Genomic DNA, 72,089 nt, shown 5'->3' on the forward strand with positions numbered 1-72,089 from the left:
CTGAAGAAGGATTCCCGAAATGTGTTGAGTCCACATGTGATCTGTAATCGGAATCTTTGCATGTTTTGAACCTCTATGTGGAAAGTAATTTTTAATGTTGTGTAATAGATTTTTAATGGTACATAATAACATTGTTTTTATGGTACTCAGATTCTTTTCTATATGTCCACACAATGTATATTACTACATATTCTGTTCATAGTGGTACAGTACATGATTTGCTGGGATGTGGACATATAGCACACACAGTCTGGGGTTTTCTCCCGCTATAGGTGATTGGAAGTGGCCTTTATTGAATAAATGAACCTAGCATTTGATTGCACTAGTATTCTGACACTATTTATAATACTTTTATTTATTCTTTTTATACTTATTTTGAGATTAAGAAATGTGTGTGCATTTTTGTATTCATATTTTATTAATTACATTTCATTATAAATTATCAAAAATCAAGCGCAAAAAAAGAAAATGTTTAGTGTATGAAGATGAAACAAACTTGTTACACATAATCCTATAATTCAAGTACTTTCAGCTGTTTCCATTTTCATTATCTTCTCCATGGTGTCATTATCGTGGTTCCACCTGCAGTTGATATGTTCTCACTATAACACCATTTTTTCCAGGTTCTGGGGTTATTTCAATATCTTCTAGAGCTTTGTTTGTCTTCAGCTGAAGCTTCTGAAGTATGGTGGTAAGGAAAATAAAGATCTCCATTCGAGCCAAACCCTCTCCAAAACAACTTCTTTTCCCTGTGGGTAACAGAATAGTCTGTTATAGGAATAACCATCATACAAGTCATTATGATTTAAAAAGATTAAACACAGTTGATTGATAATAAATGGCTTCAGCCAAACACTAACCATGAGCTACGTAAATATGAGCAATAAATACATGGGGATCCATCCGCAAAGCATATCACTGCTTACAAAAAAACACACATCAACAAAGCACAGCAATGTGCTTTACATGTGCCTAGCGCTCAGCTTGTTTTTAGATTTCAAAGCCAGTGGAAGGTTTATACAGTAAAATTAATGACAGTTAAAAGAGAAGAAATTATGGGAGTAAAGTCTGGCCATGTGTCCTATCAGTCATGTGACTTGCCTCTACTCCATTCATAGAGTTCTCTCTGCAGCAGTATGGAGAAGCCTTGTATAAATACATAGGGGTTGATTTACTAAAGGCAAATATGCTGTGCACTAGAAGTGCATTTCAAGGGCAGTTGCTCTAGATTATAGGTAAAGCTCTGAAATGAGGGTAAACTCTGATCATGTGCAAGCAATAATGCATTTTTTTAAATTTTCCTTGCATGTTCCCCTCAGATGTAGAGCAATTGCAGGTGAGTGCACTTGCAGGTGCACAGACTATTTACCTTTAGTAAATCAACCCCATAGCCCCATAGTATCAGTAATTAAAGGTAGCAATTGACATTATTAGGGCCAATGTGGTGCCTATATTTAAAAAGGTTCAAAGTCTTTACCAAGTAACTATAGACCTATAGAACTGTATATAGAACTATAGTTATATAGTTCTATAGTTCTATAGTTATATATAGAACTATAGACCAAGTAACTATAGACACACAGATCTATCTCTCCACTCCTCAACTCACCCCCTCTATCTCCTCACGGATCTTAAAGTTGCTGAATGACATATCGGTATGGATGTCACACCACTTCCTCAAATTTAATCTTTCTAAAACTGAGCTTGTTATATTTCCTCCTTCACGGTCCCCCTCCTGTGACTTCACCATTAATATCAACAACACAGCCATTGGTCCCTCCACACATGCCAGGGTCCTGGGTGTAATCCTTGACTCTGACCTCTCCTTCAGCCCCCATATCCAATCACTGGCTAAATCCTGCCGCCTTAACCTCCGCAACATCTCCAGAATTCGACCCTTCCTGACTAATGACACCACAAAGCAACTTATTCACTCCTTGATTATTTCCCGCCTTGACTACTGCACCTCTCTGCACTCTGAAGAGGAAACATCTTTATTGAAGTAAAAATCCAAAATACAGTCAATTGAGAGGAAGGTACAGGGTTATAAATATGCTAACGCGTTTCACATCATAGGATGCTTATTCGTAGCGGCTATCCAGGATTTTCCTTACTCCACTGCAATCCACGCAAAGCCAGCACCTGGAACAAGTTCTCATTAGGGCGGTATAGCTTTGGATCGGGGAGCGTTTGTGAGCTGCATCTCTTTTCCTACTGCAACTCTCTCCTTAATGGCCTACCCTTAAGCAGGCTATCCCCCCTTCAGTCTATTATGAATGCTGCTGCTAGACTAATACACCTCACTAATCGATCCGTGACTGCTGCTCCTCTCTGCCAATCCCTTCACTGGCTTCCCCTACCCCACCGTGTAAAATTCAAAATGCTAACCATAACATACAAGGTCATTCACAACATCGCCCCCATCTACATCACCAACCTCATCTGCAGATATCGCCCAAATCGCCCCCTCCGCTCCTCCCAGGACCTCCTGCTTTCCAGCTCCCATGCTCGCCTTCAGGAGCCTCTCCTATCCTCTGGAATTCCCTGCCCCAGTATGTCCGATCAGCCCCTACCCTGTCCACCTTTAGGAGATCCCTGAAAGCTAATTTATTCAGGAAAGCCTATCCCACACCCACATAACTGTCCCTGAGCCACCCCCATCAAATCATTCTTTGCAGCTATTACCTTTTGTACCACCACCCGCTCCCTTTAGAATGTAAGCTCTACGAGCAGGGCCCTCCTGTACCTTTTGTATTGAACTGTACTGTAATTGTGTTGTCCCCCTTATACATTGTAAAGCACTGCGTAAACTGTTGGCGCTATATAAATCTCGTATAATAATAATAATAATAATAATAATAACTATAGACCTGTTAGTTTATATTCTATGGTTAGGAGGATACTGGAGAGTTTAATAAAAGACCACATAGATGAGTTCTTGCTGGAAAAAAATATTCTAAGTAACAGACAGCATGGGTTCATGAAAGACAGAAGTTGTCAGACAAATCTGATTTCTTTTTTATGAGGAGGTAAGTAAAACCTTGGACAGAGGGGTGGCTGTAAACATGGTATACTTGGATTTTGCAAAAGTGTTTGACACAGTTCCCCACACACGGCTAATGTATAAGGTAAAGTCTACAGGCTTGGAAATATCAGTTTGCACATGGATAGAATACTGGCTAAAAGACCGAATTCAGAGAGTAGTGGTTAATGATTCATACTATGAATGGTCTAAGGTTATCAGTGGTGTACCCCAAGGTTCAGTGTTGGGACCCGTACTTTTTAATATCTTTAGAAATTATATAGGGTTTGGGATTAAAAGTACCATTTCAGTGTTTGCAGATGACACCAACCTATGCAGTGGAATAACATCCCTACAGGATGTCTCCAACTTACAAGCTGATCTCAATGCACTGTTTAATTGGGCAACTAGGTGGAAAATGAGGTTTAAAGTGGATGTAAACCCGAAAAAAAAATATTTTTTTATATCATACTGTAGAGTATAAGATTTCCTATCATTTGAACCCAGTCTTGCCACACAGAGTTAATCCATCTCTGAGCAATCCTCTTTTATTGTTCAGTGAGATAATTCTTGACAAACTGAGAAAAACTTTGTCAAATTCTCCCCCTTGCTGTGAGTGACAGCCTAAGACACATGCATTATTTTTTAATTCCCTCCCCCACTCCTTTCTTCAGCAGCTCTGCAAGGCTTGGCTGTTCCACACCTCAGCATGATTTGGCGTGCTGAAGTCATGTGGTTACTTTCCTGTCTTTTCACTGGATGTTAGAGATCATAGCAGAAGTTCAGTGTTAGAAATACACAGGGGAGTGTAGAGGTGGGCGGGGAGTCTACTGACATCACGACTCCACCCACCGAGCTCCAGACAACAGACCCACCCACAGAATATGCAGTTTTTTGGGTCAAATAACAGACAGAGGGGAGATATTTGACAGGTAAGGATACATGCAGGAGGCATGTATATCCTTATAGATAACCCCTATGGCAGTAGTTTAGAAAGGATGACATTGGGTTTACATTCACTTTAATGTAGATAAATGTAAAGTTATGCACTTGGGGGCTAAGAATATGCATGCATCATACATACTAGGGGGAATACAACTGGGGGAATCTGTAGTGGAGGAGGATCTGGGTGTTCTGGTAGATAATAAGCTTAATAATATCATGCAATGCCAAGCTCCAAAGTCCTTTCTTGTATTAAGAGAGGTATGGACTGCAGAGAGAGAGAGATCTCGTTTTGCTCCTGTACAGATCATTAGTAAGACCTCATCTGGAATACGCAGTTCAGTTTTGGGCACCAGTTCATAAAAAGGATATTGGGGAACTGCAGAAAGTGCAGGTGCATGGATGTTTAATCTGAGAAAAACTCTATCAACATTACCTTCTTGGGGTACTTAAAGACTGGATTTTAAAAACACTGTCTTGTGGCATCCGCATGCCACAATAGGCAGCCAGTGATTTCTGCAATTCAGAAAACTTTATAAACCGGAACTTGCCCAGACCTATGCTTTATTTATGTATGGACTAACAACAGGTCATTGTAAACAGTTGTAGTAGAGGATTCAAATTTTATAACCTCTCAACCTGACCTGCCAATTACAATGTACTGTATATCGGTCTTCTTCAGAACCTTGCATCGAAGTTATCAGCTTCTGTACAAACCCCAAATCAGGTTACCCTGATGTAAAAATTGTGACCACAGTCCATGTTCTCCAGCTATGACCTATGCCCTCCCACTCCTAATGATTTACTACTGACCCATCGCAGTGTCGGACAGCCTTACCAACAGAGAGGTACGAGAGGGTGTTGGTATGCTTTGTGCATAACAGTGCATTTTGTATGAGCTGAGCTGCTGGGAGAATTACTTCAGTTCCCTTGTGAACTTTGAGAATGAATTGTTATACAGTGTCTATAGCTACAGAGGTCAACAAAGGCTTGTTTTAAAGCTTGTTTACTGTCTTTTAAGAGTGCACTAATATTTACATGTCCATAGCCTGGCCACAAATTCACTTTAAATGTCACAGAAATGGTATCAATTTTTGAAAATCGTAAAGCAAGTGGTGGAGAATGGGTACAGTAGACCTCACAGTGACTATGAAGCCCTATGCAGAGTTTCTATCTTATAGGGTGTGTTAACAGGAGTATGGACTATGCTTTGGTAAATTTAATATCAGATAAATGGTTTGTTATTTTACCTATAGAGAATGGTGTGAAGGCATCATTGTTCCTGAAATGTCCATCTTCATCCAGGAAGTGTCCAGGATCAAACTTTTCTGGGTGCCTAAAATATTTTGGGTCCTTTAGCACAGAAGAAATCAATGGGGAGACTGTTGTACCCTAAAATGTAAGAAGTTAAAAACACTGATATCAATCATGCAACTCATTAATATCAATAGTAACAACCTAGCACATAAATCATTTAATTTGACCTATTTATTCCATTTTCTTCTAGAGCTGCACGATTCTGGACAAAATGAGAATCACAAGAATCACAACACGTCCCTGTTCTGCCTCTTGTGCCCGTGATCGCGACCGCAAGCCACGTGCATTGTCACCCCTGCAGTGCAGCGGGTGTGCGCGCGCCTGCTATCCCGCTTAAAGGGGCCGACGTCCAGCTACAACGGTTCGTGGGATCGTGCAGTATAATGATGGCGGCTGGTCAGTAAGCGGTTAAGAGGTTAAACTGCCCTCATTTACCGACCAAAGTTCATTCCTTTGATCTAAAAGAACCAAAAGATGCAATGTATCTCTTCTTTATCTTTCAGGGCTGAGGAATGTTGATAAACATTTGCCAGCTTTTTTTGACAGCTTCGCTCTGCACTGTTTACATAGGATCATGGAAATAGCTGATTAGGAGGGGGGTTGAATTGAGATCGGGATTATTTTAACGATTAATCGTGCAGCTCTATTTTCCTCACAAACTATATTATCATAGCTCTAGCTGCAATTACATTTTTGTTAAACATTTCCTTGTCAAAAGAAGTTTATTGAGTATACAATATTATATAGATACATAAAGTAAGTTTACAAGGATCTATAAAGTAAGCTCATTGTTTTACAGTAGGGTTTATATAGGTAAATATCATGAAATTTCAAATATTAAACATTGGGTTCACATAAACCTAAATTAAAGATATATATCATTTCCTTAGTTACTTTTGTAGGTATTTAAATGATTTATACCTACTATACATATTGTTTACAGGTAGAGTGTATATAGGTCAAATAAATTCTGATAATGAGCTTTAATCGTAAGGTGGAGAAAAGGAAAGAGAAAGAAGAAAAAGGGTAGAAAGGTAGAGGTATGGTCCACAAGGTTGTCCCGCTCGTCAGTTTATTATTCTTTTTAGTTCTCTTTGAAGCCTTAGAATGGGTGTCTCTGTAAGTCATTTAAACTGTTACCATGGCAACAGGACAGAGTCATTGAAGTTTGACAGGAACTGTTGTTTTATCCAAGGATGCCAAAGTTTTTCAAATTTTGGAATTTGATTTTGATCGATGGCTACCATCTTAGCATGGGACATTGTATTATTCATTCTGTGAATTGTTTCTGCTAGTACCAATGTAGGAGATTTCCATGCCTTGGCCACTGTTTGTTTTGCAGCCGTTATTAGTTGGATCATAAGTTTGAATTGAGAGAGTGTTAACCATTCCGGTTTTAGATTAAGTAAAGTTATATATGGATCTGGTTGTATTATTTTTTAAATATTTTAGATGCAATCACGAAGACTTCCTTCCAGAAGGTTTGGATTACTGGGCACGTCCACCATATGTGTAAATGTGTGTCTATTTCTGGGCATCCTCGAAAACAAAGAGCTGAGGTATTAGGTGAATATTTTGCCACTCTAGCGGGTACAAGGTACCAGCGAGTTAGGACTTTATAATTTGTCTCCAGTGCTAAGATGTTGGGTGAAGATGACTTAGATGTGAGCCATATGTTAGACCAGTCCGTGTCTTCTAAAGTTCGTCCCAGGTCCTCCTCCCACCTCTGAACGTAAGGGGGTCTATTAAGATTTACTACTCCATATAATTGATTATAAAGTGATGAAATTGTACCTTTAGCAAATGGATATTTTGTACAGATTGATTCAAAAATGGATAATTGGGATAATGGTGTATCCCCCTTTAGGAATGGTGTATAGAAATTTTTGATTTGGAGATATCTAAATATCTCAGAGTTTGGTAGATCATATTTTTCTCTAAGCGATGGGAATGAAAGGAATGATTTAGATGCTATGAAGTCATTTAGTGTCTGAATGCCTGATGTTGTCCAAGCTTTAAAAGAATTTGGGTAGATCCATGCCGGATAAAAGGCCGGATTTCTGATAAAAGAAAGGAGAGGATTGTGTGGAGATTGTAACTGATATTTGGTTTTTAGTTTATCCCAGAGAGATAAGAAGTGTTTAGTTATGGGATTATGAATTTTAAAGCGGTCTTTAGGATCAAGCCATAATAAGTTTGATATTAATAGAGGGTCATTTTCTGAAGCCTCTATAAATACCCATAATGGAATTTCCTGTTTTGCATGGTATTTGGACAGACTGGCCAAATGTGCTGCTCTGTAGTAGTTAGTAAAATTAGGGTATCCCAGGCCTCCTTTATTTTTGGGAAGATGTAGTGTGTGTATAGGTATACGTGGTTTAGAAGAGCCCCATATAAACAAAGTTGCTCTTTTTTGTACTATTCTCAAAAAATAGGAAGGAATTGGAATAGGGAGGACTCTGAATAGATAAAGCAATTTGGGTAGAATAGTCATTTTGATTGCATTAATCTTCCCTATCCAGGATAAAGGAAGTTGCGACCATTGTTTTATTAGATTTGTGATCTGTCTTAATACAGGAGGATAATTGGTTGAGAATAAGTCAGAATGAGATGCTGTTAAATGAATTCCAAGATATGGGATTGATTTTTCTGCCCATGTGAATGGGAGTGCAGCCTTAGCCGGGATCAATTCCATGTTTGTGAGTGAAATATTAAGCATTAGGCATTTCTTAGGATTAATCATAAGGCCGGATAGGGCTGCAAATCCATCAAGAGCTGGTATTAAGTTAGGACCAGAGACCTGTGGTGATGATAGAAAAAGTAATATATCGTCTGCAAATATACATAATTTGTGTGTAATACCTCCTACTTCAATGCCAGTTATAGTTTGGTTTGTTCTGATGTATTGGGCCATGGGTTGGAGTATAAGGGCAAATAATAAGGGAGATAATGGGCAACTCTGTCGGGTACCTCTTTCGATATTAAAGGTATCAGATTTGTATCCAGCATATTTTATATAGGCTTTGGGTTTATTATATAATGCTTTGATCCATGTTAAAAAGTGGGGTCCAAAACCCCATTTTTGTAATGAATATTGCATATATTGCCAGGATACTGTGTCAAATGCCCTCTTAATATCGAGTGATAGAAAACATAAAGGGATTTTCCGTTTTTTAGCAATATGTGCCAATAACACTGCCCTGCGTATATTATCGCCTGCCTGTCTATTTGGCATGAAGCCTACTTGATCTCTATGTATTAATTTTGCTATAATGCGATTGAGGCGTTTTGCTATTATTTTTGCTAATAATTTAATATCGAGGTTTAACAGAGAGATAGGCCGATAATTCACACAGGAAGTATCATCAGAAAGGGGTTTTGGGATCATACAAACAATTGCCATTAGTTTTTCTTGCCGAAAAGAATGTCCATCTAGAAGTTTGTTAAAAGTTTCAGTGAGAATGGGAGAGAGTATTTCTGAGAATGTTTTATAGTATAAAGCCGAGTAGCCGTCTGGGCCTGGTCTTTTGTTAAGTTTTAGGTCTTTTATGGCGTTAGCAACTTCATCTATAGTTATAGGCTCATCCAAACTGCTTTTTTGATTCTGAGATAACTCAGGTAAGGTTATTTTTGAGAAGAAGGATTCAGCCTCTGTAGGATTAAATTCATTGTTTGTCTTGTATAAAGTTGCGAGATGTGAGTGAAATTTATGGACTATTTTAACTGGATTACAAGTATAAACATTTTTTGATAATTTCAAACGTATTGGTTTGAAAGATTTGTTAGTTGAATTTAATGCCCGAGCCAAATATGTACCTGGTTTGTTTGTATTCATGTACAGTAGGTGACCGCGATATTGTGTCAATCTCGCCGCACTTCTCGGCGAGATTTGACACCTACGAGCCCCGTCGCAGGGGCCAGCGCCGAGATGGCTCACTCATCGCGAAAGGAAAACTTTGTTTTCCTTCCGCGATGAGTGACAGGCAGTGCTGACAGCTGTCTGGTATGAATCCTGAGGCGGGAACACCGCGCCAAATTTTAAATGAAAAAACCGGCGTGGGTTCCCCCCTCGGAGGCATACCAGGCCCTTAGGTCTGGCATGGATTGTAAGGGGAACCCCCTATGCCGAAAAATCGGCGTGGGGGTCCCCCCCAAATCCATACCAGACCCTTATCCGAGCATGCAGCCCGGCCGGCCAGGAAAGGGGGTGGGGACGAGCGAGCGCCCCCCCCCTCCTGAGCCGTACCAGGCCGCATGCCCTCAACATGGGGGGGTGGGTGCCTTGGGGGAGGGGGGCGCCCTGCGGCCCCCCCACCCCAAAGCACCTTGTCCCCATGTTGATGAGGACAAGGGCCTCTTCCCGACAACCCTGGCCGTTGGTTTCGGGGTCTGCGGGCGGGGGGGCTTATCGGAATCCGGGAGCCCCCCTTAATAAGGGGGCCCCCAGATCCCGGCCCCCCACCCTGTGTGAATGAGTTTGGGGTACATGGTACCCCTACCCATTCACCTAGGGAAAAGTGTCAATGTAAAAAAAAACACACTACACAGGTTTTAAGAATAATTTATTAGTCAGCTCCGGGGGTCTTCTTCCGACTTCGGGGGGTCCCCTTCCGACTTCTCCCGGTGTTCGGCCTCTTCTCCCGGTGTTCGGCCTCTTCTCCCGGGCCCCACCGCTATCTTCTTCCAGCTCTATTGCCAGCGAGGGGCCCGGTCTGCTGCCGCTGTCTTGTCGCCGCTGTCTTGTCGCCGCTGTCTTGTCGCCGCTGTCTCGCCGCCGCTGTCTTGCCGCTTCTTCTCTTCTTTTCTTCTTCCCCGATGTTGACACGACGCTCTCTCCGACTCGAATGCTGTGTGCGAGCTGCGGAGCCATTTATATAGGCGGTAACCCCGCCCCCTTACGACGTCATGGTCCCAGCATGCGCAGGGACTCTGGGGTCACGCCCCCTTATGACGCCAGAGTCCCTGCGCATGCTGGGACCATGACGTCGTAAGGGGGCGGGGTTACCGCCTATATAAATGGCTCCGCAGCTCGCACACAGCATTCGAGTCGGAGAGAGCGTCGTGTCAACATCGGGGAAGAAGAAAAGAAGAGAAGAAGCGGCAAGACAGCGGCGGCGAGACAGCGGCGACAAGACAGCGGCGACAAGACAGCGGCGACAAGACAGCGGCAGCAGACCGGGCCCCTCGCTGGCAATAGAGCTGGAAGAAGATAGCGGTGGGGCCCGGGAGAAGAGGCCGAACACCGGGAGAAGAGGCCGAACACCGGGAGAAGTCGGAAGGGGACCCCCCGAAGTCGGAAGAAGACCCCCGGAGCTGACTAATAAATTATTCTTAAAACCTGTGTAGTGTGTTTTTTTTTACATTGACACTTTTCCCTAGGTGAATGGGTAGGGGTACCATGTACCCCAAACTTATTCACACAGGGTGGGGGGCCGGGATCTGGGGGCCCCCTTATTAAGGGGGGCTCCCGGATTCCGATAAGCCCCCCGCCCGCAGACCCCGACAACCAACGGCCAGGGTTGTCGGGAAGAGGCCCTTGTCCTCATCAACATGGGGACAAGGTGCTTTGGGGTGGGGGGGCCGCAGGGCGCCCCCCTCCCCCAAGGCACCCACCCCCCCATGTTGAGGGCATGCGGCCTGGTACGGCTCAGGAGGGGGGGGGCGCTCGCTCGTCCCCACCCCCTTTCCTGGCCGGCCGGGCTGCATGCTCGGATAAGGGTCTGGTATGGATTTGGGGGGGACCCCCACGCCGATTTTTCGGCATAGGGGGTTCCCCTTACAATCCATGCCAGACCTAAGGGCCTGGTATGCCTCCGAGGGGGGAACCCACGCCGGTTTTTTCATTTAAAATTTGGCGCGGTGTTCCCGCCTCAGGATTCATACCAGACAGCTGTCAGCGCTGCCTGTCACTCATCGCGGAAGGAAAACAAAGTTTTCCTTTCCCGATGAGCGAGCCAGCGCGACATTCACAGTACCCTGTCGCCGAGAACCAGCGCGATGGTATCGCGCTGGAAACACAATCTCGCGGTCAGGTACTGTAGAAATTGTGTTTGGAGCGTTTGAGGGATTTATCAACTGACTCAGTGAGAAATAGATCGTATTCCAATCTAGATTTTTGCAGATGAGATTTTGTACTCTGAGATGGATTATCTTGGAATGATATGTAGGCTGCATTAAAATTGAGTTCTAGTTTTTTTGCTAGATTTTTGCGTTCCCGTTTAAATAGTGCCATTTGTCTTTGTATTGTACCACGCAAGACAGGCTTATGAGCTTCCCACAGTGTTATTGGGGAGATGTCTGTTGTATTATTAATTGATATGTATTTCTTTAAAGCTTGTTCAATGGCCATCTGATGTAGTGGGTGTTTGAGCATTATGTCTGGTAAGTACCACGTTGGGTCATGTGCTTTTGGTATGGCTGAGGCTATAGTAGTGTATACTGCATTATGGTCAGACCACGGAATCGGAATTATATCTGATGCAATAATTTCTGGTAACATTCCTATTGTTAGAAAAATATGATCTATTCTGGTGAAGGTTTGATGAGGGTGCGAGAAATAAGTGAATTTCTTTTTCATTGGGTTACTTCTCTCCACGAATCTACCAGATTGTATTTGGAAAGAAGTTGAGAAAAAGGTAATCTAGAGGTTATTTTGGATGGTGTAAAAGGTGATTTATCTAGAAATGGGAGGAGGACCTGGTTCGAATCCCCACACATTATCACTGTTCCTATTTTGTGTGTATTAATCACTTGTAATATATGTGAGAGGAATGGTGTAGGTTGTTTGTTAGGAGCATAGTAGGAAATCACCGTGATTGCTGTATCCATTATATAACCCATGAGTATCAGGTATCTACCTTCTGGGTCTTTAATTTCTGATGATAAGGTGAATGGTGTGGATCGGTGAAATGCAATTAGAGTACCCCTTTGTTTGGTACAGGCAGAAGCCGTGTAAATTTGTTGATAAAAAGGAGAAATATATTTTGGAGTAGAATCTTTGGTGAAGTGTGTTTCTTGGAGGCATACTATGTGAGCCTTCTTGTTATGGAAAGTACGGAAGGCTTTGGTCCTTTTTTGAGGGACATTTATTCCCTGAACATTCAGGGAAAGTATATTCAGTGGTGTCATGGCAACAGATCAAATAGTTTTGACTTACTTTTTGTTATGTAGAGCTGACTGCGCAGATCAACCTGTGTGGACTGAAGAGATGAAAAGATAGAAAAGAAACCAGTGAATTCTGGAGTAAAGAGTAAACAAAAAACATATGAGATTAGATGATACATTGTATAAATTATTTTTTGCAAGTAATCACAATTTACCCGTGAAAGAGAATAAATATCTCTCTCAGGGGAATAAGTTCCTTCGTCACACTCCCACATAATATGGTTGGGAGAATGAGGAGGGCTAATGGGGGTACACGGATCTTCCGCTTACAGGAGAGAGGTGCTATGTCAAAAGACATCAAAATGATGTTTCATTAATTGGAGTGCAGAATATAGTTTTTGTTGAAATTATTTATTCCAGGGTGGTTGTATATGGTTAGTCTTGCCCTAGGCTAAATAATTCAGCTAGAAAGGTACTGTTAATAACTTTGGTATTGATGAAGATAGTTTGAATTATTTGGGGATTTTAACCCTTTTAGAGTAAACAATTATATATTTTATTCATATGTAACTGTTTAGATATGTTAACTCATAAAATTGAGGTTGTATTGCTTCAGATTAGAATAAACAAAAACATAATTCTAGGAACTAGTTAGGTAATAATATATTTGTTTTAAGAAAAAAAAAAAAGAAAAAGCTTCCATTACTTCTGGATTATTGAACATATTTGTCCTAAAAAGTAATAAATCTATTGTTATTACCTGATAATATATAACTGAACAAGAATTTCCTTATTTCACTTATATATTCTAAGGCTATATGAATCAGAAGCAATAAGAAATATAACTGGAATGTAACATGATCCCACACAGTGTGTGACTATCAGAATGCAGTTACATTCAGTTATAAATACAGGTTTTTTATAGAGAACCATCTCTTAGTATAATAAATGAAGAGATATCAGGAATTAGGATGTCAGTCCATTGAATCTTCTTGGTCCATGGATGATGTGGCATAACGGCTCTTTTATGAGAATGATGATTCCCATTTTGTTCTGAAATTTTCTGGGTGCTGCCTGAAGGTGAAGATGATGCCATTCTTCTGCGTGTGGGAGAGTTGCTGCTTGTGGGTTCTGTCAGATTTAATTTTAAAAGGGTTTGTTGTAGTTCATCTGCTGATCTGCTTCTGTAAATTGTACCTTGGTAGTTAAATCTGACTGAAAAGGGGAAGCCCCATTGATACATAATGTTGTGGCGTTGCAGTTCCATTAGTTGGGGTTTCATGGATCGTCTTTTAGTAATAGTAAGTTGGGATAGGTCAGCAAAAATTTGATAATTGTGTCCTTGAAAATTAAGTTCCTTTTTTTCTCTTGCAGCAATTAGTATTTGTTCTTTCGTTCTGTAATAATGAAATTTTGTGATTATATCACGTGGGGGTCCATCTTTCTTTTTGGCTGTGAGGGCTCTGTGTACTCTGTCCAGTTCTAAACGTTCAATAGGGATATCTGGCTTTACTTCTTGTAATAGAGCAGTAATTGTAGATTGCAGGTCTGTCACAGTTTCAGGTATTCCCCTTATGCGCAAGTTTAAACGTCTGGCTCTATTTTCGTAATCTTCAAGCTTAGTTTGAAGTATTAAATTCTCTTCTTTTAATTGTTCCAATTCTGTTATATTTTCTTGGGTTGTAATTTCAATTTCATCCATTTTTATTTCTAAGGCTGCGGTGCGGTTTCCCAGCTCTCTTATTTCTTTGGTTAGGCTTTTTGTTATTTGGTCTGAGGTTTGTTTTAAAGCCTTATGAAGCATCTTTTCAAATTGTAATAATATTACTGGGGATGCTGAGGAGGCTTGTGGAGAAGTTTGTGAGAGGATTTGTTCTGTATCTGACTCAAATGGAGAGTCTTGCTGTGACATTTTCTGTCTGTGAGAGCGCCCTGATGCTGTATCTTGTGAGGTGACTGGAGCTGCTTCAGCTGCAGTGAGTGCCTGTGAGCTCTTTGTGAGGTGATTTTTATTTCTGCCACGGTTTCCTCCCAGTACCATATTTCCTGCCCAAACTTTCACAGTTTGTTCCCATGGGCAAAAAGGTTCAAATGGATACCTTTTGAGCCTGCAGGCTCCGCTTTGTCCTTCTCTTCTCTCCTCAGCGGTGTGGAGCTCTAACAATGCATGTCTGCTCCGCTAGGCTCCGCCCATCTCCCCCCCTTTGTTAAACATTTCTTGTTTTGAAAAATTATGAAGTCCCAGTTTTTGTTTTTATTTTACTTTTTACAGGAATCCTTTTTGTTTTTAGATTGCCATTGCTGACCTACAATTCTGCAGATGATAATTGCCTGGATGTCATGCTGATCTTCTGGATCCAATACTTTGGGTCATTAAAGAGGAGCTTCAGTTTCTTAAAAAAATAAAAGTCAGCAGCTACAAATACTGTAGCTGCTGACTTTTCTTTAAAAAAAGGACCTTTATCTGTCCAAGGATCCAGCGTTGTCCTCATCTTCGCTGGTCTTTGCATCTGAGTGCTGGCAAATTTACTGTGGGAAGCCAGCTTCGATTCCTTGCAGCTTCACAGCTGACTCTCCCCTGCACATATACAAGCCACTGTCTTAATGGTCCTGCAGCCTCCTGGGACCTGTGATGTGTCCCAAGAGGTTGCAGGTGGGTTGGGGTGGGAGAACTTCCTCCTTGATCGCCTAGCTGGTCAGAGCAAAAGTGGGTAGTGGATACCTGTCAGAATTAGGTACCTGCCCCAAAAAAAACAAAAAACATTCCAAATATGATAGAGGAGGCAGGGAGGAGGAAGAAAAGCAGAACTTCCCCTTTCGGTTCGCAACAGAACATGCGAACAGGCAAAAAATTTGTTCGAACACGCAAATACCGTCTATGGGATACAAACGTGAAAAATCAAAAGTGCTAATTTTAAGGGTTAATATGCAAGTTATTTTCATAAAAAGTGTTTGGGGACCTGGGTCTTGCCCCAGGGGACATGTATCAATGCAAAAAAAGTTTTAAAAACTGACGTTTTTTCAGGAGCAGTGATTTTAATAATGCTTAAAGTGAAACAATAAAAGTGAAATATTCCTTTAAATTTCGTACCTGGGGGGTGTCTATAGTATACCTGTAAAGTTGCGCATTTTTCCCGTGTTTAGAACAGTCCCTGCACAAAATGACATTTCTAAAGGAAAGAAAGTCATTTAAAACTACTTGCGGCTATAATGACTTGTCAGGTCTCGGCAATACAGATAAAAGTCATTGACAAAAACGGCATAGGGGTCCCCCCAAAAATCTATACCATGCCCTTTGGGTCTGGTATGAATATTAAGGGGAACCCCGAACCAAAATTTAAAAAAAAAATTGCGTGGGGGTCCCCCCAAATTCCACACCTGGCCCTTCAGGTCTGGTATGGATATTAAGTGGAACCCTGCGCCATTTAAAAAAAAATGGCGTAGGGGTTCCCCTCAAAATAAGATCTAGTATGGATTTTAAGGGGAACCCCGCGCCAAAATGTTAAAAAAAAAATGGTGTGGGGGTCCCCCCAAAAATCCATACCCTTATCCAAGCACGCAACCTGGCAGGCCGCAGGAAAAGGGGGGGATGAGAGAGCACCCCCCTCCTGAACCGTACCAGGCCACATGCCCTCAACATGGGGAGGGTGCTTTGATGGGGACAAGGGCCTTATCCCCACAATCCTTGCCCAGCGGTTGTGGGGGTCTGAGGGCAGGGGGCTTATCGGAATCTGGAAGCCCCCTTTAACAAGGGGACCCCTAGATACTGGCTCCCCCCTGTTTGAAATGGTAACGGGTACATTGTACCCTTCCATTTCACAAAAAAAGTGTCAAAATGTTAAAAAAACCACAAGACACATCTTGGGACAATTCCTTTATTAAAAAATAAAAAAATAAAAATGTCCCATGAAGTCCATTCATCTTCTTCTCTCGCTCCACCGGACTGAAAAAAAAAAACACGGCATGTGGCCACCGATCCGCCTCCATGGGAGGCAGCCGCCGTAATGACCGTCCTCTCAGGTGACAGTTCTTTTATAACTGAGGACGGGGCCACATGGTGAAGTACCCGGGTGACCCCGCCTTCCTCTGGCGCACGGGGAATTCCCAACGGCTTCCCTGTGGCGTCAGAGGGGACGGGGCCACCTGTTTGCGTAGGCTCAGTAAAGGTTTACTTTTAATAAGAAAGATAAGGAAACTTCTGTGCTACTATGTGTATCCTAAAATGTATAAATATGTGCACTTTAAATATATGAGGTTACAACACTAACTGTGTTCTCACATCAAATGATCAAAATAAATCCCACCAATAGTCCTGCCCCATGGTGTGTAAAATGAACACAAAATATATCCTACTCAAATCACTGGTAAATAAACCTAAATCCCCACATATACAGAAATATGTAACAGTATAAATATTGACCCCAAATGGAGTCTAAAGTGACTATGTAAATCAAACTAATATATATGCAAATGATACTCAAACAAGAGGCTACCTCTTGATAAAGTCACGTGTTCAGTGACGAAATGCATCGGAGCAGAGCCTGTGACATCATCAAGCACAATCAGGAAGCAGACAGCTAGCCACTGGGGAATACAGGGCCGAGGATCTGCAGATGTTTTAATGACCTGAAGGGGAGCCTACACCCCAATTTTATCTAGCGAGCCACCTGTGTGCACCAGCAAATGTGAGTGTAACATTTTATTTTGAATAAAGACCAAGTTTTTACACAGATAAACACTATGTTAGTTTTCTCCTTACTCTCGTGATATATACAGTATATACAGTGCCTTGAAAAAGTAATCATATCCCTTGAAATTTTACACATTATGTCATGTTACAACCAAAAACATAAATTTATTTTATTGGGATTTTATGTGATAGACCAACACAAAGTGGCATATTGTGAAGTGGACGGAAAATGATAAATGGTGAGTCAATACTTTGTAGAACCCCCTTTCACTGCAATTACAGCTGCAAGTCTTTTTGGTTATGTCTCTACCAGCTTTGCACATCTAGAGAGTAAAGTTTTTGCCCATTCTTCTTAGCAAAATAGCTCAAGCTCTGTCAGATTGGATGGAGAGTGTCTGTAAACAGCAATTTTCAAGTCTTGCCACATGTTCTTAATTGGATATAGGTCTGAGCTGTGACTGGTCCATTCTAACACATGAATATACTTTGATCTAAACCATTACATTGTAGCTCTGGCTGTATGTTTAAGGTCGTTGTCCTGCTGGAAGGTGAACTTCCACCCCAGTCTTAAGTCTTTTGCAGACTCTAACAAATTTTCTTCTAAGATTGCCCTGTATTTGGTTCCATCCATCTTCCCATCAACTCTGACCAGCTTCCCTGTCCCTGCCTAAGAAAAGCATTCCCACATGATGCTGCCACCACCTTGTTTCATGGTGAGGATGGTGTGTTCAGGGTGATGTGCAGTGTTCGTTTTCTGTCACCCTTAGCAAATTGCTTTTAGGCCAAAAAATTTAATTTTGGTCTTATCTGACCAGAGCACCATATTCCGCATGTTAGCTGTGTCCCCCACATGGCTTCTCGCAAACTGCAAACAGGACTTCTTATGACTTTCTTTCAACAATGGCTTTCTTCTTACCACTCTTCCATAAAGACCAGATTTGTGGCGTGCACGACTAATAGTTGTCCTGTGGACAGATTCTCCCACCTGAGCTGTGGATCTCTGCAGCTCGTCCAGAGTTACCATGGGCCATTTGCTGCTTCTCTGATTAATGCTCTCCTTGCCCGGCCTGTCAGTTTAGGTAGACGCAGATGTCTTGGTAGGTTTGCAGTTGTACCATACTCTTTTCCATTTTTGGATGATGGATTGAACAGTGCTCCCTGAGATGTTCAAAGCTTGGGATATTTTTTATAAGTTAACCCTTTATAAGGTTTTTATAACCTAACCCTTCTCTACAACTTTATCCCTAACCTGTCTGGTGTGTTCCTTGGCCTTCATGATGCTGTTTGTTCACTAAGGTTTTCTAACAAACTGCTGAGGGATTCACAAAACAGCTGTACAGTATTTATACTGAGATTAAATTACACACAGATGGACTCTATTTTCTAATTGGGTGACTTCTGAAGGCAATTGGTTCCACTAGATTTTAGTTAGAGGTATCAGAGTAAAGGTGGCTGAATACAAATGCAGGCCACACTTTTCAGATATTTATTTATTTATGTAAAAAATGTTGAAAACCATTTATCATTTTCCTTCTACTTCACAATTATGTGCCACTTTGTGTTGGTCTATCACATAAAATCCCAATAAAATACATTTACGTTTTTGTTTGCAACATGACAAAATGTAAGTATGAATATTTTTTCAAGGCACTGTATTAAAGGGACATCATACAAGGGAACAGGAGCCCATGGACGAGCAGGGAAGTTGCAGACCACTGGATTGATACCCCTATGGGAAGGTGCATGTAGACCCCAGACAGGGTCTCCCCGAGAGTTGAGCGCATAGTGTGACCAGTGGATTGCACTTCTGATTTATATAGCAGTACACGAATGTCACGGAATCGCTTTTCCATCTGATGTATGAGCACCTGCACAGCATGCATGGACATGTGCACTAATTAAATGGACTAGATGTTTATTGTTTGCAAAGTATTATTACCATTTATTGCTAAATGGTTGTTATGGACACTTTGTATAATTGTTTGAGTATCATTTGCATATATATTTATTTGATTTAGGCTGGGTTCACACTAAGTGCCGGTTCACACAGGGGCGACTTGTCAGGCGACCTAGTCGCCTGACAAGTCACCTCCCGTTCTGTACTACGGAACCGTTCTAATAGGAGCGACACAAGTCTGATACACAGACCAGCTCTTTCTATATTCTTTATGAGCCACACATGGGACGATGTCTGATCACTTCTGGAGAAGATATAGCCTCACGGAACCCCTGTGATCTCTTCATGATGTTAAAGTCTTCCCATCATTGCCAGTGAGCAATAAAAGTTGGTTTGACCCTCACAGTGTATACTGTTTAGGGTTCAAACCCTCTGGTAAGCCTTCAGCTATATTATCTGAGTGATTTGCACGGGTGTGAAGACACTGTGGTGTGATGCACTGGAGTTGACTCATCCATACATTATTTATCCTGGATATGTTTGAATTGCAACAAATCGGTCATCTGTTGTCTACCTAGAGACTTTGTGGCCTTTAGTCGGTGAAGGTGGTGCATATATCACTCAACATTGGTGACCCATTCAGTCTTCCATTCACGGACTTTCCTATAATACATTATATGTGTTTGTTTGTATGATTCTAATGTGAGATAATTTATTATATTTTTGTCATACTGTATACAGGGCACTGACTTCATATCTTGCCATTTTGCAAGTGCCTCAATCTTTCCTTCAGCGCTACACGTTTGGTTTATATCTTTGATCTATTGGGCATTATTCTTATGTAGTGTTAGCAGCTTAATTATTTGTGAGCGAGCGCAAAATTGCCAGTTGGGTTGTTTTTGATTGACACAAGTCGCTCCGACTTAGAAAAAGGTTCCTGTACTTTTGGGGCGACTTGCATAGACTTCTATACAGAAGTCGTTTTGCAAGTCGCCGTGGAAGTCGATGTGAGGCGACCTGCAAGTTGTGCCGCCCCTGTGTGAACCGGGGCTAAAGATCACAGCAGGAGTCCGGTGCGTCTCCATTCACCGCTTCAGGTACGATTTCAGCCTGAATTTTTGGCTGAATTTGGACCTGAAATTGACCAAAAGACGCACAGGACTCCTGTGCAATTCAGAGCTGCACCGGAGATGTGTGAACCGGCTCTATAGAGAGACGGTCACAATCTCCTGCTGTGCGAATTGAATGCTGGGAAAAATCGCATCCAATTTGCATAGGAGTGAACCCAGCCTTCCACAGTCACTCTAGACTCCATTTGGGGTCAATATTTATACTGTACTATCACAGATTTCTGTATATGTGGGGATTTAGGTTTATTTAGAAGTGATTTGATTAGGATATATTTTGTGTTGATTTCACACCCTATGGGGCAGGACTGTTGGTGATGTAGCACTTCACTTCTTTAGAATTTACTTTTAATATGAACTCCAAGTTACAATGGGTAGTGTGGTAATTAATATTTACATTAAAGCAGTAGAAAAATGCAAAAAAGAAAAAAAATTAGGCCCCCGCAGGACAATGTCATAATGTGCTAGTATGCATGCTAGCACATTATGACAGACTTAAAGCAAAGCCCCCCTCCAGTGGCACGCTGTCACTGCTGAAATGGCTTCCATCTTCATCTGGTCTGCCCTCTGGGTTATGACCTTCCGGGTTATCCAGTGATAATGTCACTCCCGAGCATGCGTGCGCGAGCCATGAGAGCACAGTGCACATGCGGCAGTGACGTCACGGGTTGCTACTAAAGAAAATATCTCATAAACAATCCACGTTTAAGAGATATTTACTGTACCTACAGGTATACCTTATTATAGGCTTACCTGTAGGTATAAATAAAAAAAAATCTTTTGGATTTACTACCACTTTATTAATCAGCTCTTACAGTGATGGTGGGTATTTCTCCAACAAAATGTTCATACTGAATATACAGCAAATAATCTCCAGGGAGGGTATTCAAAATGGTTTTGAGACACAAACCTTGCAGCTCAGAGGTCTAAAGTGGTTATTAAGAATGTAAATCACAAGACAAAAGAACATAATGGCCTGGGGCCAGAACTGAGGAAGCTTTAATATACGTATGGACATCAAACACCCGCAGTGGAAACAAGAAGGAATGGGGAATGGCCCATCAAACCTTGGTGACAGGGAGTACTTACTTTTAGAAGGAGGGTGGAAAATGGAGAATGTGCTTTTGCACATGAACAGAAAAGAATGCTAGGCTAGTTAATGGCTTGATAGACTACCTAAATAACACAAGGAGAGGACATTGACCTGAAGTTCCTCCATTCTTCAGAAAAGTTCCCACTCTCCCTCCCGATCCTTCTGCAGTTGATTTGATGGTTGTTCTTTTAGCATGCAGTGTTTAATGTCAATGGGCCTTTATTGAAAGTTTAAAACCAAGACAAAAAAGTAAATGGCAGAGACATACCGTATCAGTAATGAGAACTCTTACAAAAAGATGTAATAATACACTGCTGGTAAAGGCATAAAGGCATAAAACAGCCAACAACAAAGCAATAAGAAGAGAATGGGCTCTCCACCAGAAAGAGAAGGGAAGGGGTGGGAGAGGGGAGGCACACAGGAAGATGGCAGAGAGTAGCAGGTATAGAGAAAGGAAGAGGGGAGGGAGGGGGTACATAGGACAAGAACACAGAGGAGGAATGAGAAGAGGAACAAGAACAAGGCCAGTCACAATAATTGTGATTAGTAAGAGAGCAAGGAAGAATATGCACGAGCACCATATAGTAGTGCATTATCAAACCTTAAAGTGGTTGTAAAGGCTGAAGGTTTTTTACCTTCATGCATTATATGCATGAAGGTAAAAAATCTTCTGTGCGCAACAGTCCCCCCAGCCCCTCTAATACTTACCTAAGCCCCCTCTCGATCCAGCGATGTCCACGAGAGCCTTGCACTCCAGGGACTCTCACTCCTGATTGGCTTTTGGAGCAGCGGGAGCTGTGGTTGCTGTCAATCACAGCCAGTGAGCCAATCAGGAGACGGAGGGGATGGAGGAGAAAGTACGCACAGAGCAGCTGGTCAGGAGCTCACCTGCTTCGATGCCCCACAGCAAGCTGCTTGCTGTGGGGGCACCTGGCAGGAGAGAGGAGTCAGAAGCGCCGGTATGGGACCCGAGAACAAGGGGATCTGGGCTGCTCTGTGCAAAACCATTACACAGAGCAGGTAAGTATAACATGTTTGTAAATATGGCTGTCTAACCCTAGATGCACAATTAAAGAGATATTAAAGCCTTGTTTTTTTGTTTTTTTTTTAAATAACAATTTTTTCCTAAATGTCACAACTGTTAGGTCTGTAACTGATAATAGTTTCTTCATCCCATATTGGTGGTTATTAGTTGTAAACATGTCAGTGACAGATGATTGATGAGTTCCACAACTTAGTAATTGTGAGCTTTGCTGCCAAGAATAAATGTATAAGCACTACTCTAACATTGAGGGGGGTGGGGGGTGGGGGGTGGGCATGGATGCCTAAATGGAGGATGGCTAGTGAAGGGTCAGGAGCTATAGGATATCCTATAATGTAGCATGCAGTGTTTAACTGGTTTCTATGTTGTGCCCTTTCTGGGCTTCAGTTAGTCAAATGCCAGTCTGAAAATAATGGTGAGAACAGGCAGCTGTGCTATTTTAGTTAGGTGATTAAATGAGTACGGGGAGTTTGATCCATTGGGTGTTGATTGTTCATTTGCTATCATGAGTTGATAACGTAATAAATTTATGGCCTTGCTTTGTCAAACAGAAGCAGTTTCATTGTGCTTATTTTAGCAAAGCCCTTTTCCCTGTTCCTGTCCCTTTTGGTATTGGACTTGATGTGGCATATACCATTCGTGCCTATGTTTCTCAGCAGTCAAATAAGTTTGTTATAATACCACATAGAGATGAGAGTTCCTTCCCAAGGAACATTGCCTCCATCGGTTCAAGGAACTCTGTGAGGGTGAAGCTGAAGAAAAACTGCATCAGTTCTTGCACAATGCCATTACACTCTTTTTGGCCTTTTTTTTTTTAAACTAAATATTAATGCTTCAACAATAGTTTATTATATTTACGCCTATTCAAACTGATGTTTTGCTTTCCATACTAATTCCCTATGCAGATTTTCTGACACATCACTGTGCTTTATGAAACAAATACTTCCTCCTTTTAGGAACTTGGAGTGGCAGTAGGGTTTAGCTGAGATTATGATCTTTAGCCCCTTAAAGCAATCTGACCCGCTCCGACCCGATCTTCAGCGCCGGAAGCTCTGCAGAGGACACGGAGGACAACGACTGTGAAATGAATGGGAAGTGACGTCACCCATAGAGTTACTATGGGGCTTCCGTTGTCCTCCGTCTCCTCTGTACCCACCTACACAGTGAAGCTGACAGCTCAGCGTGGGATCTGGTCGGAGCGGGTCAAATCGGCTTCTAAAAAGGTATGTATACTCATTTTTTCTTTACAGGGATAGAGAGGTTAGTGTTAGATCCCTGGTGTCTATAGATCCACAGGCTTCCGTTGTCCTCCGTCTCCTCTGTACCCGCCTACACAGTGAAGCTGACAGCTCAGCATGGGATCTGGTCGGAGCGGGTCAAATCGGCTTCCAAAAAGGTATGTATACTAATTTTTTCTTTACAGGGATAGAGAGGTTAGTGTTAGATCCCTGGTGTCTATAGATGCAGGGATTTTAGATTTTGCATGGACTTCCACTTTAAGGGGTTAAAATACCATATGTCAAATATATATTATCTAAACATTAGTGCAATGAGCAACATCATCATGCATAGTATAGCAACTGACAACAGCCATCCAGTCCTTAGTTATCTGTTCAGTCACAAGATGAATTCTGGTTAAATGCTGGGGGGTATTACACTAAAGCCAGCCATAGACAGTTTGAATCCATGTACGGGCGGGCAGGCTAATTGTACCTAAATTGATCTATCCATTGTTTTGGGCACAACCTGCATTTTTACATGTGATTATTATATATAGCCATTAGCAATAATCATTGTGTTTTCCTGGCAGGGATGGCTCCCGCCAGAAAAACACGATAACTCCACGGGAGGGATTCTCCCATCAACACTGGCTGTGTTGGTGGGGGGAATCTAGCATTTTTTTTTCCTGCAGCCCGTGGTTGCAGGAATGAAAATCGCATCATCTATGGCCGGTTTAACCATTTTGTCATTTTACTTTGCACAGAGTAATTCAATGAACTTGCATGTGTTGCTTCTACTGGCTGCTGCTGTAAATGGCAAACCTTGCCAACTGAGTTTTGAATTCAGCAATGGCATGCTGGTTGGCAGAATGGTTGCACACAAAGAACATTTTGAATTGTTGCCCATAAAAAAATGACAGCTAGGGTCTGTGTCAATTAACTTTGGGCTTGTGTTCATGGCATCAGTTTGACATCAGTATAAAATTCTTCTGAGATCATTTAGAATTCACATTTGCATAAACATTTATGGGAATGCATAGTCCGCTTAAAGAAAACAAAAGACCATTGATACAGGTCCTTATAGATGAAGACCTAACATTTTTTCCAAAACTTAACAAGGAGCATACTATGTGGCAGTGTTAGAATCTTCATCTTTTCTATAAACATAGCACTGAGAGAAGGCTGGTAACTAAGAAGCAATGGTATTCCATTGGTTTAGAAAGTAAACTGCACAGAGCTTCTGACCTTAGGTATGTTGTACCCTCGGAATTCTGTATCTTTGCTGGCTGTGTGTGGAAGTCCCAAAGGAACTACGTCAGCAAATCTCTGGATCTCATGAATCACGGCATTTGTGTATGGCATCCCAATACGATCTTCCATTGAAGGAGATCGACTCTGCCCAATGACATTATCTATCTCTTCTTGCATCTTTCCTGTGCAGACATAGAACAAAGCAATAATTGTGAGCAAAGCAAAAATAAATAATGTGTTTTGTACATTGAGGTAAACACTTTATTCCTTTTAGGGGAGTGACTTTGTCCCATTTTTTGGGGCAGCCTCCATAAATACAAATTATGCTTATTTTATAAGTCTTTAAAAATATGAAATGCAAACCATGCTATAGACTCAAGTGTGAGTGGTGAAACTCAGGACAGATATAGGGGTCACAACCAAGGGTAAACAAGCATTGGAAGAATATGTGATTGGACACAGAGAAATTCTGTCACACTGAAAAGCCTTCTTCAAAGGTTTTTACCCCAAAGGAACCTTGAATCATTGTTAGTTTTCAGGGAACCCCCACTAATTATTATACCTACAGCTCATGATACATTAGCATGACTATTAGGTTTTAAATAAAAGAATAAAGAATTGGGGTGTGCTCATTATGAAATTAAACAAATAATAATAATGACTATATAATGAAAATTCTGGTCAGAACTGACTCCATTGATTAGTCGTGAGTGTAAAAGTGACCCCTTTCATTGATTGGTAAGTGTAGGCTGAGGATAAATCAGCTAATGCTCTCTGGATGAATGGCATGGTGCTTTGGAATTGTGGCTCTTCAAGACTAAAACTGGTCATGCACCGAAAATGTTATATTTTTTATTCATCCTGCAGGCTGAACAAAAAAGAAAAACTAACAAATTCCTCCATCCACACTAAACAATGTGGATGGACAAATCTCCCACTGTGCCTATTGTATTTTGATAGCTAAATGATTGACTTTTGTTGAACAGAGCAGGGCCAACCACTGAGGGAACATTGTTCGATTCCTCAGGATCAAGCCAACTTGCACAGTGTATGGCCAGCTTTAGACTAATCACTGAATGTTCCCTTTTCTCTGTAACCATTTGTTACCCAAGTTTAGGTGTTGGCAGATATAGCTTGTCTGCTACTAGATAGCTCTGTTCCCAGTATTTTATGGTAGATAAAAGTTGTAATTGGGTGTTAGGGATGTCATGGGTGTAGTTAGTGCCAATGGCGACCCTAGGGGGGGGGGCAGAGGGGGCCCTGACCCCCCCAACATTATGCTGTGCCCCACCATGTGCCCCCCCAAAAAAAAAATTTTTTTTTTTTTTTTTTTACAAAAAATCAATGTCTAAGAGGGAGAGAGTCCCCAGTCAGCTCCTGCGGGTGATTCCTCCCCCCTCCCCTGCTCGCTGACACTGCATAATGGGAGCATTCACACAACCACGGCCGCCCGATCTGCTCCTTCACCTGCATCCTCATTGGCAGGGAGAAGAGCGAGTTGCAGGAAGGACTCCACCAGGACTTTCAGTTACTGAAAAAACAGACTGATTTCTCCCGTCCTTAGGACAGGAGGACCAGCCTGTAAATTCCAAGAGATGCCAGACCAGCGCTGTCAATAGCAGGACAGCAAGAGGAGGCTGGGGAACCCCACAGTGGCAGAACACCAGGGCCCGATGGCAAGACAACCTTTGCAACCCTGATAGTTCTCCCACTGCTTTGGATCCTTATATTTTCTTGATATGCTGGTGACATATATCTCTTGTTTTCTGCCCCCCTGGGGGACCCCAATACAGTAGGAAGGGAGCTCACTGCAGAACATGTGAAAGGGCCCGTTGTGGGGTCGTAGTAAAGGGCCCCAGGATATATATATATATATATATATAATATATGCATTTTATAGTTGCCCCCCTACTTTTGTCCCTGTCCCCCCATGTGCCCCCCTTAAATTTTAAAGCTGGAGACGCCACTGGTTAGTGCCCATATAAATGTCAGTAGGGGAGGAGCCTTGAGTGAGTTGGACCATGGGAGCCAAACACCCCGAAGCTGCTAAGATGTAACGCATCTAAGAACTCATCTAAAGGGCCCTATGCAAGAATGAAGTTCCAAGCAAGGTGGAACAGAATTTGTGAGTAGTGGCGGAAGCTTGGGAATATATGCCATCTGGCAGTTTGTCCAGCTGGGCAGATCCATAGAGGGATATTGGGGACAGACTGGTATACTATCCAAGGCAACTTGATCCTACTTAGTATTATATAGAAAAGTCTTGCGAGCCACAGAAGGGTTAATGCCTTAAAATAAATCCTGAGTGAAAGTCAGCTGCAAACACTAATCACGTTCCATACCCGTGTAAATAGTGCTAAAAAATATATAAATGTGTCTGCGCTAAATTAAAAACAATTAAAAATGACAATTAGTGATTTGCACAAATAACTATAAAAAGTACAACGTGCAAAATTATTTCAGAATCAAAATCAAATGTGTCTGTGCTGAATAATAAACAATCAGAAATGACAATTAATGCTTTGCACACATAACCCCCCCCCCCCAAAAAAAAAAAATGCAACGTGCAAAATTAATTCAAAATCAAGGTGCCAAACCAGGAATGAAAATGCAACCATTCCTTCAAAAAATAAAAAAGTCCTTAAAGTTGATAAAAAATTCAAATATAAAGTGCTCCAAAATGTGTCCATAATCAGTGAAGTCCATCCATCCTGCTCATCCGACAAGTTTATCACCATATAGCATGCCTTAGTGCTCTCCAGTGACCCCCAAAAGCACATGCGCTCACCTTGAAGTGTGTGACACAGTAATTAAACTCTGTCAAAACACGCTTTGGAGCCACTCCTGGGCTCTATGGGATCAACTGTGTAGGCATCCTCAGGAGATGCCACAGAAGGGGCATGTTTATTATTCAGCACAGACACATTTGATTTTGATTCTGAAATTTTTTGCACGTTGCACTTTTTATAGTTATTTGTGCAAAGCACTAATTGTCATTTTTAATTGTTTGTAATTTAGCGCAGACACATTTATATATTTTTTGATCCTACTTAGTGATAGAAGTTAGATGCTATGGACTTAGTACGCATAGGGAAGTGGGCCCAAATCTGTGATGCTCCCAAGGAGGGGAGGTGCAAAGGGAAGATGGCCTACAAATTATGTGGTTGTGCTCTCCACAGAAATGATGACTACAGGATGTCTAATACTTTGTATGGCATTCCGTGGTGATGAATTCTGCTAGTATGTCAAATGTGATGTCAGCTGTCACAGAAATCTTTCTAAAGTTACAGTAAAGTTCAGAAAATACATTCTATGTGTGGACATTCCTCTATTCATAAATAGGGATGGGTGAACGGTTCGGCCCGAGCATAAGTTCGGGCCGAACTTTGGTTGTTCGGATGCAACAAAAAGGAAAAATCTTTACATGAGGTGGGCACCGCTAAACCAATAAAAGTAACAACAGTAAATACAGTATATATTTATTCAGTAAAAGTAATACATGCATTAATATCATCAGAGAAAGCCATTTCATACAGAGTACATATAAATGATTTTAATGTACTCTGTATGAATTGGCTTTCTCTGATGATATTAATGCATGTATTAATTTTACTGAATAAATACTCTATACTCTATTTACTGTTGTTACTTTTATTGGCTTAGCGGTGCCTACCTCATGTAAAGCCCCAGGGCGAGATTTTTCCTTTTTGTTGCATATTTTAGGGATGGAGGTGTGTCACTGGTGACACCAGACCTTTCTCTTTTTTCTAGGTTGTTTGGATGTTCTGCGAACACCGAACAATGTGCGGTGTTTGGGGCAAATTCAAAAGCCACCAGAACACTGTTAAAGTCTATGGGACATTCATTTTAAAGGCTTATACAGACAGGTCCATAAAAATTGGGACATTGACACAATTCTAATCTTTTTGGCTCTATACACCACCACAATGGATTTGAAATGAAACAAACAAGATGCCCTTTAACTGCAGACTTTCAGCTTTAATTTGAGGGTATTTACATCCAAATCAGATGAATGGTGTAGGAATTACAATAGTTTGTATATGTGCCTCCAACTTTTTAAGGGATCAAAAGTAATGGGACAGATTAACAATCATCCATTAAACTTTCACTTTTTAATACTTGGTTTTGCAAATCCTTTGCAGTTAATTACAGCCTGAAGTCTGGAACGCATAGACATCACCAGAGGCTGGGTTTCATCCCTGGTGATGCTCTGCCAGGCTTCTACTGCAACTGTCTTCAGTTCCTGCTTGGTCTTGGGGCATTTTCCCTTCAGTTTTGTCTTCATCAAGTGAAATGCATGCTCAATCGGATTCAGGTCAGGTGATTGACTTGGCCATTGCATAACATTCCACTTCTTTCCCTTAAAAAACTCTTTGGTTGCTTTCTCAGTATGCTTCAGGTCATTGTCCATCTGCACTGTGAAGCACCGTCCAATGAGTTCTGAAGAATTTTGCTGAATATGAGCAGATAATATTGCCCGAAACACTTCAGAATTCATCCTGCTGCTTTTGTTAGCAGTCACATCATCAATAAATACAAGAGAACCAGTTCTATTGGCAGCCATACATGCCCACGCCATGACACTACCACTACCATGCTTCACTGATGAGATGGTATGCTTTGGATTATGAGCAGTTCCTTTCCTTCTCCATACTTTTCTCTTCCTATCACTCTGGTACAAGTTGATCTTGGTCTCATCTGTCCATAGGATGTTGTTCCAGAACTGTGAAGGCTTTTTTAGATGTTGTTTGGCAAACTAATGTGACTTTCCTGTTTTTGAGGCTCACCAATGGTTTACATCTTGTGGTGAACCCCCTGTATTCACTCTGGTGAAGTCTTCTCTTGTTGAATTTGACACACCTACACCTACCTCCTGGTGAGTGTTTTTGATCTGGCCAACTGTTGTGATGGGTGTTTTCTTCACCAGGGAAAGAATTCTTCGGTCATCCACCACAGTTGTTTTCCGTGGTCTTCCGGGTCTTTTGGTGTTGCTGAGCTCACCGGCACGTCATTTCTTTTTAAGGATGTTCCAAACAGTTGATTAGGCCACACCTAATGTTTTTGCTATCTCTCTGATGGGTTTGTTTTGTTTTTTCAGACTGATGATGGCTTGCTTCACTGATAGTGACAGCTCTTTGGATCTCATATTGAGAGTTGACAGCAACAGATTCCAAATGCAAATAGCACACTTGAAATTAACTCTGGACCTTTTATCTGCTTCTTGTAAATGGTATAATGAGGGAATAACACACACCTGGCCATTGAACAGCTGAACAGCCAATTGTCCCATTACTTTTGGTCCCTTAAAAAGTGGGAGGCACATATACAAACTGTTGTAATTCCTACACTGTTCACCTGATTTGGATGTAAATACTCTCAAATTAAAGCTGAAAGTCTGCAGTTAAAGCACATCTTGTTAGTTTCATTTCAAATCCATTGTGGTGGTGTATACAGCCAAAAAAATTGAATTGTGTCAATGCCCAATATTTATGGACCTGACTGTATGCAAGTTATTGTCATAAAAAGTGTTTGGGGACCTGGGTCCTGCCCCAGGGGACATGTATCAATGCAAAAATTCAGTGATTTTTTTTTTAATGCTTAAGGTGAAACAATAAAAATGAAATATTCCTTTAAATATTGTGCCTGGGGGTGTATATAGTATTCCTGTAAAGTGGCACATTTTTCCCATGTTTAGAACAGTACCACAGCAAAATGACATTTCTAAAGGAAAAATTGTCATTTAAACCTGCTCGCAGCTGTAATGAATTGTCGGGTCTCGGCAAAATAGGTAAAACTCATTGAAAAAAGAGCATGGGCCCCCCCAGTCCATTACCAGGCCCTTTGGGTCTGGTATGAATATTAAGGGGAACCCCGAACCAAAATTCCCCCTAAAATCCATACCAGGACCTTCGTGCCTCATATGGAAATTAAGGGGAACCCTGCACCAAATTTAAAGAAAAATGGCGTAGACCCCCCCCAATCCATACCAGACCCTTCAGGTCTGGTATGGATTTTAAGGGGAACCCTGCTCCAAAATTTTAAAAAAAAATGGCATAGGGGTCCCCCTCAAAATCCATATCAGACCCCTATCCGAACACGCAACCTGGCAGGCCGCAGGAAAAGAGGGGGGATGAGAGAACGCCCCCCCTCCTGAACCATACCAGGCCACATGCCCTCAACATGGGGAGGGTGCTTTGGGGTAGCCCCCCAAAGCACCTTGTCCCCATGTTGATGGGGACAAGGGCCTCATCCCCACAAAGCTTATTAAGTGGTTGTGGGGGTATGTGGGCAGGGGGCTTATCGGAATCTGGGAAGCCCCCTTTAACAAGGGGACCCCCAGATCCCGGCCTCCTCCCTGTGTGAAATGGTAACGGGGTACAAATGTACCCCTACCATTTCACAAAAAAGTGTTGAAATGTTAAAAACGACAAGACACAGCTTGGGGACAAGTCCTTTATTAAAAAATAAAAATGTCCCACAAATCCATTAATCTTCTTCTATCATGCGCCCGGACCGAAAAAGAAAAAGAAAAAAACCAGAGACTGATCTTCCTCAATGCGAGGCTCCCGCATTGAGACGCTTCTTTGCTTGTGACAGTTTTTATATAACTGAGGGCGGGGCCCCCCGGTGAAGTACCTAGGTGACCCTGCCCCCTCTGACGCAACGGGAACTTCCCCATGGCTTCCCCGTGGTGTCAGAGGGGGCGGGGCCCCCCGATTACGAAAACAGGTTTTTTCTTTAGAAATGTCATTTTGCTGTGGTACTGTTCTAAACACGGAAAAAATGCGCCACTTTACAGGCATTCTATAGAGACCCCCAAGGCACAATATTTAAAGGAATATTTCATTTTTATTGTTTCACTTTAAGCATTAAAAAAATCACTGCTCCCAAAAAAACGTCCGTTTTAAAAAAAAAATGTTGCATTGACAAATGTCTCCTGGGGCAGGACCCGGGTACCCAAACACTTTTTATGACAATAACTTGCATATAAGCCTTTAAAATAAGCATTTTTGATTATTCATGTTTGTGTCCCATAGACTTTAACGGTGTTCGTGTGTTCTTGACAAATTTTGTGCCTGTTCGCATGTTCTGCTGCGAACCGAACTGGGGGGGTGTTCGGCTCATCCCTATTCATACATTTTAATGCATATGGTCAAGGTTGTCAAGAAATGGGCCTATGGCCAGGAGTATGACAAAATATGGCGGAGGGTTGGATCAACAACAGGAGGGTAGCCGTCCTATCCAGGAATAAGTGGGGCAGGGACTTGCTCATTATGGCACCAATAATTGTTCAATCCTAGTACCCCTTATATAGGTAGGTAGATTTATAAATAGGTTAGTCACGCAAATATGGTTGGATCTTATGCTGTCCTTGTTTGTTAATGAAATAACAACCTGTGTTTTTATTTTAAAGCAGGTAAGGCCATACTCCTGCTATACAGACATAGCAATACAGATATCAGGAAATAATATGTTGCTTACTTGCCACATCCGGGTGTTTGAGCAGGATGAGAAGAGCACTTTTCAGGGTGGAACTGGTTGTTTCAATTCCAGCGTTAAAAAGATCCATCACTGTTGCAAATAAGTTCTCAAAATGAAATTCAGTCTTTGGCTTGTCCTTATCCTGTGGGTGTTAAGATGACAAATTTTTAGTGGCTACCACTACAGAATGAAGCTCTACTCAAAGCCTGTTCCAGTGTTAGGTTGATTGGAGATGGGTTTTTCACCTCACTTCCTGCTTCAGAAACCACACAGAAAGACATCTTAGATGAAAATGAAGGGAAGTCTCCCCAAACTGGCACAAAGAGCACAAAAAAACTCACAAAGGTTTAAACCCTACTTCAAAAACTAGCAAAAAGAAAAAATCTCTTAGTGACAATTCGATTTTAGATGAAAAAAAAAGCACCATGACCTAAATTAGAAGTAGGAACTAATTGGTTCACAGAACTCACCTTCTCTATCTTTATGAGAAAGCTGTCAATGAAGTCTCGTGGGCAGTTCATATCAATAGTCTTCTTATGATGATCTACAGACTCCGAAATAAATGCTTTAATGTTGGCAAAATTTCTGAAAGCTTTCTGGTGAGGACCAGGGATGTACAGTGATATTTTGGGAAAAACATTTAACAACTGTTAAAACAAAAAGAAAAAAAAAGTTTAAGGGTGAGATAAAATAATATATGTTTGTTTACACCATGAAAGAAATGCAATTTTGTAAGTGCTAAATTATGTGGATTGGTCCCATCAGCTTGTGAACCAAAGACAAGTCTGTACAAGGAAGAAAGATCTGTCCTCATGATCTAATAGGATCTTTGCTCAGCATATGAGCTGTTCTCCCATTAAAGAAAAAGTAGTACAGTAAATGTGTTGGTTGCATTAAAAAAATATATATAAATCTAAACCTTCTTTTTAAAGTTTTTAATAGAGTTTGTCATCTGTGTCTCACTAGGAAGAATTACTTTCACTTCCTGCAGGTAAAGTAAATTACCATTTAGACAGTTGTCACCAGAGCAAAATTCCCCATTGGAATATCCCCCCTCTATTCTTGTTCCAGTGAAGGAAAAAAATTCTGGGTCTTTCCTTACTTTCAGTGCTGGTGATAGTGGTAAACAGGACACAGAGAGGGTGAATCTCCACATTGGATGCACAGAAAACCATATTTTTTGCCCATCCTCATTCTAGCCAAAACTACTTTTCAGTTAGGTAGAATTTTTTAACGGTCCAAAAAACTTACACTAGCATTTTATTTATTTTTGAACTTTTTTTTTTCCAGGGACTTACATATTTTTTTTCTCACTGAGGAACAGGGTATAGGTTCTTGAAAATAACACTGAAGTCTAGTAGGAGGATGTGTAGCTATCAAGATTTATCCGCCCCATGCATTGAAAAGGAACCTCTACCTTAATTAATTAATTTTAGAAAATACTTGAGAAAGACCTAGCTTTGGTTAAAAGAATCTAGAGTTAATTTCCACTGTCACGAGTTCTGCTTCTCAGAGGGTTCTGGGGGTTAGAGGCCTCCTCTCTTTGGAGCGGGTCCACAGCCACTAGTTATCTGAATAACAGGGATAATAGGGATAAAACTTTTTCGCAGAAGAGAGTTTAATAAGACTCGGGGCCACTCATTACAATTAGAAGAAAAGAGGTTTAACCTTAAACTACGTAGAGGGTTCTTTACTGTAAGAGCGGTAAGGATGTGGAATTCCCTTCCACAGGCGGTGGTCTCAGCGGGGAGCATTGATAGCTTCAAGAAACTATTAGATAAGCACCTGAACGACCGCAACATACAGGGATATGTAATGTAAAACTGACACATAATCACACACATAGGTTGGACTTGATGGACTTGTGTCTTTTTTCAACCTCACCTACTATGTAACAGGCTATGTATTTTTTTCTTGAGAGTTTTCCTATAAATACACATGGCAGCTGAATGTTTTTCCATTGCGCTTTAGTTCATACCTAAAAGAAATGGTTGCTATGATGTAAAATCTAAGCTTTGGGCGAATATACAGTTCCCATCAGGTAAATCACAGGCATTCTGTGAATTTACTTACAATACTCCATACAGAGGAAAGGATGTTTAAAAACTCCTTCAGCCAGAATAAAAGGTTTGTGAACTTTTCATCTTCGTAGTCAAAGCGTTCTCCAAACACTATGCAGCAGATGACATTTGAGACCGCCAAACGAAACAATTCCGTTGGATCAAACAAGTTTTCTAGGAGAAAGACATACGTAATTAAATAAAGATTTTACAACTTACAAGATAGAGAACCCATGAGAAAATGGAGCTCACTCATCAAAGCATCTAAAAGAATTGTCTGTTACTTTTATTAGCCAACCAATCTCCTTTTTTACTATTTCAGTACTGGCTACAAACCCTCGGGGTAAATTTGATTGGCCACTTTGACAAAGGACAAAACATGAATTGCATACTCACTGTCCAAAGATTTTTGGATCTACAGAGAAACTGATCTGTGATATTGCTCTTCAGAATGACTTAGCATTTAAGCAAAAAACACAAAATTTTAATATGTAAAACATTTAGCCAAAAGAAATAGATTTCAATAAAATCTCTGTAATCTCCTTAGGGTTGTTCTACCAGTTCAAAATCTTTCCATTCATTGCCCTACTGCTTCATTAAGCAGTGGAAGAAACGAAAGGAAACCTTGTTCAAACTCCAAATCACCCTAGTGGAGCTAACAGGGGGCTACATACTATGTCCCCAAGGGACAGCCTAGGCCAGTGAACAAGCACCAGCACTGTCATATGAGGGTAAGGTGAGCAAAGGTAAGGGATACCTCCCCTGAGGAAGTTACATGATCCAGTGAGGTAACACGTAGGGCAGAGCTGGATGATGTCAGCACATGAAACCAGGGATTAATGGGAACATCTAGGTGGAAACAGCACCGATCGTTGTACTTATACCGGGGAAATATCTAGCTGCATACTGCTATGCACTGGTGCACTGTGCATAGAGCCATTTGAGTTTTTAGAGTGTGTTTTTATTAAGTTGGTAATAGCTTCACTTACAGTTTCTGACAGCATAGAAGATGGGAAGGAACTTCCTTTCTATCCACTTTTCACAGTGCATTCAATGTGACCAATCACATGATGATAGGAGAGCGGGAAAAGGTAGCAAGAGGGGTGACCCCCTTTCACCGCCTGTAAAAGTAGTTGGGCAGCTGAATAGCCACTCAGATTACTTTTAGCTTATGCAGAATCGCCTTCTGAAAAGAATGATACCATGAACATGCTTGTAGCTGCAGCCATGATCCTGATGTCACCACCACTTCCCGAAGACGTATATACCTACATTGGTCAGGAAGTGGTCAATCCCTTTGGTTTATTTTAAGTCGCACAGGACCAGTTGGCATTTTGGTTACATGTATAAATAACACAATTAGAGTTTGTAGGTACTTAGTAGCACTGCACTATTTGTTTGATACTCTATGTCTACATCTTTACTGACCTCCATTTTTCTTGAACTCCTCCACCAGGAAATGAGCCTCTTCCTGGATTCGCTCCGCAATTCCTCTTTTTCCCATGCCAAAATTCCTCAGGGTGGTCAGTGAGAATTTGTGTAGCTGTTGCCAGCGTTCCCCATTGCTCAGTATAATTCCTATAGGGGAAAGCTTTTGTGAATTAACCAATGAAGGTTAAATTGGACCTATACTCATATGTTAAAATAAGGTTCTGTAAACAATCCTGAGATAGAATAATAAAGAGTTAAAAAAGAAGTAACGTGAAGGGATTTGTTGACCCTACTGTTGGCTGCTAATATCACAGTGTTGGGTATAAATATGTATTAGCACTTTTGTCTCTGGAAGGCAACACAGAAGGAGGAAGTGGTAGGGGAACTGAGCCACATGATAGGGCTGCCACCTGTTTGGGATTCACCTGAACATTCCAGGTTTTGAATCATGTGTCCCGGTTTCAGTGTTCACCCAGACACATTATTCAGATTGGACTGTGCCTTCCTCTATGCAGACTTCTCTGTACTCTTGCTAGAAAAACAGAAAGCTGTGCAGGCCACTCGCCCAGGTCCTACCAGTCAATGATGTAATCGGTTGCTAAGAACATGTCGGGCGGCCAGCACAGCTTTCTGGTTTCTTGGCAAAAGTACAAGAGTACAAAGAGGAAGAGAGAGCCGACAGGGGGTGCAGGCTGAGCCCTCTGCCTTCTCTCTGTACACAGGAGTTAACAGTGCTCTCGCCCTCCTCTATCACAGGAGTTAACAGAGGATCGCTCAGATGGGGTTGTTGCTGGGGACACTTCGTGGCATCCTGGTTGAAAAACACTGCCATAACCTACAGCAAGCATTTACAGCTCATGTCCTGCTTGGAAAATGATTGGCTTTGGGTAACTGGGGGGAGAGGCAGCTGTTACCTATAGCAACAAAGGAAGCTCTATAATTACTGACACAAAGGACCTGATTGGCTGCCCTGATTACCCCAAGTGTGTGCACAGATCCTCATCCTGTCCTGTATGAGTATCAGTCACTGCTATGAGGGACCCAGTACTGACTAGTTCCCAGAGCCCTCCTTTATATCTCCTCTATAGGTATGGAGGAGACCCCCCCCCCACAACCATGCATCCTTCCCTCCCCTCCCTTTATATAATCCCCCTCCATAGACACACCTACTGTATCTCCCTCTCCTCCACTCCTCTCCTCTCTTCTCCCCCTCCTCCTACTTCTCATCCACCTTGTGTCCTCTCCTCTTCTTCTCTCTTTCTCCTCTTTTGTCCCCCTCTATCTCCCCCCTCCTTCATTACTACTCTCCCTGGGACACCCAAAGCTGCCAGCCAAGCTTTGAAATTTACCTATTCTAAAAAAAAGCTCTACTACAGGTGGTCCCCTAGTTACAAACATTTGACTTACAAACGACTCCTACTTACAAACGGAGGAAGACAACAGGAAGTGGGAGGAAAGCTACCCCTAGGAAGGGAAATTCACTCCTGTAAGAGTTATTATGGGAAAAACATGCCTCCACTGAAGCTTTATCACCAATCCTTGTTTCCACAACAACCCAAAATTTTCAAAATCAATAGTCATTGGGACAGAAAATGAGGTGAAATCTTCTGAACAGGGGCACAGACAGCAAAACAAACATTACAGGTGTGTTAACCCTTCCCTATGCTATCCAAAAAGCTTAAAAATAGTTTTTTTGGCTGAAGTTACACTTAAAAAATGTACCTGTTCCAACTTACAAACAGATTCAACTTAAGAACAAACCTACAGACCCTATTTTGTTTGTATCCCGGGGACCGCCTGTATTTCTTCTAACCCACTAAAAGGTGCTACACTAATTATAAACTTTTGTCCAGATTGTACAGGACCCCAACATTGTTACACAAATTCGACCCATCCCACTCCAATCAATTCTGGAGATGCCAGCAAGACGTGGGCACACTTTTACATGTATGGTGGGAATGTCCGCGCCTCCACCCTTTCTGGTTCGAAATACAATCATCCATCCACTAAGTGACATCTGATACTTTATATTACTCTGCAGCACAATATCTATTGCACCACACTTAATTTTCTCCCAAAATGTATCACAAATCACTCACAATGCACATGGTAAATGCAGCCAAGTAATGCATACCAGTGCATTGGAGCTCCCCCTGTGTACCATCTCTTCCAGAATGGTTCAAGCGCATCTACAAAATAGCGGAAATGAAAGAATTGATTCATATAGCCAAGGAATCTCCATCCAAATACCATACAACCTGGGCCTGCTGGCTCCATTTTCAAACAACAGATGCCTACCTTCAAATAATGTCTGCTGCTACCCACCCACATACACCGACTGACACGATACACACTTGACTGAGATCCACTACCTTAGAACTCCCGGCTCACAATCTTCTGAACTAGAATGCACACTTTTACTCCCATACAGTTCTATCTTGGATGCATGTCCCAGGGGGCATACGGGAGGCAGAGTTCTGGGAGGATGCCCATGGACACCCTCCCAAAATTGGAAGCCCAGGGCATGGATGGAAGGGGGGGGGTCAGGGGTGCTCATCATGGTTTCTTGCACCGGGGCCCTGAAGGTTCTAGTTACGCCTCTGATACTGTGTTAAATGTGCACTAACGCACTGAAATATACTGCAGGAATCCTGCCCTGACAAAATAAACTGACACTAAAGTAAAAATGAATAGTCAAACTAAACTCATACTGCACTATCACTAGATTCGCACTAAACTGATACTTTACACTCACAATAGAATCCCAATAGCACACTATCTCGCTAGTAGCACTGAACAGAGCCCTGTTCTATCCCTCTCCACGCCAATATCACACTGAAAATGTCCGCTATGGGGAGAATATTTTCATAGTGTGGGGCGGAACAAAGAGCAATGAGCCATGATTGAATAGAGTCATCATTACTTTCTCCAATCATGGCTCTGACAGTGCTCTGTGCCCTGATTGAGCAAAGCTTTCATTGCTTCAGCCAATCAGGGCTTCCAATGCACTGCTCGGTAGCACAGTGCATTGCGGTCGTTCGGCGGGCCGAACAAACGGTCGATCGCCCCGACAATTCGGGTGTTTGTTGAACGGGTGAACAGCCAATGTTAGGCCTCATGATCGGGGCGAACCATTCGCCCAACTCTACTAAGAAGGCAGAGTCTGACTAAACCTACCTGGTCTGTGTCAAATAGTACTTTTGGATGATTTGAAAAAAATAACTCCCACTAAAGTTACACACAAAAAGCTTGCTCGATTTTGACCTCAAGGCAACTTATGTAATAGACTCTATTCTTTGTAACTCACCATAATCTTTGAAAAATGCCTTGGAAAAGAAGGTGTTTCCTCTTGCACTGAGAGCATCACTGTGATCCAGAAATGCTTCCTTCATACAATCATAGCCAATCAAGACCACCAGTGGTTCATTGCCTATGTAGATGGTGAGCACCGGTCCATACTTCTCACTCAGCTGTAAGGGAGCAACATGGGATTATTGGTTGAGGTGAGGAATTTTCGTTTGGCCACGCAATGAATCCTAAAGTGATACTGAGAGCCCTTTTACACTGCCAGCACAGGGTCGTCAGCGGTAAAGCGCTGCTAGTTTTAGCGGCGCTTTACCATCGTTTTTGCGGCGCTTTTCAGGCGCTAGCGGGACGCTTTTAACCCCCGCTAGCGGCCGAATAAAGGGTTTAAAGTGCCCGCAAATCGCTGCTGCCGAGGCGCTTTGGCAGCACTGCAAATTCATTTCAATGGGCACAGGTGATTTAGGAGTGGTGTATACACCGCTGCTAAAGCGCCTCAAAGAAGCCGCTTGCAGGACTTTTTTTGACGTCCTGCCAGTGCAGCACCCCAGTGTGAAAGCACTTGGGCTTTCACACTGGGTTTGCAGATGAGGCTTTTTTCAGTGCACTTTACAGGCGCTATTTTTATCGTTAAATCGCCTGAAAAACACCTCCAGTGTGAAAGGGGTCTAAAGTCTAATTTTTCTCAACAAACATGTTATACTTACCTGCCCTAAGTTTTGCACAGAGCAGCCCATATCCTGCTCTTCTTGGTTCCCTCCCTCGCCGGCGCTCCTGGCACCTCCCTTTTGTTGAGTGCCCCCACAGCAAACAGCTTGAAAGATTGACATGCATTTAGAAAGTGTTGTTAGCTGAGATAATAGTATGTGAAATTCATACAAATGAAAACCAACTCAGAGGAAGTGTCTGGAAAGCGTCATTTAAAGAAGAACACCATCTTTACACACATTTTACATAGTTCGTTTGAGCCAAGCTGGCCCATACAAACTATGTCCCTCACTAACCTGTGAGGCCGCTAGATGTGCGGTATAAACTGTATGTAGCTGTGGCCACATACAGCACTGTGTTCCAGGTGCGAGCTGAGACCTCCTGTTTCATACCCGGAACACAGAATAGTCTACCGCAGCGGCGCTCAGAGCAAAAAATGTATTCTATCAATGAATACAAAGCTTCCTCTGATTGGCTGAATCAGAGGTTGTGACATTATCAGGCCACCCCCCTGAGCTCCACTGCAGTAGACTCTTCTATGTTCCGGGTATGAGACAGGAAGTCTTGGCTCGCACCCAGAACACAGTGCCCTCAGATACATACAGTTTATACCGCACATGTAACGGCCTCACAGGTTAGTGAGGGGCATAGTTTGTTTGGGCCAGCTCGGCCCAAAAGAACTATGTAAATTGTGTGGAAAGATGGAGTTCTTCTTCAATGCACTACAAACACATCAAAACTCCATGCGACATGCATCAACATATATAATGCAGCGCTTTCCAATGAAAAACTGTCAAATAAAATGTCCATAAATTATGCAAACATATAAAGTTCCATGGATAGGTTAGTAATGAGCCCAAAGAAATCTTCACTATCCTATGCATGGGACTTTATATGTGTAGCGAGGTCCCAGGCCTCCTTTAGTCTAATGATAACCTCCAGAGCCAGGGACAGCTGACATCCTTACATATAGAGTGGGTTACAAGGCATGGTGGGTGTAGTGCAAGATAGATTCATGGGCACCAGACACTTCTTGAATGCAAACAGATTTATGTTCTCTTGAACACAACTGTGGGAGAGAGGGTTAGGGCCAGGACACGCTCAGGTAGTTGCAATGTTAATTGGCAGACTCTGCAAGTAGACAGCCATGCTGGGAAAGGCATCCAGCAAGACACCAAATCTACATGTGTAGGAGCGCTGTCTCCTATGGCAGCAGTCTTATAACAGTTCCTAACACAAGCTGTAACAAACTCCTTTACTTCCTCCACAATCACTTTTTGTAGATTCTTAGCCCACTGAGCTCCCAGTCTCTCCCACTAGACTTGCTGATTCACTGCCACTGAATCCCGTGAGCTCTTCCAATCTTCTTACTCAGTATCTTCCTCAAGCGTCACCCCCGCTTCCCTGCTGGGTCCCTGGCTTGGCACTCCAGATACTCTTCAAGCGTCACCCCACTGGCTGGATCTCTGGTAATAAGGGGTTGGTCCCTTAGTGGCGACAGCTTCCCCTCTACCTCCGACCACAACAGGTTCTCCGGGCAGCAGAATCGTCACTTCTGGTTGGACTGCAAGCCGCAGTCCCAACCCTGCACTTCTCTCTTGCTTCTGGATAGGCCCTCAGACAGCCTAGCAGCCAGATGTACCCGGGATAGGCCCAAACTCCAGCCTAGCAGCACGGGCAGCTCAACACACGTCCATCCAGACAGCTGCCTAAGTGGCAAAGAACACTGATTACCTGACTCCACCCAAATATATAGGTTCTCCCAGCTGGCTAAGGGGCCCAAGAAAACCCTTGCCCATTGGCTGAGACACCCCATACACTCCTAATCTGTCCATGCATCGCCCTTGTCTTTTCTAAGGTCACCAAGCACCCGGCCACCCAGCGACAGAAGAGAGACGTGCAGCATTTCCAGACTTACGCCCATTTTACACGGGCATGTCCGTGTACGGACTCCGCTTTGTTAAGTGGGGATCGCTTTGTTGATCCCCGCTGAGCAGGCGGATGACAGGTCCGTCTCTGCACACTGTGCAGAGACGGACCTGTCAGAGCTCCGCTCTCCTCTATGGGGATCGGATGTCAGCGAACATGTCATTGCTGACATCCATTGCTCCATAGACCTGCGTGGAGCGTCCGTTCAGGTCCACCTGAAAAACTGACAGGCGGACCTAAACGGTCTGCCCATGTGAAAGGGGCCTTAGGGTGAAATCAATCGATCCCTAACAATTGGCCAAGGCAACTATACCTGTCAGATAAATTTAGGAGTAACCTTGCCTAAACATCAGGGTGCTACATATGTTTGCATAATTTATGGACATTTTATTTCATTTTACTGTTTTTCATTGGAGAGAACTGCACTATATTTGATTTTATAAGATTATTAGGAGATTGTATAATTCACCTTTTATGTGCCAGCTGCTACATATTTGATTTAGCGCTCACTTCTGCTTTATTGAAAGTGCATCAACAACGCATCTTATTGCAATAGGCGTGTTAATGGGCATTCATAGTATCTAAATTTCAAAGTACATCCAAACAAGCTATTAAGCCTCATTTACATCTGCTTTTCTGTTTGAAGCATGATCCATGTTTGGATCGCTCTTCAAACAGCAATAGACAAGTGATGATGAGGCATTGCATCGCATCCTCACGGCCTGTTTTAACTCCCTAAATGACAACCAGCGCTGCGTTGTGAGCAGTTGTGGGGCGGTTGCAGCGTGGCCTTATTCCCACCAGGAGGTATAATTCCTCAAAGCATCACAGCCAAGGGCATTTGTGTACCCAAGGCGACTGCCTCTGCAGCAACACGGAGAGCGGTTGAGGGGCAGAAAAATTGCTGGGTCTTACCAGCGCCACAACCGCAAGTGTAAACAAGCCCTAAATGTAGTGCATGCCATCCACACCAGTTTCTTGTGTTGTTATGATGGTGCAGGAAGCTTTGTTAATTCCCCATATTGTTCCTTCATTCCTTACCTTCATCAAAGACTGGGGCATTTCTGTGGCGCTCACATGCAGAACAGTGCCTAACAGGGGCAATGTTGGTGGTCCAGGAGGCAGTTTTTGACTTCTCAGCTTCTCCTTCCATGAGAAAAAATACGCAACAAGACTGACACAGACAGCCAGGAGAATGGAGACTGTTACTCCCAGCTCCATTGTCACAAACACTCTGAACACAGGAAGCGTTTTGTATGCAGCAACAGTCAGATATGCTCAGTCAGCTCGCTGGGTTTGTCCTCTTATTGTATGTTATATATGGACACGTGAGTCCAAAGTACAACATTTGCAGAGCCGACATAAGATTGTGTAACATCACGACTTCCATTATCTCTGACCTGGGTTATGTATAGAGGATTATGGGCGGAGATAGTTGTAGATTGTGTATTAGAAATTCAATCCATGTAAGGAGCCTTTTCCTTATATGTCATTCAGAATTCAAGCACAGTTAGTTTGCATTAAATGAGGCAAAACGGACAGCCCATATATTTACAAAAATACCAAAATAATGTGTAGCACCCTTTAGTAGTGCTAGGTGAAAGACAGGGTTTTTTTTGTCAGTGTAGGCAACTTTATTGCTGGCTTGGCTGGCAGCCAGGCCTGCTTGTTTTGTTTCTTGGGAGGCAGAGATCCAGGGAGAGCTGGATGACTCACAGGCAGTATCACTGAGACCTACTTATTTCCAAAACATGCTAGAATCTTCTGGAAAGATAGGGGTAGAGGTGAGGTGGAGCTGCCTGGAGTATTCTGAGGGCCCTGACCAATCCCCAACTTGGGTTGGCAGGGGCAGTCCTCCTCAAATACTCAGGGTCCGCCCAGTTGGGGAGGAGTTTGTTCGGGTGGAAGATGGAGTTGGGGTGTTAGGCTGTTGTGGCCTTAAGGGATCTCCACAGTCTAGGGGGTGACCTTGGGTCTGGGCTGGGGTGCAGACGGGACCATCCTACAACCATGGAGGTGTCCTGGACAAGAGGCACAGGAGCAAGAAGAGGACAGCAGGAGAGCACTGCCAGGCAAGTCTCCAGGAGGAACAAGGATCAGCCAGGAGGGCTGGTGAGTGACACACAAGCAGGAGGACTGGGAGGCATGCCTGAGAGGACTGGGTACAAGCAGTCTGGGATGGGTGCAGAGCCAGTTTAGAGTATTGTGGTGGCACTGGCAGTGGAAAGAGGCAGCTGCAGCCAGGCAGGGCCTGAAGAGGTGGTGCTCGGATCAGTAGCCACGTGGGACAGCTAGCAATAGGACTACACTTTTTTTTTTTTGCTACACTAAAGGGGCCTGCAATGGGCATTTCCTTTAGGCATGGCTGAGCCAGTGTCAGGCCTGCATCTCAGTGCTATCTGGTGTTGGAAGAGATAGTTTGCAACTAAGTGAATGTGCTGGAGGTGAAGTGAGTAAGATGTATATATTGCAGGTGTATATAGTTTGTCCCTGAAACCTTATTCTTCAATCAAGTGGGCATCCCATATCTACCCTATTGCTATCCAAGTTAAATCCCCTCAATAAAATATAAAAGCTGGAAAGGCTGTCCACAAGGTTTAGGAGTGTGTTTATGGGAATGTTTGACCATTCTTTCAGAAGCACATTTGTGAGGTCAGGTACTGATGTTGGATGAGAAAGGCTGGCTCGCAGTCTCCGCGCTAATTCATCACAAAGGTGTTCTATTGGGTTGACGTCAAGACTCTGCAAGCCAGTCAAGTTCTTCCACCCCAAACTTGATCATCCATGTCTTTATGGACCTTGCCTTGTGCACTGGTCCAAATCATTTGGTGAAGGGGGGATTATGATGTGGGGTTGTTTTTCAGGGGTTGGGCTTGGCCCCTTAGTTCCAGTGAAGGGAACTCTTAAGGCGTCATGGACAATTTCATGCTCCCAACCTTGTGGGAACAGTTTGGGGATGGCCCCTTCCTGTTCCAACATGGCTGCACACCAGTGCACAAAGCAAGGTCCATAAAGACATGGATGAGCGAGTTTGAGGTGGAGGAACTTAACTGGCCTGTGCAGAATCCTGACCTTAACCCGATGGATCGCATTAGGGATGAATTAGAGCAGAGACTGCGAGCCAGTCCTTCACATCCACATCAGTGCCTGACCTCACAAATGCACTTCCTAGAAGAGTTGAAGCTGTTATAGCTGCAAATGGTGGGCCAAATCAATATTGAACCCTATGGACTAAGACTGGGATGCCATTAAAGTTCATGTATGTGTAAAGGCAGGCATCACAATACTTTTGACACTATAGTCTATACAGCAGCTTCATTAGATGTGGTGGCTGTATTAGTTTTATTTTTATTTTTTTTTTCCCCTCTGTTTTCACCTGGTGATCTGTACAGTAACACACCTCCTGTATTAGAGTGCCTATACTCTGGATGAAGGAGCACAGGAGGCAAACTTGGACAGCAACATTGTCATTTAGGGGGGAGGGGAGTGTTAGATGTACTAGCAAATTTAGATAGAAAGAAAGCCTACAAAGAAAACTATAGCAGCTATCACATCTAAGAATTGGTAAGCTGCAACATATTAAGTGTTTGTTTTTAAGTTTAATACCGCTTTATTTTATTGCCAAAAGAGAATTTCTAATAAATTGCAATCCCATTATAGAAAACATTTCATATTTATTATAGATATTTATTTAGAGATGCCGTACTTTTTGAAGCATTTTAGAGAAAACATTAAAGTTTAGACTCAAAAGCAAAAATGTATCATATTTCAGCTTTTTTCTTCTCCTATTGACAGTACCATTTTTCCCCACTAGATGGTGCTCTTTATGTTAGCCTCCGAGTTTTGCATTTACACGTCTAACACATTATACATTTTGTATGGATAAATAATTATAACAAAACAGTAGTTATATGTTGTGCATTTTAAACTACATTTATTCATCACAAAAGTGTTCTATTGGGTTGAGGTCAGGACTCTGCAGGCCAGTCAAGTTCATCCACCCCAAACTCACTCATCCATGTCTATATGGACTTTGCTTTGTGTCTGGTCCAAATCATTTGGTGGAGGGGGGATTCTGGTGTGGGGTTGTTTTTGAGGGGTTGGGCTTGGCCCCTTAGTTCCAGTGAAGGGAACTCTTAAGGCGTCAGCATACCAAGACATTTTGGACAATTTCATGCTCCCAACCTTGTGGGAACAGTTTGGAGATATTATAGATATTTATTTAAAGGTGCCGTACTTTTTGAAACATTTTAGAGAAAGCATTAAAGTTTAGACCCCAAAGCAAAAAATGTATCATATTTCAGCTTTTTTCTTCTCCTATTGACAGTACCATTTTTCCCCCACTAGATGGTGCTCTTTATGTTAGCCTCCAAGTTTTGCATTTACACGTCTAACACATTATACATTTCGTATGGATAAATAATTATAACAAAACAGTAGTTATATGTTGTGCATTTTAAACTACATTTATTCTATGTTCATTATTAACCACTTCCCGCCCGCTCTATAGCGGATTGACGTCCGGGAAGTGGTTCTGTTATCTTGACTGGACGTCATATGACATCCAGCAGGATAACATGCCGCAGCGCGCCCCCGGGGGCGCGCATCGCGGCGATCGGTGGAGCGGTGTGTCAGTCTGACACACCGCTACACTGATCTTGGTAAAAAGCCTCCGGCGGAGGCTCTTTACCACGTGATCAGCCGTGTCCAATCACGGCTGATCACGCTGTCAATAGGAAGAGCCGTTGATCGGCTCTTCCTCACTCGCGTCTGACAGGCTCTCCTGGCAGGAGGGGTCTGCGCTGATTGTTTATCAGCGCAACCCCCCCGCAGATCACCACACTGGACCACCAGGGATCGCCACTAGGACCACCAGGGAAGGAGCAACATGTGGATGGCCAGGTATGTACCCCATGGCCATCCACATGTGCCCAGTGTGCCAAATCTGTGCCAATCAGTGCCCACAAATGGGCACTGATTGGCACCATTATGTTAAAGTGATGCCCAGCAATGCCACCCTTAGGGGCATCACTGCAAACAAGCAGTGCCATCAGTGCCACCCATCAGTGTCCATTCATGCCACCTGTCAGTGCCCATCTGTGCCCATCAGTGCCCATCTATCAGTGCCCATCCATGCTCATCTGTGCCAACTATCAGTGCCACCCATAAGTAACCATCAATGCCACCTATGTGTGCCCATCAATGCCACCTATGAGTGCCCATCAGTGCCGCCTATAAGTACCCATCTGTGCCACCTATGAGTGCCCATCAGTGCCGCATACCAGTGCCACCTATCAGTGCCCATCAGTGCCGCCTATCAGTGCCCATCAGTGCCGCCTATCAGTGCCCATCATCAGTGCCCGTCAGTGCCAGCTCATCAGTGCCACCTCATTGGTGCCACCTCATCGGTGCCCATCAGTGCCGCCGTATCAGTGCCCGTCAGTGCCCGTCAGTGCAGCCATATCAGTGCCCGTCATTGAAGAAGAAAACGTACTTATTTACAAAAAAGTTTTAACAGAAACAAAGAAAAACTTGTTTTTTTTCAAAATTTTCGGTCTTTTTTTATTTGTTGCGCAAAAAATAAAAACCGCAGAGGTGATCAAATACCACCAAAAGAAAGCTCTATTTGTGGGAACAAAATGATAAACAATTTGTTTGGGTACAGTGTAGCATGACCACGCAATTGTCATTCAAATTGCGACAGCGCTGAAAGCTGAAAATTGGTCTGGGCGGGAAGGTGTCTAAGTGCCTGGTATTGAAGTGGTTAATCCTGAGCCCTTAAATGGATATTAGAGAGGTTTGCCATTTTTATTTTATTTGTTAGTGAAGGGACCTTGAATCTAGATAAGAATGTGCACAGTTTACACCTGTCTGTGAGTGTACTGTGTTTTTATTCATTTTTTAATGTTTTTATGTAATAACCAATGCTGTAAACTGTTGGAATAATTTCTGATGAATCGCCCATGTCACTATGGCAATGGATACACATACATACCGCAGCTACATAAAGCTGCCGCTCGTCACTAGACTCTCTATTTTGAGGGAGTCACGTGACAGGTGACGCAACGCGTCAGTTAGAGACAGTGACATAATTTACGGTGTGGTGAGGAGGAATACAGCCGCTGTTTTTGGCCCTGGATTGTAAATGCTACTGACAAGAAACGTTCTTTTAGGTGTTTTTAACCACTAAACTATACCTTATTTGTTATACATATTATGCTATAAGCACATTCTTTTTTATATATTGTGTGACCCAAATCCTAGCCAAGGTTCCCCTAACTAAAGGGTAGAGCATAAGAGCAGGTGATCCATCCGAAGGTACACCAAGTCCACCAGACAGGATCTAAAAGGCGCAATATGACCTGTAATGGGTCATAAAGTGAGGCAAGTGGGCATTTCACCTATAGGTGTCGGGTGATGATTGGTCTTTGACACATTGTTGTATCCATATGGATGGATGTCACAATATTTCTTTCACTATTGGGATTATTTGCTTTAAAGTGGATTTGTATACACATTTAAATATTTTCACACCTGTTTTATATGCACTAACGTAATACCATTTGGTTTTTATGCATCTACCAGAGGAATTTCTGAGTGTTTCATTGATATATGATGAACAGTGCACAATTGTTTTTTTTTTCTTTTATGTGCATTTTTGAGTGATAGGAGATTCACTATTTGAATGGTGCAGCAGTTCATTTTCCTTTTTGTTTTGTAGCACATCTATGCAGTCTTACATAGTAGCGCACAACTAATTCACACTTTTTTAACATAATGTAAAATAAGCTCCTGTTTCTCAGTAGTTCTGCTTTTGTCACTCCCTTTAATATAACGGTTAACCACCGCACAAGAATTATACTTTTTTATTGTTACCCACCAGCTTTTTAATTGTACTCTGTTGTGTACAACTGGTGGAACACAATTCTAACATTTTCTATTTCTAGTCTATTTCTAGTTTAAATCTTTCACTGTCCAGGACACTGTTCATCGCTATCCAGCCGAATGTTCCTCCTGAACACCTCTTATCCGGGACATAAATCACTGCCCAGGTATCTTGTTGATACTACTTTGCATACCAGTCACTATGGTGTTTAAAATTACATCTTTCAATGTAAGAGGACTTAATAGTCCAGCCAAGAGACAAATCGTATATAAAGAGGCCCGATCTCTACAATGTGACATACTTTGCAAGAGACTCCTTTTCAGGCATAAAAATCTCCAAACTTCTTCCACTTTCACGTCCCAACATTCTACTGCTCTAACGCACCTAAGAAGATATCATTCCAACATATTCACTCAGAGCTTGATAATCTGGGCAGGTACGCAATTCTTGTTTTCAAAATCGATGGAGTTAAATATACGATAGCCAATGTTTATCTACCCAAAGAAAAACAAATTGCCTCTTTGAAGAGAGTATGGAAACTTATCTCATCGATACGACAGGGCTTTCTTATCCTCTTTGGTGACACCATTCCAAATAAACATCTAGATGTGTCTGACTCTACACAAAGGCACCACATTGGAGCAATGTCATCACACTTCATGTCAACGAACAGTCTGTTCGACCCCTGGAGATGTCAACACTCCACTGAGAGAGACTATTCTTTCTTTTTGCAAGTCCACAGATTATACTCAAGAAAAGATATCTTTTTAGTGGATACATTTCTATTGCAAAATATTAGCTCCTCCAATATCCATGATATTATGTGGTCCAACAACGATCCAGTGTTGATGATTTTGGAAGGTACCCACATGGAAACAAGGGCTAACCATTGGAGAAATTATGTTTTCTCATTAGAACATCCAGACCACCATAGAAAAATGTCTGCATCACTTACAGAATTCTTTAAACTCAATTCCTTTTCCATTGCGGATCCCTTCATTGTGTGGAACACGCACAAAGCCTATATTAGAGGGGTTCTTTTAAAATTAAACAGTAATGTAAAGAAGCAGCAGAATCAGCAGGTTGAAGAAAACATACTCTCCCAAATTAAGGAACTAGAAAGGTTAAAACAAAAAAGCACAAACTTATAAAACAAGTTCCAAGCTCACCCCGGCTAGACATGACTTGCACATTTAACTTATTCCGCAGTACAACAATTATCTGAGAAGGCTGAAAGCAAACCTTTACCATCATGGTAATAAAGTCGATAAGCTACTAGCATGACAGGTGAAGGAAAAATCTATAAAACAAAAAATACCTTTTTTAATTCATCCTACAACGGGTGACAAATTAACCAACCCAAAAGACATAGGCAACGCTCTCAGAGCTTTTTATAGTCACCTCACCTTTATAACTTGAAAGACGACCCTGCTAATCCCTCAAACGACTTCTGAATTTATACAAACATTCTTAGATTCCAGATAATTTCCCAGATTATTTCCAGGTGACCTTTCTTTCCTTAAGCCCCCGTTCAAACCTATGCGAATTAGATGCGGCTTACACCGCATCTAATTCGCAGGACATTTTAAAATACATTCATATGAATGCATCTGGTTCACATATGTGCGTTGCATTCGCACTGTGCATTGCACAAAAAACGTGTGCGTTTTCTGGGCATTGCGGTGCGAATTACGAGCCCCTTATCTTCTATGGGAACACATCTGCTTCGCAGTTGCATTGCGTTCTGAGCATGGATTTTCTCCTTCTCCTCACTACACCTCCCCCTCCCTCCCCCTCTCCCTGCTCACTGATCCTGAGCTAACGCAGACGAGCCTTTGAACAGGAGATTTTTATCTTCCCAGTGAAACCTGAGCTTCAATTCGCACCGCACATGTGTGAACCCAGGCTAACGCTCCATCTACTGAAACAGAGCTTTTAAATAAGATTAAATCCTTCCCATAAAATAAATCTCCAGGCCCTGATGGCTTCTCCTCAGAATGCTATTGAGCGTACCAAACCATCCTAAAACCCCATTTGCTTCAAGTTTTAAGAGCTGCTGTATCTAAAGCATAATTTCCTTCTGAACGGTTATCTGCCACGATTGTTACATTGTCAAAGCCAGGGAAAACCCAGACTCCCCGCAACATTTTAGACCCATCTCCCCTTCTAAATGTTGATTCAAATATCTATGCAAAAATGCTTGCTAATAGACTCGTAGTTTTCTCCCCAAACTCATACAACAAGATCAAGTTGGTTTTGTTGCAAGTTGACAAGCTCCTGACGCTACATGCAGAATTGTCAACCTAATGCATATGTCTGAATCCTCAATAACCCCATCTCTGCTCCTATTATTGGACGCAGAAAAAGAGTTTGACAGGATACATTGGGGCTACTTGACACTAGGGATGAGCTTCGTGTTCGAGTCGAACCCATGTTCGACTCGAACATCGGCTGTTCGGTCGTTCGCCGAATTGCGAACGATATGGGCCGTTCGCGCCAAATTCGTGTGGCACGTCACGGCCCATAATTCACTGCGGCATCGCAGTGCATTGCTGGCTGATGATTGGCCAAGCATGCACTATGACCCGCATGCTTGGCCAATCACAGCGCCGCCTGAACAGAGAGCCGTAATTGGCCAAAGCCAACGAGGCTTTGGCCAATTATGGCTCAGGGGATTTAGTACACGCCCCACACTATATAAGGCCACCTGCACGGCGGCCCTGTGCAGTGTGTTCCTGTGTGCTGAGAGATAGAGAGAGAGAGAGACAGTGTCATTTCATTTGAGTTAGCTAGATTAGGCAGGACAGTCAGTCAGTTAGCTACACTTACAGTGTATTGTGTATATATATGCATCCCAGGTGTTGCATATATATATATACACTGTATTCAGTTTAGCTAGATCCGTTCCTGTTATCTTCTTACTGACAGGCAGGCTTGTCTTGTTACAGTATATAAAGCTACCTGAAGAAAATTGCTGGTGTTCTTTTGATCCTATTAGTACCACAGTCAGGCAGCTAGACTATTTACAGTTAGTGCAGTGCGTCCTGCTCACAGTGTTCAGCTAAAACTACAAGTTAGTGGGGTGTGTTCTGCTCACAGTGTTCAGCTAAACCTACAAGTTAGTGCGGTGCGTCTACCTCACAGTGTTCAGCTAAACCTACAAGCTAGTGGGGTGCGTCCTGCTCACAGTGTTCAGCTAGATCCGTTCCTGTTATCTTCTTACTGACAGGCAGGCTTGTCTTGTTACAGTAAATACAGCTACCTGAAGAAAATTGCTGGTGTTCTTTTGATCCTATTAGTACCACAGTCAGGCAGCTAGACTATTTACAGTTAGTGCAGTGCGTCCTGCTCACAGTGTTCAGCTAAAACTACAAGTTAGTGGGGCGCGTCCTGCTCACAGTGTTCAGCTAAACCTACAAGTTAGTGGGGTGCGTCCACCTCACAGTGTTCAGCTAAACCTACAAGCTAGTGGGGTGCGTCCTGCTCACAGTGTTCAGCTAGATCCGTTCCTGATATCTTCTTACTGACAGGCAGGCTTGTCTTGTTACAGTAAATACAGCTACCTGAAGAAAATTGCTGGTGTTCTTTTGATCCTATTAGTACCACAGTCAGGCAACTAGACTATTTACAGTTAGTGCAGTGCGTCCTGCTCACAGTGTTCAGCTAAAACTACAAGTTAGTGGGGTGCGTCCACCTCACAGTGTTCAGCTAAAGCTACCTGTAGAAGGCTGGTGGTGTTCTCATACTACAGGCAGGCAGTTGATTTTGCTAGCTGCAGTATCAGTATATATATATATATATATATATATATATATATATATATATATATAGATCCCAGCTTAGTGCAGCTACAGGCCATTAGTATGTCTGGAAGGCCAAGAAGGAGAGGCAGACAGTCACAAGCCAATAAGAGAGGGCAAGCAGGCTCTGTGTCTTGTGCTGGTCGTGGAGACGGTGCATCCTCATCAGCACGTGGCCGTGGGACACGCTTGGCCTTTTTTTCGGCAGCTGGCCGTGTTGAGCCGCAACATGCGGAAGACTTGGTCGAGTGGATGACCAAGCCGTCCTCATCCTCCTCATCCTCTCTCACCCATGCCCAGGGTACTTTGTCTGGCAAAGCAGCGGCCTCTTCCCTCGGCTCAATATAATCAGTGACTCCTTCCCTAGCCCCACCATGTCCTCCTGAGGAGTCCCTCGAACTGTTTGACCACAGTGTTGGGTACATGCTCCAGGAGGATGCCCAGCGTTTGGAAGGCTCTGATGATGATACTGAGCTCGATGAAGGCAGTAACATGAGCACGGACAGAGGGGGTGCCCAAGAAGGACAGCAATCTGGCAGTCATGCTCCCCCTGCTGCAGCATACTGCCAGGTTTGCTCCAGTGATGAGGAGGGAGGGGATGATGAGGTCACTGACTCAACGTGGGTGCCTGATAGGAGAGCGAGGAGGAGGAGGAGGAGGCGGCACATCACCAACGAGGCAGGATGCCCTCCAGGGGCCAGCCTAAGGGCAGCACATTGACTGCATCACACCCCAAAGATCCACATGTGCAGGGGGCTGCAGTCTCTGCGCGTTATTCAAAAAGTTCTTTGGTGTGGGCCTTTTTTGAGACGAGTGCATCAGATCGCACCGCTGCTATTTGCAACATATGTCTTAAGCGTATCTCGCGTGGCCAAAACATCTCCCGCTTGGGTACCACATGCTTGACCAGACATATGTTGACCTGCCATGCAGTTCGTTGGCAAGCGTATCTAAAAGACCCACACCAAAGAACAAAGAGGACCTCTGCTTGCTCCTCATCAGCTGAGATTTCCAACCCCACTAGACCTTCAGTCCTCTCTGAGACCTGCACTGAGAGGAATGAAGGTGTAGAATTAGGTGTGTCACAGCCAAGTACTTGTGGGCAATCTGCTTTTGGTACACCGACGTCAGATTGTACCAGGCAAATTTCCCTGCCCCAGCTGCTGCACCGCCGAAAGAAGTTTGCTCCCAGCCATCCACATGCCCAGCGGTTGAATGCTAGCTTGGCAAAATTGCTAGCACTTCAACTGCTGCCTTTTCAATTGGTAGACTCTGCCTCCTTCCATGAGTTTGTGGAATGTGCGGTTCCTCAGTGGCAGGTACCCAAACGCCACTTTTTCTCACGGAAGGCGATTCCGGCTCTCTACCGGCATGTGGAAGGCAATGTCCATGCCTCGCTGGACAGGGCAGTCAGCGGTAAGGTGCATATTACCGCTGACTCATGGTCCAGCAGGCATGGACAGGGACGATACTTAAGTTTCACGGCGCATTGGGTGACTCTGCTGGCAGCTGGGAAGGATGCAGGACAAGGTGCAGTAGTGTTGGAGGTTGTCCCGCCACCACGCCTCCAAAATGCTAATGATTGTGACACACCTCTCTCCTCCACCCCCTCCTCTTCTTCTTCCTCCATGGCCTCTTCCTGTGCTTTGTCCTCGGAACCACCGGTGCTCTGTAGCCGTTCAAGGGGCTACGCAAGTACGCAGGCCAAAAGATGCCATGCGGTGCTTGAGCTGGTGTGCTTGGGGGACAGGAGCCACACTGGGGCAGAGGTTCTGTCAGCTCTGCAGGGGCAGGTTCAGAGGTGGTTGACGCCACGCCAACTTAAGGCAGGAATGGTGGTTTGCGACAATGGCACCAACCTCCTCTCTGCCCTCCGACAGGGACAAATGACCCATGTGCCCTGTTTGGCTCACGTCCTTAACTTGGTGGTGCAGCGGTTCTTGGGCAGGTACCCGGGCTTACAGGATGTCCTGCGGCAGGCCAGGAAAGTCTGTGTGCATTTCCGCCGGTCATATAATGCCAGTGCTCGGCTGACGGATCTCCAAAAGGAGTTTAACCTGCCCAAGAACCGCCTAATCTGTGACATGCCCACCAGGTAGAACTCAACGTTGGCCATGCTGCAGCGGCTGCACACGCAGCAGAGGGCCATCAATGAGTACCTGTGCGACTATGGCACCAGGACAGGGTCAGGGGAACTTGTTTTTTTTTCCCCAAGCCAGTGGGCCATGATCAGGGATGCATGCACTGTCCTGTCACCATTTGAGGAGGCCACGAGGATGGTGAGCAGTGACAGTGCATGCATCAGTGACACTGTCCCCCTTGTCCACCTGTTGGAGCACACGCTGCGTGGAATAATGGACAGAGCACTTGAGGTAGAACAGAGGCAGGAAGAGGAGGACTTCCTTAGCTCTCAAGGCCCCCTTTATCCAGACAGTGTTCCTGCGTGCCTGCCGATCACACAGGAAGAGGACGAGGAGGAGGAGGAGGAAGATTGTGTCAGTATGGAGGTGGAGCCTGGCACTCAGCATCAGCAGCAGTCTTTAAGGGATCAGTCCCAAGAAACACATGGACTTGTACGTGGCTGGGAGGAGGTGGCTGCGGACCATGTCATCCTTAGTGACCCAGAGGACTCCGGACTGAATGCCTCAGCAAACCTACGCTGCATGGCCTCCCTGATCCTGCAAAGCCTGCGGAAGGATCCTCGTATTCGTGGTATCAAGGAGAAGGACCAATACTGGCTGGCAACCCTCCTTGATCCACGTTACAAGGGTAAGGTTGCGGACCTTATCTTGCCATCGCAGAGGAAGCAGAGAATGAAACATCTTCGGGAGGCCTTGCAGAAAGGTCTGTGCAACGCGTTCCCAGAGACTGGGAGGTTACAAACTCCTGTTTCTGGACAACGTGTTGCTGAGGCTTCGGTCAGTCAAAGAAGGAGCGGTGGAGAAGGTGGCCGTCTGACCGATGCGTTCAGACAATTTTTTGGTCCGCAGCCCCAAGGTATGATCGGTTCCAGCAACCATCGCCAGCGTCTGTTTTACATGGTGCAGGAATACCTAGGGGCAAGATCAGACTTGGACACCTTTCCCACCGAAAATCCTCTGGGTTACTGGGTCTTGAGGATGGATCACTGGCCAGAGCTTGCACAGTATGCAATTGAGCTACTGGCCTGTCCAGCATCCAGCGTTCTTTCGGAACGCACATTCAGTGCTGCTGGAGGCGTGGTAACCAATCACAGGGTGCGTCTGTCCACCGACTCGGTCGATCGACTGACCTTCATAAAAATGAATCAGTCTTGGATCACCACCAGCTACCAAGCACCTCATGCTGATGTAACCGAATAATTTTTTTTGAAATCTCAGATCCCTGCCTATGCTGATGCTGAGTGACTATCCCTGAGTAATTATCCTCTTCCTCCTCAATCATCACGCTGATAGCTTGTAAGAACATTTTTGGTTCTGGGCGCCACCACCAGTGCCTAAGGCACAATTTTTCAGCCCCTGTTTAACAGGGGCGTGTAATTATAATTTTTGATGCAATACTTTGCAGCAGGGCTCGTTCCTGCATTCCAACTAGAGTGTCTGTGAGGGGTTGCAGTGTTGTGGCACCAGCACCAGTGCCTAAGGCCCAATTTTTCTGCCCCTGTTTAACAGGGGCGTATAATTACAATTTTTGATGCAATACTTTGCAGCAGGGCTTGTTCCTGCATTCCAACTAGAGTGTCTGTGAGGGGTTGCAGTGTTGTGGCACCAGCACCAGTGCCTAAGGCCCAATTTTTCTGCCCCTGTTTAACAGGGGCGTGTAATTACAATTTTTGATGCAATACTTTGCAGCAGGGCTCGTTCCTGCGTTCCAACTAGCGTGTCTGTGAGGGGTTGCAGTGTTGTGGCACCAGCACCACCACCACCAAAGGCCCAATTTTTCTGCCCCTGTTCAACAGGGGCATGTAATTACAATTCTTGATCTAATATTTCACAGCAGGGCCCATTTCTGCACCCACCAAGAGCGAGTGAGGACTTATAGGGCGTACACATGGTTGGACTTTGTTCGGACATTCCGACAACAAAATCCTAGGATTTTTTCTGACGGATGTTGGCTCAAACTTGTTTTGCCTACACACGGTCGCACAAAGTTGTCGGAATTTCCGATCGACAACCACGCAGTCACGTACACCACGTACGACGAGACTAGAAAAGGCCGGTTCAGAACCAAGCGCGGCATCCTTTGGGCTCCTTTTGCTAATCTCGTGTTAGTAAAAGTTTGGTGAGAGACAATTCGCGCTTTTTCAGACTCGTGGCTTTCAGATCGTTTTCTGCCGTTCAGTTTGTGCTTGTGGGTTTGTATCTGCTCTTCAGTGCGTGCAGCAAGTTCCGCGTGACTTTAGGTAGTCATTGTATTCTTGTTCGTTCGTTACTGGTTTTCAGGTCGCTCTTCACAGGCCTTGCTGTTCTTCAGTGCGTTCTGTTACTTCGTTCTGAGCAGCTGACCGTTTTCTAGCCATGTTTCGTATGCGTACTCCTCGTAGAGTTTGTGCTGTGCAGGGGCTTGGTGTTGGGGTCCTGACCTTGACACAAGTCCAGTCCATGAACAGGGTGGGGAGGAGTTCATGGACCAAGAATTGGTTGCTTCAGCGTGACCAGTTCTGTCATATGCCTTTGCTCTGTGAGATCCGTGAGAATAATCCTGGTGATTTCAGGAACTTTCTCAGGATGACGGACCCGTATTTCACAGTTTGTTGGCTTCGCTGACCCCCTATATCAGCAGGCAGGATACCTGCATGAGGCAAGCCATCACTCCGGAGCAGAGGTTGGTCGCTACCTTGCGGTATTTGGCCACAGGGAGAAGCCTGCAGGACCTCAAGTTCTCGACAGGCATCTCCCCCCAGGCTCTTCTTTGTGGACATTTACTGCTTGTGTTTGTTTTAGCTGACCCTGACAGAAATGTGTGGAGTCCAGAAAATGTCGTGATTGTGTAACCTTATACAAAGCACTGTTGGCTGTTATTTACTAAATGCAAAGACACTTTTCACTACAAGTGCACTTGCAACTGCACTGAAACTGCACTTGTAGTGCAAAGTGGATTTGCCCTTAGGAAATTACCCCCATTTTCTCATAAAACAATTACATCACCCCAAAAGTGTTGTAGCGTTGAGACAATAATCCACACATTCTTGATGAACAATCTTTTTAATACCTGCACAATCACATGTGCATTTACCAAAGGTTTTTCTGACAAACCAACATGTTTGTTGTATAACAATTTTTGTGGTGTCATTATCCAAAATCAAAATGTGCATTTTATAGAAAACAGGCCTGTATAAAACCCACAAGAAAGACACAAATCTTGATCTTACAAAGTTCACTTGCCTTCAAGTAGAACTTGAAGGCAATATCAGACATGAGTATTTAGGAACTGTGTTTGATATTGCGTTCAGATGGGGGGAAATCACCCCAGGAAAAGCCAAATTTGGAAGATGCACACAAATTTCCCGAAGTCAACATGTGCTACCTGCCATCACGGGGGATCAAGGGATGTGTTTTGGGGGAGAAAGCCCTTCCTCACCGCTACTTTATTATTGAGGAAGGGGTTGCACCCCCAAAACGCGTCCATTGATCTCCCGTGATGGCAGATAGCACATGCTGACACACTGTGTGCATCCTCCAAATTTGGCTTTGGGAAAAATCACAAAAACATTTCGCACATTGTAGCACACAAAAGAAGAAAGTGATTTGGAGGGGTTTTAAACTCGCCCCAAAACATCAATGATGTTTTTATATTTTGGAATAACATCATTGATGTTTTGCTTGATGATTTCCAATTGTAAATTACACCCCATGATCTCCCCGATCAGGATCTGGGCCTTTCGGATGTGAAAGGATCTTCATCCACAACCTCACGATCACCTAAAAAGAGAGGAACCCCAAAATAAATTAGGTTTCCAAAAAAATGCCGCCATCCATCTCTTATCTGAGCCTGTGGTTGCAGACTCACCTGTTGTGGTGACTAGTTCCACCACGTCTTCTTCCCCCTGCTCATCTTGTGTTGGTGGGATTTCCCCTTCTTCCAGAGGGGGGGGGCTCTGGTCTCCTCGGATGAGGGGTGTCCTCCGAGTCTTTTCTCCCCTATGTAAAACAAAAATGGTATAATTAGCACACAGATATTTAATGTCTGAACTATAAAGATGAAACATTGCTTGGAAGTGGGGTACAATTATCTATTTTAGCCGAGTTCCAAGATGTAGCTTTTTTAGTGTCCTTTGTCAAGCTGCAATACTTTACCTGTTTGGTACAAGCTTCACAGATGGAGACCCCCCTATAGTATACACTGGAGCACCTGTGTGCCCCCCCCTAATAAAAATGGTGTTCTTTTGTCCCACACTAGTGCTCCAGTGTCCAGATGTGAAAACAGCTGCTGAGTGTCCTCTCCTTACACACAATCTAGTTTGCATTTCATTCTAGTAACAAAGCCATCTACACAACCCAATTCTTTGAAGCCAAGTATAGGGCGTCAAAATGGTGGCCAAATGCATATGGCCTAAACGTTGGTATTTTATAGTCCGAAATAAAAATGTGTGATCCGAACGAATAATGTGCCCATGAACATGAAAGTTGCCATTTTAAACTGTACAACAGTTCCTAAAAGCACATGGAGCAGCACGAACGTAATAAACCCAAAAAGAATAGGAACACAGCACAAATACTTACTTTTTTGCAGCACTCTCCGGATCTTTCTGTACTGCTCATGTTCTCGTAATTTCAGGTCCGACCACCGCTTCCTGAGCTGATCTTTCGATCGTCGTACCCCGAATTTCCGGTGCAGACTCCTGACCACTTTCGCCATGATCTTGGCCTTTCGGACATTGGGGTTGGGGTAAGGCCCATACTTTCCATCATAGTCGGCCTTCTTCAGGATGTCCACCATCTCCAACATCTCCCCAAAGGACATATTTGAGTCCTTTAATCTCCTTCTGGATCGGGACGTTTCAGGCTCCGGCCTTACCTCCTCCTCCTCGTTGCTACAATTAGCACGATCCTGCTGTCTATCCGCCATGTGCTCTTCCCCCACTGCGCCGAACGAAAAGGGACGGGAAATAAACTAGAAAAAACGTCAGGGGCGGGCGGAGTTATACGCATGCGCAGTGTGTATAAATCGTAACACGCGCGCGTCTTACGTACGATCTGTGAGCGGAGGAAGGAGCATCGGAGACGCCGATCGTGCTAACGAAGGTAGGATCTAAACTTGGGCCTATACTGCTTCGAAATGGAAGAATATATTGTAACAAGATTAAGGGAATTTTGGCCTGACATTAGGGTTTGTCTTGTGTTGTGTCTTGCAGAGAAAATGGATGGGTTCAATGACCACAATTTCCTGCCCCTGTTTATTGACAAGTACAGGGAGCTGCCCTGTCTATGGCAGGTGAGACACCCCCACTATAACCACAAACAGAAGAGGCAGGCAGCGCTGGAGAAACTGCTGGAGTAGGTGAAGCCGGTGGTCCCCACAGCAACCATCCCTTATTTAAAAGCTAAAATTGGTGGCCTGAGGAGCACGTATCTTAGGGAGCGCAAGAAGGTCACAGATTCCCAGAGGTCCGGAGCTGCAGCAGATGATGTTTATGTACCCAGGCTGTGGTACTATGAGAGACTGCGATTTCTGTCAGACCACACTGAAGTCAGGGAATCCCTCTCCACTCTTCCTTCCACGCTTCCTTCCATCCCAGCTGAGGCTTCCGAGGTCCAACCTGGGCCTTCCAGCCAGGAAGAAGTGGAGGAGCCCAGCTGGAGTCAGGTATAGCATTCTTCTAAAGATTTCTGGGCAATAAATAAATGATGTTTACTAGATGTTATTATTGATCATTAATTGCTGATTAAAAAAAGTGTTTTACATATCAATAGACAGTAGTGGGCACCCAAAATTGGGACAAGAATGCAAAATGCTGGGCTCAGAATGATAGTCTGTTATATTTGTTAACATTCAATTTGCAGCAGTCAGGAGGTGAAAATTGTGTGTGATTGATGTAAAAAATACTAAAACTATGTCCCTTTTTCATACACAGGAAGACCTCAGCCAGGAGGAGGCTGTGGTATGTGGCAGCCAGGAGGAGGCGGGGATTAGTGGCAGCCAGGAGGAGGCGGGGATTAGTGTCAGCCAGGAGGAGGCGGGGCTAAGTGTCAGCCAAGAGAAGCCTGGGACAAGTCGCAGCCTGACTGAGTCTCAGGTTCCTCCCCTCCGCCTGCCATACAAAAGGGCCAGGAAGGCCACTCCCAGTCCTGTGCAGGATTCAGCATACAGGCTGATCCAGGAGGCTTCTGCGTCCCTCAGAGCCTTCCCCAGTCCTGCAGAGGCCTTTGCCTGCATGGCTGCCACCAAATTGCAGGGCATGCAGGAGGGCCAACGCAAGCTCTCTGAGGACCTGATTTATAAAGTCCTACGTAAGGGGGAGAGTGGGGAACTGACACCCAAGATGGATGTCATTGAGATCGACGATCCTCCTCCTCCTCCTGCTGCCACAACTCCACCACCACAGCCAAAGCCTGTAAGGAAGCGTGGAAGGAAGACCAAAGAGTGATTGCCCTGGGTTCAGTCTGGTCTGACAAAAGCTGCAGTCTCTTGTATGACCACAGCCTGGGGACATAGATGTCATCTGCTGCTTTCCGGATCTCTGGGACTTCTGGACCAGACTGCCCTCCCTTAGATATGGGCCACCAATTTTGCTTTTAAATAATTGATGTCTGCCCTGGGGGTCCAAGGCTTTGCCCACTTCTGCAGTTTCTCCAGCGTTGCCTCCCTCTTTGTTTTTTTATAGTTGTGACCCCTTAATAACATTTTTTTAGGTAAATTCTACTCTCCTGTGTGTGTTTTCATCCAAAAAGGACAGTTTGTTGGTGACGATTCAGGTACATTTCTAACATAAAATGTGAAATTAACAAGGGACAACAACACCAAACAATCTCCTACAGATTAAATAGAACAACATATCAATGGTGTTGTGGGAACTTGTCACAAAAAACACACAAACATTTTCGGGAGTACAAATCAAAATCACCAAAAAAAAAAAAAAAAAAAGAAAAAGAGAAACACAAAAAAAGATTCTACATTAAAGGCAAAAAAAAAAAATTAAAATATACAAAAATATGTTGTCAGATGTGAGAAATCAAAATATATTGAGGGAATCCCGATAAATATTAACGAAAGAAGTTTGTGAGAAGTGTGTGTGAATATGAGCAGCGAAACTACTTAATTCTTGTCACATTATAAAGAAGAAGAGAGTGCGCTGTATTAAACCATTTTTAACATTGCAGCGTGACGAAAGTGCTGTATCCATTGCGAACGCTAAGTTTACCAGAACGAGCTGTCCCGTCTCGGAATTTCTTCTGAGCATGCGTGGCACTTTGTGCGTCGGAACAGGCCACACATGGTCGGAATTGACGCGATCAGATTTTGTTGTCGGAAAATTTTATCTCCTGCTGTCCAACTTTGTGTGTCGGAAAATCCGATGGAAAATGTCCGATGGTGCCCACACACGGTCGGAATTTCCGACAACACGCTCCGATCGGACATTGTCCATCGGAAAATCCGACCGTGTGTACGGGGCATTACAGTGTTGTGGCACCAGCACCACCACCACCAAAGGCCCAGTTTTTCTGCCCCTGTTCAACAGGGGCATGTAATTACAATTCTTGATCTAATATTTCACAGCAGGGCCCTGTGAGGGCTTACAGTGTTGTGGCCACAGCAACACCTAAGGCCCAAATTTCTGCTGAGTATATAGGGCAGGCCCCTACTTTCAAACTTCTAACTTACAAACGACTCCTACTTGCAAACGGAAGGAGACAACAGGAAGTGAGATGAAATCTACCCCTAGGAAGGGAAATTCTCTCCTATAAGAGTTAATATGGGAAAAACATTTCTCCTTTCCACTGATGCTTTCCAATCCTTGTTCCACAAAAAAACCCAAATTTTCAAAAAACATTTGTCATAGGGACAAAAAGTGAGGTGAAATCTTCTAAAGAGGAGGAAAGACAGCAAAACAAATGTCACAGGGGTGATAACCCTTCCCTATGTTTTCCAAAAAGCTTAAAAAAGATTTTTTGGCTGGAGCTAAACACGTTAAAAATGTACCCATTCAAAATGACAAACAGATTCTACTTAACAACAAACCTACAGTCCCTGTCTTGTTTGCACCGCCTGTATACTGCTGTTCAGAGTATATAGGGCCTGGTGGCCCCACACCTTTCCTTATTTTAATTTGGGTGCGGGGTTCCCCTTAATATCCATACAAGACCCAAAGGGCCTGGTAATGGACTGGGGGGTACCCGTGGTGTTTGTCTCACTGATTTTCATCCATATTGCCAGGACCGGACATTACATTAAACCCGCAAGCAGTTTTAAATGAGATTTTTTCCTTAAAAAATGACATTTGGTGCAGGGACTGTTCTAAACACGGGAAACACACACCACTTTACAGGCATACTATAGACACCCCCCAGGTACGATATTTAAAGGAATATTTCACTTTTTTTTTTTTTACTTTAAGCATCATTAAAATCACTGCTCCCGAAAAAACGGCCGTTTTTAAAAGTTTTTTTTGCATTGATACATGTCCCCTGGGGTAGGACCCGGGTCCCCAAACCCTTTTTAGGACAATACCATGCAAATTAGCCTTTAAAATGAGCACTTTTGATTTCGAATGTTCGAGTCCCATAGACGTCAATGGGGTTCTAACGTTCGTGCGAACTTTCGGTCCATTCGCAGGTTCTGGTGCGAACCGAACCGGGGGGTGCTCGGCTCATCCCTACTTGACACAAGTGTTACATACATTTGGTATGCAAGGGGAAATATGCTATACTAGCTTTATATACCGCACCCTCGGCTTTTCTGTATATGGAAGGTATGTTCTCAGACAGCTTTCCAATAACCAATGGCACCAGGCAAAGATGTCCACTATCACCCCTGATCTTTGCCTTACTAATGGAGCCCCTTGCAGGAAAAAAAAGATCACAACAAAAAATCTATGGCATTTCTTCCACGACCGATCCCTTTTTGCCGACGATGTAATTTTATCTCTTTTCAATAAAATCATATCTCTCTCTTATGTGCACAAGGTGTTCACTCAATTTAACCAAATATTGTTTTATAAAATGAATGCTACCAAATCTAGTGTAGCACCCTCTACTTAGTTGGGTGCTAGAATAGGGTTTTTGTGTGGTAGGTTAGGTAAATTTAGGCAGGCCTGGCTGGCAGCCAGACCTGTTTGTTTTGGTTTGTGTGGGCTGGGAGTGGTTTAGAGTAGCAGCTAGTGACTCACAGGCAGAGTCACTGAGACCCCCCTCTTTCCCCCCGAGGATTCTAGAAAGAGAGGGGGAGAGGAAAGGTGGAGCTGCCTGGGGTGTTCTAAGTAGACTTGACCAATCCCCAAACTTGATTGGCAGGGGACAGGCCTCCTTAAATATCCAGGGTCAGCCCAGATGGGGAGTGGAAGAACTGGAGATGGAATGCTAGGTTGTCAGGGCCTTTGAGGAAGCTCCCCAGTCTGGGGGGTTACCCTGGGCCTGGGCTCGGGTGTGGACAGGACACTCGTACAAACCACAAGGGTGTCCTGGACAGGAGGAGCAAGAGAGGACAGCAGAGAGTATTGCCGGGCAAGTCTTCAGGAGGGAACCACGGTCGCAGCCAGGAGGGATGGTGAGTGACATGCATGGTCAGGAGTAGGGATGAGCTTCGAGTTCATTGGCTGTTCGCAAGTTCGCCGAACAGCGAACAATTTGGGGTGTTCGCGGCAAATTCGAATGCCGCAGAACACCCTTTAAAAGTCTATGGGAGAGATCAAAAGTGCTAATTTTAAAGGCTAATATGCAAGTTATTGTCATAAAAAGTGTTTGGGGACCCGGGTCCTGCCCCAGAGGACATGGATCAATGCAAAAAAAAGTTTTAAAAACGGCCGTTTTTTCAGGAGCAGTGATTTTAATAATGCTTAAAGTCAAACAATAAAAGTGTAATATCCCTTTAAATTTCGTACCTGGGGGGTGTCTATAGTATGCCTGTAAAGGGGCGCATGTTTCCCGTGTTTAGAACAGTCTGACAGCAAAATGACATTTTGAAGGAAAAAACTCATTTAAAACTACCCGCGGCTATTGCATTGCCGACAATACACATAGAAGTTCATTGATAAAAACAGCATGGGAATTCCCCAAAGGGGAACCCCGAACCAAAATTAAAAAAAAAAAATGACGTGGGAGTCCCCCTAAATTCCATACCAGGCCCTTCAGGTCTGATATGGATATTAAGGGGAACCCCGGCCAAAAAAAAAAAAAAAAAATGACGTGGGGTTCCCCCTAAATTCCATACCAGACCCTTCAGGCCTGGTATGGATTTTAAGGGGAACCCCGTGCCAAAAAAACCCCCAAAAAACGGCGTGGGGTCCCCCCAAAAATCCATACCAGACCCTTATCCGAGCACGCAACCTGGCAGGCCGCAGGAAAAGAGGGGGGGACGAGAGTGCGGCCCGGTGACCCCGCCCCCCTCTGACGCACGGTGACTTGACGGGACTTCCCTGTGACGTCACGAGGAATGCCACAGGGAAGTCCCGTCATGTCCCGTGCGTCAGAGGGGGCAGGGTCACCGGGTGGCCCCGCCCCCGTTATTTAAGAACTGTCAGACGAGGAGCGCCGTCACACAGCGGGAGCCTCCCTCCATGCCAGCATGGATGCGGAGCGGCCCGGAGAAGAAAATGAAGAAGAGAAGAAGAGAAGAAGAGAAGAAGATGAAGAAGATGAAGAGAAGAGCGGGAGCCTCCCCCCATGCCATGGGTGCGGAGCGGCCCGAGGAGAAGAAGATAGAAGACGCCGCGGAGGAGATGCTGGACGAGAATGCCGGAGGAAGAACCAGAAGAGCCAGAAGAACCAGAAGAACCAGAAGATGAAGGAAGATAGAAGAAAGAAGAAATATTTAAATAAAGGAATTGTCAAAAACTGTCTCTTGTCATTTTTAACATTTTTGACAGTTTTTTAGTGAAATGGTAGGGGTACTTTTGTACCCCCTTACCATTTCACACAGGGGGGGGGCCGGGATCTGGGGGTCCCCTTGTTAAAGGGGGCTTCCAGATTCCGATAAGCCCCCCGCCCGCAGACCCCCACAACCACCGGCCAGGGTTGTGGGGATGAGGCCCTTGTCCTCATCAACATGGGGACAAGGTGTTTTGGGGGGCTACCCCAAAGCACCCTCCCAATGTTGAGGGCATGTGGCCTGGTACGGTTCAGGAGGAATTTAGGGGGAACCCCACGTCATTTTTTTTTTTTAATTTTGGCCGGGGTTCCCCTTAATATCCATACCAGACCTGAAGGGCCTGGTATGGAATTTAGGGGGACTCCCACGTCATTTTTTTTTTTTAATTTTGGTTTGGGGTTCCCCTTTGGGGAATTCCCATGCCGTTTTTATCAATGAACTTCTATGTGTATTGTCGGCAATGCAATAGCCGCGGGTAGTTTTAAATGAGTTTTTTCCTTCAAAATGTCATTTTGCTGTCAGACTGTTCTAAACACAGGAAACATGCGCCCCTTTACAGGCATACTATAGACACCCCCCAGGTACGAAATTTAAAGGGATATTACACTTTTATTGTTTGACTTTAAGCATTATTAAAATCACTGCTCTTGAAAAAACGGCCGTTTTTAAAACTTTTTTTTGCATTGATCCATGTCCCCTGGAGCAGGACCCAAACACTTTTTATGATAATAACTTGCATATTAGCCTTTAAAATTAGCACTTTTGATTATTCATGTTAGTGTCCCATAGACTTTAACGGTGTTCGCGTGTTCGAACAAACTTTTTTCCTGTTCGCATGTTCTGGTGCGAACCGAACAGGGGGGTGTTCGGCTCATCCCTAGTCAGGAGGACTAGGAAGGCACACCTGAGAGGGCTTGAAGCATGCAGTCTGGGAAGGGTGCAGAGCCAGTAGTGTGGACTGTGGTGTCATGGGCAGTGGAGAAAGGCAGCTGCAGCCAGCAGGTCTAGCAGGGCCTGAAGATGGGTTACTGGGCTCAGTAGCAGAACATACGGCAGTTAGCACCAAGAACTTTTCATCACCAAAGGGGCCCATGGTCCCTGCCTGCAAAAGGCAGTTGCTAAGACTTGGCTGAACCAGGTGTCAGGCCTAACCATTTTTATGCTAGCTGATCCTAAGGATTAAGAGTTGTGCAGGAGGAAGGAAGAGGAATAGTCTGCAAGCAAGGAAAGTGCTGGAGGAGACTGAAGTTGTAATATGTACAGGGAGTGTACATAGTTTGTCCTAATTGATTGTTTTACAATTCACCAATTGATTGCTCTAAAATTCATTGGACATCCCATATATTCCTTCACCCATCCAAGTTCTATTCCCTCAATAAAGCATAAAAACAAAGCTAATGGACTGTTCATTGTCTTGGAGTGTCTGGGAAATGAATGCCAGGCTGGGCAGGGTGACAGGTGGGCCACAACACTCAGCAGCCCCTACAGGGGTATCGCTACACTAATATACTGGGGATATCTACAGACGAAGCCACCAAACTTAAACTACAATCTAAATTTCATTTTCCCTGGTCTCAAAATTCCATTCAATACGTAAATTAAACAAACTTCTATCTTTCCTGGTCTGGCACACTTGCACACGTACAAAATGCTGATGCTACGAAAGATTTTATATTATTTCAGGGCTTTACCCATTTATTTACCTTCCACTTTTTTTTTTTTTGGACTATGCAGAAACAGCTCTCTAATGCCCCGTACACACGGTCGGACTTTGTTCGGACATTCCGACAACAAAATCCTAGGATTTTTTCCTACGGATGTTGGCTCAAACTTGTCTTGCATACACACGGTCACACAAAGTTGTTGGAAAATCCGATCGTTCTAAACGCGGTGATGTAAAACACGTACGTCGGGACTATAAACGGGGCAGTGGCCAATAACTTTAATCTCTTTATTTATTCTGAGCATGCGTGGCACTTTGTCCGTCGGATTTGTGTACACACGATCGGAATTTCCGACAACGGATTTTGTTGTTGGAAAATTTTATATCCTGCTCTCCAACTTTGTGTGTCGGAAAATCCGATGGAAAATGTGTGATGGAGCCCACACACGGTCAGAATTTCCGACAACAAGGTCCTATCACACATTTTCCATCGGAAAATCCGATCGTGTGTACAGGGCATAAGTTTTTTTGTGGGCAAACAGCAAACTGAGATATTCTTTTAATAACTTATTAAAACACAAAAGAGCAGGATTAGGTACACCCCAACTCCTTAGGTTCATCTCTACTTGCAAACTAATTTTAAGGAATTACTAAACAATACACACACCCTACAATCCGAGCGACTATACTTGGGAACATTTCTGCACCGCCTCCAGACATACATAAAACAAAAGTTGTGTCCTCATCCCCTTATCCTCATCCCCTTATCCTCTCTCAAATTATTCCTACGGGACCTCAGCATTTCCCACTGGGTCCAGAAAGGAATTACTACACTCTCTAAAATCTAAAGTCCTGGAAAACTAATCCCATTTGATAACCTCTCCATCAAATACGCTTTACCCACCATGGATCTATTCACAAATGTTAGAATAGCCTCCTTAAACAACATCCTCCTACTCCAAAACAGTTCCTCACCATGCTTGGGTGATTTGGCATAATATGGAAACTAAAACCAAGGAAATCGCATTGTTTTACTACCGTCTTCAACAAAAAAGGATTTTTTTCAAAATCACCTTCACTACTCAAATGGGAAGAAGAACTTACAAGCTCATTCAGTGAGGAACAGTGGCAAAAAGCCATAAAGTACAACTAAACCTACACAAAATCAGCCTCACATTGGGAAATAGCGCAAGAATACACCTCAGGTGGTATCTTACCCCCTTTATTACAGCTACATTTACACCACAAGGCTCCAATGAGTGTTGGTAGGGATGCGGAATGGTGGGCACACTAACACATATGTTATAGGCATTTGCTCATATACGTAGTTTTTGGAGGTCCACTTTCCGTTTACTCTCCACAATTACTAGCATACTGTGTAAGGACAATTTTGAACAAGCAATTCTTAGCATCAACATGGACCGTGTTCCAAGGGCCATACGCCCCATAGCTCTACATATTGTTATGGCAGCCAGATTGATCGTCATACATAAATGAACATCAAATATGTCTCCCAGAATAGACAAAGTTATTAATAGTGTTGGTCGAACGGTTTGACCTGAGCACGAGTCCCACCCCCCCTTCCTGACCTGTCAGGCTGCATACCAGGATAAGGGTCTGGTATGAATTCTGGGAGGGCCCCACACCGTTTTTTTTTCTTAATTTTTTTTCAATAACTGGCTGCCGGCAATTGCAATGTGCATCAATATAAATGTGATTTGACTCTGGTTTTTTTCGTTAGAAATGTCATTTTTCCTGCAGCATGTTTTATGCATGCTACAGATGCGCCACTTTACAGGCAGAACCCCCAGGCACTATATTTAAAGGAATTTTTCATTTTTATTGTTGCACTTTAAGCATTACTAAAATCACTGCTCCTGAAAAACAATAATTAAAAAAATATGTTATTGCATTGATATATGTTCCCCATGGCAGTCCCTGGACCTGGTACCTCTTTTTTGGCCAATTACTTTCATATAAGCCTTCAAAATGGGCACTTTTGATTTTTCCTGTTTGACTCCCATAGACTTTAAAGGGGTTCGCGGTTCGGGAGTTCTGCTGCAAACTTAACAGGGGGATGTTTGGCCCATCTCTACTGCAGAGTAAGGAAATTGCAGGGTTTTTTTTTCTTAGGGTACTGCAGTCTTTCTGTTAAGCTGTCTCATATTCCTAATGCCACTCATGGAGACTCAAAGTTGCCTACTGTTGTCAAAGTTGTGAAGAAGTGCCTTACTGATGACCCCTACTTCTCTGTCTGAACAAGTTGTGTTCCCAATGACTAAGTTTCAGGGGTGGAGTGAAACACACTGGGGGTGTGGCCTGGTTGGAGTCCGGGCTGAGGTTGCTACTCCACTTACCACTCCAGGACACCTATATGTGCGACATTTAGGGGCCATCCCATCGTTCTTTGAACAAGTTGTGTAGTTAGGATTCAACCCGTGTTATTGTGTAACATGCTGTATTTCAGGGTAATCTGCCTTTCCTTTATAAAACTAAGGTAAAACAACCACGGTGTGTCAACTCCTCCCACTCTCTGGGTACCATGCATAAGCCCTACTGACAGACAACCTAAACTTTGGGCTGCCATCATGGGGTTGTTCAGTGTAAGAAACCAGTTAACAATAATCCTTACCCAATGTGACACCTTTAAAACAACATCTGGCTCTCTTTTGGCTTCAGCGTCTATAGCTATCCAATACCCCCTGTGGGAGCCCGGCATTATTCAAGATCTATCTTTTTTGTGCAACATCAGTGCATGCTGTCAAGACCAGCTACTCTAAACGGGAAAAGTTTGGAGACACAGTTCCACCTATGTTCTTTGTTTTTAAATATGTCCATTGGAATGTTTCATTTGTGACACCACGACAATATACATGAGTTTACATAATATATATTAAATTTAGATATATAATGATATATTGTTGATTATTATACATCCTTTTTTGACCTACTGCAACCACTATATTGTAGATTTATGATTGACCTCCTCATAACACCTATGAAGAAAGAGACATTGATACTCTGAAACGCGTCGGTTTGATTACGAGAATCTCATTTGCACTCTTTGTGGTGACTTTGTATTTTGTACATAGCAACTGTTTATTATTCCAATGTATTCTGTTTTTATCTCATACTTTGTTCACCATGTGTAATAAATTATACTTTTTTAAATTAATTATGCTAGTGCCTTTGAAGTCCACCTAGGGGATATCCTTGTTTTGTCAACATCTGGAATAAAGGCAGTTCTGGGACCACTTGTATACCATCCTAGATAAACACAGAGGGTCAGTCCACCCAAAATGATATTTCATTACATTGTGAACCCTCAGTCACTAATCGAGAAACCAAACTCCTGCAATTTAGATGTGTGATCTCTGAGCTGTGCTGAATAGGAGCACTAAATAATAATACTGGAAGACAGAGAAGTCTAGAAAATAAAGAAATAAAGATACTGTGGGAACTTCCCCCATGGCCTCATATTTCTAAAGCGATTAGTCTCTCATCCAAATTGGTCTTTTCAGTGTATAGAACATACAGAGGAGCATTGTGCTGCTGCTCTCATGGCAAACAATGACAATTCCTAGTAAGTTTAAAAGCTTTTTCTGTACAAGCTGAGTTCTCAGAACTGAACTTCAAATCTGTAACAGAATATTTTATTAAATGGAGATGCATATACAGCACCCAATAAAAAAAAAATTTGCGATACGGCACTGCGTTGCTTTAATTGACAACTGCGCTGTCATGCGAAACGCTGTGCCCAAACAAAATTGACGTCCTTTTTATTCCTACAAATAGAGCTTACTTTTGGTGGTATTTGATCATCTCTGCGTTTTTTATTTTTTGCACTATAAACAAAAAAAGAGCGACAATTTTGAAAAAAAAACCGCAATGTTTTGTACTTTGCTGTAATAAATAGCCCCAATTTTTTTTAAAAAAGCTAATTTTTTTCTCACTTTAGGCCGATATGTATTCTTCTACATATTTTTGGTAATAAAATTCATAAAAAGCGTATATTGATTGATTGGTTATAGCGTCTCCAAAATAGGGGATGGATTTAGGAAATTTTTATTATTATTGGCATTTATACTGCGATCAGTGCTATAGAAATGCACTGGTTACTGTAAAAATGTCACTGGCAGGGAAGGGGTTAACACTAGTGGGCAATCAAGGGGTTAACTGTGTTCCCTATGTGTGTTCTAACTGTGAGGGATGGTACTCACTATAGGAGATCAGAGATCGTGGTTCCCAGCTTGTAGGAACTCACGATCTGTCTCTCCTCTCTGTCTCTCCTCTCCTCACAGAACTGGGACGTGTGTGTTTACACACACAAGTCCCTGTTCTGCCTCTCGTGCCAGCGATCGCTCGTGACCGCCGGTCACAAGCACCGGCACCCCCGCTATGCAGAAGGTGCGCGCGCCCGCTATCCTGCTTAAAGGGACCGACGTACAGCTACGACAATTCGTGGGATTGTGCCGACCTGCCACAGTAAATTGACGGCGGCTTGTCGGCAAGTGGTTAAAGTGGTATTAAAACCAGAAGCAAACATTAATTGTATTGCCACTTACCAATTCTTAGATGTGATGGCTGCATTTGTTTCCTTTCTTCTATTTATATGTGGCGATCCAGCCAGCAAGTCTCTTGCTTTTCAAAAACTCAAGCTCTCCAGCAGAATGTATCAGTTTGCATGGATGAGACAATGCATTTAGCACTGGCAGGGGTGATTAAAATGATCAGCTTTTATTTATTCATGTAAAATGTTTATCTCAAAAAGCAAAAAAAAAGGTTGCTGTAACTGATTATAAAGTGTGAGCTGGAGTTTGGCTTCAATTTGTTATGCCCCGTACACACGGTCGGACTTTGTTCGGACATTCCGACAACAAAATCCTAGGATTTTTTCCAACGGATGTTGGCTCAAACTTGTCTTGCATACACACGGTCACACAAAGTTGTCAGAAAATCCGATCATTCTGAACGCGGTGATGTAAAACACGTACGTCGGGACTATAAACGGGGCAGTGGCCAATAGCTTTCATCTCTTTATTTATTCTGAGCATGCGTGGCACTTTGTCCTTCAGATTTGTGTACACACGATCAGAATT

General features: G+C 43.5%; 1 protein-coding gene across 2 annotated transcripts; it reads right to left on the reverse strand.

Moving 5' to 3' along the window:
* Positions 1–315: 315 nt before the first annotated feature.
* On the reverse strand, positions 316–43,023 carry LOC141107703 (cytochrome P450 2C8-like). 2 transcript variants are annotated; one of them, XR_012235955.1, is made up of 10 exons: positions 42,681–43,023; positions 39,007–39,169; positions 35,697–35,846; positions 34,282–34,442; positions 32,679–32,855; positions 32,209–32,350; positions 24,700–24,887; positions 12,438–12,480; positions 5,215–5,356; positions 618–749 (listed from the first exon to the last, which is right to left on the reverse strand). XR_012235955.1 is itself a non-coding variant. In XM_073598621.1 (9 exons), exons 1-9 carry the CDS (start codon positions 42,858–42,860, stop codon positions 568–570), a joined length of 1,485 nt encoding a protein of 494 aa, XP_073454722.1. In that variant the 5' UTR covers positions 42,861–42,953; the 3' UTR covers positions 316–567. The 2 variants fall into 2 exon arrangements, 1 of the variants encoding a protein (XP_073454722.1); XM_073598621.1 differs by lacking the exon at positions 12,438–12,480 and having other exon boundaries at positions 316–749; positions 42,681–42,953.
* Between the last annotated feature and the right edge of the window lie 29,066 nt (positions 43,024–72,089).

The sequence above is a fragment of the Aquarana catesbeiana genome, linkage group LG09 (genome assembly GCF_042186555.1).
Source record: "Aquarana catesbeiana isolate 2022-GZ linkage group LG09, ASM4218655v1, whole genome shotgun sequence".
Taxonomy (NCBI): domain Eukaryota; kingdom Metazoa; phylum Chordata; class Amphibia; order Anura; family Ranidae; genus Aquarana; species Aquarana catesbeiana.

Bases quoted from the DNA above. Each gene is read 5' to 3' on its own strand.
- LOC141107703 (XM_073598621.1), bottom strand. From the start codon at position 42,860: ATGGAGCTGGGAGTAACAGTCTCCATTCTCCTGGCTGTCTGTGTCAGT. The intron at 39,170-42,680 runs GTAAGGAATGAA...GCTCCCTTACAG, and splicing joins TGCCCCAGTCTTTGATGAAG to CTGAGTGAGAAGTATGGACC. The intron at 32,856-34,281 runs GTAAGTAAATTC...TTGTTTTAACAG, and splicing joins TTTCCTCTGTATGGAGTATT to TTGTTAAATGTTTTTCCCAA.